Below are 72,089 nucleotides of genomic sequence, written 5' to 3' on the forward strand. Positions count from 1 at the left end.
CTCAAGACTGACTACTGCAAAGCCAGAAATCAGAACCACACCTCTGGGAACTTGCCCATCATGCCCATTTTAGGATGACTTTGACCAGGTGCTGGGCACTGTGCCTAGTACAGAGCCAACAGCTGTGCACAATGACCTGGATATCTGGGATGGTGAACTGCTGGCCCCACAGTGCAGCACCGGAGCCAGCAGCTGGTGCTGGATGAAGCCACCAAATTGACTCTGGTGTTGAAACAGGTCCCCAAGGTGGCTTTGCTGCAGGAGCAGCTGCAGCATATCCTGGGGCTATACTTTCAGGAGCTTTTTCAATGCCCCCTGGAGGACTGGTCCACCACAGAACCAGCAGAAGAAACTAAAGAGGCAGAAGTCGCCCCAGAGCAGGATAAGTTTCTGGTTCCATTTTTGTGTTTATTAATATAGCTATGAGAGGGATTTCTGATTAATGAACTAATGCAAAAGTTATTACAAGTCATCAGGATGCTGCGTTAGCATCAACATGGTTGGTGCCTTCCCACAGCTTCCAACGCAACTTGTTATGACTGCATGCAAATACTCAGCAATCCTTCAGTATCCCCCCATCCCTCCTACTATGTGGAATTCAAAATGGAGACTGGGAAGTGCAAACAGTGAAACAAGCCTCCTAATGTGAAGTTTTACTGGAAAAGCATACATATTTGCTAAGACGTGCCAGCCTGTTAAAAATAAGATCCTTATATTGTCTTCCCGCTTTGTACCAACCCAACATTGTAATGAGCCATCTGCAAACAGCGAACTGTGGGAGGCGTTGAAATGTAGTCCATTTACAACAGTAGTCCATTTCAGTTAAGCGTAGTCTGTGTGATCCATTTGTCTGAAGTACATCTGGGGGTTTGAATGCAGTCCAGAATTGTGCCAGAGGAGGCAGGGGGATGAACGGGGATGCTGGTGGGATTCTGTGTGTTTGCATGTAGTCATAACAGGTTGTATCGAAAGCCATGGGATGGCACCAACCGTGTGGATGCCAATGCAGATCCTGTTGATTGCCTAATGAATGTTGACCCAATCCCAGGTGCTGATAGTTACAAACTTTTCCCATAACAGGAACTTCAGATAGGTAAGTCACAGTTTGGGAAAGGACATATTTTTCAGGCCACAGGGGTAGCTGACCTGCCGACACCTCTCCTAGATGTACTGTTCACTCACCGTACATTTGATTACTTCAGTGTCACACACTGCCATCTTCCCACCAGCAGCTTGGAATAAAACCTCTTTTTTCCACTCTGGAAACACAAGAAATGTCATGCCCTCCAAAATGTGGAATGCCTGAAATGACAGAGTCTTATGTAGAAAGCCACAGCAACCACCTTCCCCCAAAGCCCAAACTGGTCTTCAATTTTTAGAAAAAAGTGGTTGTGATTTTTCACTTGCCATATTCTGTGCATGTAATTAACCTGTTCAATCACAGGTCCAAGGAGCTTCTTTGGTCTGAAGTGTCTCTAACAATATACTGAAGTACATTGCTATAAAGTAACATTTTATGTCCTTGAAATTCCAAAAGGAATTTTTCTCTGCTCATGTGGTGTGACATTTCAGCAATGAACACCTGTGCCTTCTCTACTTCCATGCCCATCTGCCTCGACAGCTCATCCACACTCCAATAGAAGCCTGGGTCACCATAGTGCTGCAGACCGGTCCAAGAGGAAGTGTGTCCATGATGAACTTATCGTTGACGTTCTGGTTAGGGCCAACAAGCAGGTCCAGTACCAAAGAGAGAGGGACTTGCAGCAATTGCAAAGGCAAGATGAGAGGCAAGTGGAAAGGCTCAGGCTGGCTGCACAGCTTGAGGACAAGACTTCAGTGTGGGAGCAGACACTAGCTTTGCAGTTCCTGGAAGAGGAATGGCGTCTGAGGGAGGAAGATAGCAGAAAGAACTCTTTGAGTGGCTGTTTTTGCTAATGGCTGCCAGCGTGTAGGCTCCTGATGAGTCCACCCCATGGTGTGAGTCCCCTGCTCAGTACAATGTGCTGCAGATCAGGAATAGTTTGGACAATTCCATGTCTGGGTGAGCCATGCAGTCGGGCCCTAACAATAGATGTACAGGCCAAATGTTCCCCATGCAGTCCCCCAAACTGAACCCCTCCCTGTGGATGCCTTCTCCCCACTGCCCAAGCACCCGGTGTGCAGGAAACATGTAAGGAACGGAGAAGAAAACAGGGACCAGGGGACTCGCCACAGTAAGGAGCTTTCTGTCTTGGAAATTGTTTCACTTTTTGCCCTTGTTCATGCACCTTGTCCCTGGTTTGGTTTTGCTGTTCCTGGTTTGGTGTGCTAATGGCAGCTGGCCCACCCGGCAATAGTTTAATACTGTGCTTTTCTAATAAATGTTCAAAAACAAAGATTTTTATTTGATAAAGAAATCATACTACCAGACTGCATCACATCATATAATGTGTATTTCAAATAATAAAAATAAACACATAAGGGACAACTGTGAAGTTGTATAGAAACACTATTTATTTCTTAGTACAGACATCTACATTCACAGTTCACCTCCCCCCACCCACAATTCTAGTTTCCTAAGTGGTCATCTCATTCATAAGGTACAATTCATGGGAATCAATCCTCCCCCCTCCCTTACCTAATGTACAGGAAGCATTGCACAAGCACATTCATAAAGCTACTGTTCTCCCTCTTCCATTGGCCCATGCAAATCCATGGTATGAGAGCACAGGGCATCCCTAATTTCTGTTGCCTGGGTGCATCCAGCTCCAGCTGCAGTAGCTGCACTTCCTGGCTGGGAGTACTGGCTCAGCAGGATGTGTTGGTGGGCTGCTCAAACTACCTGTGATGCACAGGAATGGACAATCAAGTTATCTCACAGTGCATTGTGACGGGGTGTACACCCGGAGTGAAGCCTGGAAGCTGTTGGAACCACTGTGCCCCCAAATCATTCAGCTGGGTTTGCCTCCCACATTGCTCTGCTGGTGACTCACAGCCAGCCCCTCCAGGCCCTGTTATCACCCAACATGACAGCAGGTGGCACCACACACCCAACTGAGTCACCTGAGTGCTTTACTTAAGCCACTCATGACTAACAATGGAGGCACTAGCCAATTTCACAGCTCCCCAGCTTTGCACCCCTACTGGAGTATAAGTCCAGAATTATACTGTCTTGCACTGCACAAGGATCTGTATGGTGCAAGCTCATTAATTAGTCCGTTCCCCCCCCCCCCCAATGTGTGGAAGATATGCACAAGCCTTTGTTAACAGAGCTAAGATTCCCTAACACTTCCCTCAAAAACACACTGGTTAAGATAAAACATAAAACAGGTTTATTAACTACAGAAAGATAGATTTTAAGTGATTATAAGTGATGACAAACAGATCAAAGCAAGTTACCTAGAAAATCAAACAAAATCCAATCTAAGATTTATACAAATTAGATAGGATTTGAATCTGCAGGATTACAGATTCTTGAGGCACAGGCTGCATCTGCTTTGCAGTCTGGGTTCCCTTCCCCTATTCAAAGTCCTTTTTCTTTCAGAGGTTCTTCCAGATGTTGAGTTGTGGAGAAATGAAGACAAGTGATGATGTCACTACCCATCTTTTATAGTTTCTTCCAGATTGCTGGAAAGTCTGTGTATGTGACGTGGGGGTCCACCCCCATTGGCAAAACATTCTCCATGGTCTCTGTGCTCCTTCCGAGGAGGCTTCCTTATACAGAGTTCCTGAGCTAGTGGATTCTTCCCTTGATGGGTGTTGATGACAGCAATTAACACTGTCTGGCTGCTCTATTGTTGTACCTGAAAGGCTGGTTTTGGGTGTTTCCAGTCACACATCACACTTTAGTAATTCACACATAGCAAGATTTCATAACTTCACATATGATGATAGCACATACAATCCACTGAGATATTAATGTTTAGCAGATCAAGACTTTTAGAATGATACCTCACAAGGCATACTTTGTACAAAATGTATCATAATTACATCACCATGGTAAATATATGGTGCTTTGGGGTGCAGAATGTCACATGCATCACACATAAAGGGCTAGAACGGCCACATTTCAGAAGGGCGCTAGGAAATCTGGGATATTGTTAGTTTGATTCAGGACTGTGTGCTGCAATACAGATGCTGGAGCCCCAGGTTGGGCCCCAGGTTTAAATATTCTCAGCCAGGGGTCAGTAATCAATGTAGATGCTCAAGACCTGGGTTCTCATACCCGAGGTTTGCTGACTCCAATTCCGCTAACCCTGGGCTTACGTTACAGTGTACACATGTTAAATGGCTAAGGGCCACTGGCATCCATACAGACAATGTGAAAGAAACTATGGATATTGCTAAATATAAAAAGAAGACAGTATCATCAGACTTTCTATAAAAGGCTGTGTGAGGAGGATCTTGGTCAAACTAAGGTCCTCTACTGTACTGAATAGTATTTTATATAGGATATGTGAGATCCTAAGACCAGAAAATGGGTGAAACAGCTGGTAGTCCCCAGCATTTTTGGCTGGCAGTGAAAGGTAGCTCATCAAGTTCCTTTAGCAGGCCTTACAGGGAGGGACAAGATATTGGCCAAAATTCTGCAAAGATTTTTCTGGATGAATATTTATTAAGAAGGAGCTGAATGGTGTTAATCCTGCCCAGAATGTCAGATAGTGGACCAGAAACAATAAAAAACAGACAGCTGATTTCAATTCTTATTGTAGGTACACAATTTGAAAGGATTGCAATGACTCCATTAGAACAGAGTTACCAAATGAATCAGGTTTGCTGTAGCTCTGTAACAATGAAGTGAGCTGTAGCTCACGAAAGCTTATGCTCAAATAAATTGGCTAGTCTCTAAGGTGCCACAAGTACTCCTTTTCTTTTTGCAAATGAATCAATACATTTTAATTATTTGTGACTGTATGACTCAATATCCAGAGGCAGTCCCTTTACAGTGCTACTGCCATGAGAATTGTAGAGGAAGTGATGATACTCTTTAGTAAGGTGGACATCCATAGAATGTTCCTGATGGATCAGGGAACTAATTTCCAAGCATCCCTTTTACTATCTCTTAGGCATTAAAGCCATCTGAACTAGCCCTTATCCAAATGATCCCTAATCCACTGGTGGATGGGCTAGTGGAAAGGATGAATCAATCCCTGAAATGAACATTAAAAATCTATGCACAGTCCGTACCCAGACAGTGGGACTTTATCTTTCATTTGCTTATTAAAAAGCCACACAGGCTTCAATGTAATTCTCTCCATTCGAGTTGTATGGCTGACAGCTTAGTGAGCCATAGACATGATCAAAGAAAGTTTGCAGGGATGAACTACTGACTTTTCCAATATTATTGATTACATTATAAACCTGAAGGACAACTTGCAGAGGTCTCCCACATAGCTAAGGAAAATCTAGAAGAGCAGGCACAAACAAGATGATATAATAAACTAGTTCAGGAATGGCAGCTTAGGGTGGGAAGTAAAGTTCTGTTATTGTTACCCACCACTACGAAAGATAAGCTGCTAGCTAAATGGCACGGTCTGTTTATAGTATCAAGACAGGTAGGAGTGACATATTGTGAAATCGAATTATCTGAAGAAAAGAGAAAAAACTTTCATATAAATATACTAAGACCCTGGATTGAAAGGAAAACAAGGAATTTAGCATTGACCATACCCCCAGAATTAGGTAATAATGTATCAGAGGAGGCATATACCAGAAAGTCATTTTCGTTGCCCTCCACTGGAGTCTCTCCAATCTGTCCACATCCCACTACAGAAGGGATGTGGACAAATTGGAGAGAATCCAGCGGAGGGCAATGAAAATGATTAGGGAGCTGGGGCACATGACTTACTGGGAGAGGCTGAGGGAATTGGGCTTATTAGTCTGCAGAAGAGAAGCGTGCAGGGGGGGAGGGGGATTTGATAGCAGCCTTCAACTACCTGAAGGGGGGTTTGTAATGATGCTGGTTCTGGCGGGATAAATTGGCAGGACAAATTCAGGATAAATTGCTTAAAGCAGGGTTGTTACAGCCCAAGGCTGGGGTTTCTATGCACACCAAGGCAAACCAAACCAGCCAGACAGAGAGGACTTTGGTTTTACCCCACTGGCTAACCACAAGTCACACAAGCAATTCCCTTAGACACTTCAGTTTCCCAGTATCCCCAGCAGTGCCACTTGTTATGGGGACAAATGGTTATGATAACCAGTACCCCAGTAAAAGAAAAAAGGTGTCTCGATCCCAAAGGACCAAGCCCCAGACCCAGATCAATATACAAATCCAATCTTACCCACAAATCACGCAGTCGCCAATCCTTTAGAATCTAAAATCTAAAGGTTTATTCATAAAAGGAAAACGATATAGATGAGAGCTAGAATTGGTTAAATGGAATCAATTACATACAGTAATGGCAAAGTTCTTGGTTCAGGCTTGCAGCAGTGATGGAATAAACTGCAGATTCAAATCAAGTCTCTGGAGAACATCCACAGCTGGGATGGGTCATTCAGTCCTTTGTTCAATGCTTCAGCATAGCAAAGTTCCTCCAGAGGTATGAAGCAGGATTGAAGTCAAGATGGAGGAGCTGCAGCAGCTTTTTATATTCTCTTGCCATGTGATCTTTCTTTCTTTGTTCCAGAGACAAGCTGTCCATCACATGGCATGGAAAAACCTCAGAGTTCTCTCCATAGGCAGGTCCCTTCATACCTTGCTGAGTTGCAAGGCGTGTCTGTCTTCTCTCAGTGGGTCAATTTTATAGCTGATGGTCCTTAAGGGGCCATCAAGCAGGCTAGGCAGAGCTGACACCAACTTGTCTGGGGTGTCACCCAGAAGCATAGCATAAGTTTGAAATACAGACAGTATATAGCCAATACTTATATCTTTAAATACAAAAATGATACATGCAAACAGATAGCATAATCATAACCAGCAAACCATAATCTTGTCTTAGACACCTTATTAGACCCCCTTTATACAAGATTTGGTGCCACTACAGGACCTTGGTTGCAACCATGTTCTATATGGTTCCAGTTCAAGTCAATAACGTGACAGGATTCCAAAGAGGATGGAGCTAGGCTGTTCTCAGTGGTGGCAGAACAAGAAGCATTGGTCTCAAGTTGCAGTGGGGGAGGTCTAGGTTGGATATTAGGAAACATTATTTCACTAGGAGGGTGCTGAAGCACTGGAATGGGAGGTGGTAGAATCTCCACCCTTAGAGGTTTTTAAGGTCAGGCTTGACAAAGGTCTGTCTGGGATGATTTAGTTGCTTTGAGGAGGGGGTTGGACTAGATGACCTCCTGAGGTCCCTTCCAACCCTGATATTCTATGGTTCTATGAAAGAAAGGTATATGAGTGCAGAAGATTATCCAAAGGGGCAGAAGAGTAACAGCTGAACAACATGTGGATTTGAGCCATCTATCAATAAGTTCTGGCATGTAAATGATAAAATACTATTCATTTGGATCTACCAGTACATCATTAACTAACCACCTTCCACTAACTGAGTTAAACACAATGAGGGATAAGAACGTGCATTACTAGATGGTATTTAGCCCTACAATTATATCAGTTTGAGATAAAACATAAAGTCTATGGAGAGATGCAAATAGAAACAGTAATTCCCCCTAAGAAGGGAGAGGTATGTGACAAAGTGGTCTGGCGCTTTACAGGGTGTATGCATTATTAGGGGAGGTTTCATTAGTCTATAAAACTCACATTGCATGTAGGATGGTTAAATTAGTGAATGTGATACAAATAGAGTACGAAAGATCACGTTGCCTTTTTTTTCTTTCTTCCCTTTGCTCGACTGCAACATTTTTCTGTTCAAATTCCTTTCTCACTTTCTTTTGGAAATCAAATGAGCACTAGGGAGTGATGACATGTGGGAATCAGTTGGGTTGCCTTAACAATTGGCCAGAAAAGACAGGGGCTAATTACACTGGTTTAATCCTGAATGATTAGGTGGGGCTTGCTGAGGAAAGCAGAGTCTGAGGCCTATCAGGATAAGAGAAGGGCCAGATAAAAACAGCTCTCCTGAGTCTGCATGGGGGCAATTCAAATGCTGGAAGTTGTTGGCCTCCAGAATCTGAATGCTGGATCAGTTAAGCTTCAGATTCAGGGGCTACATCTCAGAGGATGCAAACTGAAACATGTGGTCTTGGGAAACCTGAATTTTGACTTCGGGTTTTGTGTTTGGAATATTTTTCTGCATATTCTTTCCTAGCCCAGGGTAGGGCAAATAAGTGATAACAAATTTTCCCTCGGAGAAAGCACCTGTGACTTTTGTCGTATGAAAGCCAAACCCACCATCTGAGTTATAGAGTTTAGAACCAGAAGAAACCACCTGTTCATCTAGTCCAGGGGTTCCCAAACTTAGTTCGCGGCTTGTTCCAAGTAAGCCCCTGGCAGGCCGTAAGACGCTTTGTTTACCTGAGCGTCCACAGGTACAGCTGCTCGCAGCTCCCAGTGGCCATGGTTCACCATTCCCGGTCAATGGGAGCTGTGTGAAGCGGTGGCTTGGTTCGCGCCTTTTCCCGCAGCTCCCATTGGCCGGGAATGGCGAACCGCGGCCACTGGCAGATGCAAATGGTCGTACCTGTGGACACTCAGATAAACAAAGGGTCTCACGGTCCACCAGGGGCTTAGCCTGAACAAGCCACGAACCAAGTTTGGGAACCCCTGATCTAATCTGTCCTCCTGTATATCACAGGCTGCCAGCACCCACACACTAAACCCAACAACCAAAATGAGGCCAAAGTATTGCAGCCCAGTATAGAGGCATCCCTGTGACAAGACTAATCAAGTCACCTCACAAACTTCTTTCTGACAAGCTAAACCAGATGGATCTCTTTAAGTGTCTCATTATAAGGCATTTTCTCCAGCCCTCAAATCATTATAGTGGCTCTTCTCTGTACCCTCTCCAGTTTTTCAATGTCCTTTAAAATATGTGAACACAAGAACTGCCATATACAAAGGTAAAATCAATTCCCTACTCCTACTTACTACCCATTATTTACCACTCTGCCAATCATTGTGTCATCTCTAAATATTATCAGCAATGACTTATATAGCTACTTCCAGATCATTGCTGTTCAGCACAGTATGAGTGCAGAAGCCCACTACAAACACACCATTCAATCATGATTCCTCATTAACAGCCACTTTTGGAGATCATAATCCATTTAATGTGCTTTATTATTACAGTAACTCCTCACTTAAAGTCGTCCTGGTTAACATTGTTTCATTATTAGGTTGCTGATCTATTAAAGAACATATTCGTTTAAAGTCACACTCATTTAAGCTTGTTTGACTCACCCCACTCCACCCAGTGGGGAGCAGGGTCGGGGTGTGGGGGCTTGCCCCGTTCTGCCCATCTGGCATTCCAGCTGGGGAGTGGGCAAGCCGCCGACCCCACTCCCTGGCAGAAGTGTCAGACCCCACGCCAAGCCCCCGTGCCCCGACCCCACTACGCCCTGCCTCAACCAAGCTTCACAATCATCATTGATGAGTACAATATTAAATAGTTTGTTTAAAATTATTTAAAACTTATACTGTATATGTATATAATGTCTTTTGTCTGGCAAAAAAAATTTCCCTGGACCCTAACCATAGGATGACTATGAGCTGCCAATGTGATATGGCTGTGAAAAAAGCTAATGTCGTCTTGGGATGCATCAGGAGAGGTATTTCCAGTAGGGATAAGGAGGTTTTAGTACCGTTATATAAGGCACTGGTGAGACCTCACCTGGAATACTGTGTGCAGTTCTGGTCTCCCATGTTTAAGAAGGATGAATTCAAACTGGAACAGGTACAGAGAAGGGCTACTAGGATGATCCGAGGAATGGAAAACTTGTCTTATGAAAGGAGACTCAGGGAGCTTGGCTTGTTTAGCCTAACTAAAAGAAGGTTGAGGGGAGATATGATTGCTCTCTATAAATATATCAGAGGGATAAATACCAGAGAGGGAGAGGAATTATTTAAACTCAGTACCAATGTGGACACAAGAACAAATGGATATAAACTGGCCACTAGGAAATTTAGATTAGAAATTAGACGAAGGTTTCTAATCATCAGAGGAGTGAAGTTTTGGAATAGCCTTCCGAGGGAAGTAGTGGGGGCAAAAGATCTATCTTGCTTTAAGATTAAACTCGATAAGTTTATGGAGGAGATGGTATGATGGGATAACATGGTTTTGGTAATTAAATATTCATGGTAAATAGGCCCAATGGCCTGTGATGGGTTTTTAGATGGGGTAAGATCCAAGTTACCCGGGAAAGAATTTTCTGTAGTATCTGGCTGATGAATCTTGCCCATATGCTCAGGGTTTAGCTGATCGCCATATTTGGGGTCGGGAAGGAATTTTCCTCCAGGGCAGATTGGAAGGCCCTGGAGGTTTTTCGCCTTCCTCTGTAGCATGGGGCACGGGTCACTTGCTGGAGGATTCTCTGCTCCTTGAGGTCTTCAAACTACAATTTGAGGACTTCAATAGCACAGATATAGGTGTGAGGTCTTTTTTAGGAGTGGTGGGTGAAATTCTGTGGCCTGCATTGTGCAGGAGGTCAGACTAGATGATCATAATGGTCCCTTCTGACCTAAATATCTATGAATCTATGAATCTATGAATAACCCGCCCCCATTTACATGAATTCTTATGGGGAAATTGGATTCGCTTAACATTGTTTTGCTTAAAGTAGCATTTTTCAGGAACATAACAACAACTTTAAGCGAGGAGTTACTGTATTGTATAGTGCTTATTTTTAATCAGAATGATGTACAGTACTAAATCAAACACCTTACAAAAGTCTAAGTATCTTACATTTACAGTTACTTGTATCCACCTGTGACACTGAGTCCAAAAGCAGGCTACAGAACCCAAATTCAACCTTTAGAGACATATTAAAAAGTATGTAAATGGTAATTAGGGCCATTCCATATTAGATAAACTTGAGCTTTGAAATGTAGACTTGTATTGATAGAGAATTAGAAAATGTTTACCTGTATCTTGTTAGAGGTTAACAATGTAACCAAATGGTTCCTGTCTGTCACTATGTTCTGTTAATTCAGAGATCAAAAGGAAATGTTAACATTTAGATGAACCGTGAATGTAACAATATCATTGTCTTTATTTCTCTTTGAAGTTTGTAGTAAGCTACTGTCAAGGTTCCTTCCCCACTCTGAACTCTAGGGTACAGATGTGGGAACCTGCATGAAAACGTCCTAAGCTTACTTTTACCAGCTTAGGTTAAAACTTCCCCAAGGTACAAACTATTTTACCCTTTGCCCTTGGACTTCCACTGCCACCACCAAACTTTATCTGGGTTCCTGAGAAAACATAGTTTGGAAATGTCTTTCCCCCCAGAATCCTCCCAACCTTTGCACCCCACTTCCTGGGGAAGGTTTGGTAAAAATCCTCACCAATTTGCACAGGTGACCACAGACCCAAACCCTTGGATCTTAGAACAATGAAAAAACATTCAGTTTCCTTACAAGAAGACTTTTAATAGAAGTAAAAAAGAATCACCTCTGTAAAATCAGGTGGTAAATACCTTACAGGGTAATTAGATTCAAAACATAGAGAATCCCTCTAGGCAAAACCTTAAGTTACAAAAAAAGCACACAGACAGGAATATTCATTCTATTCAGCACAGCTATTTTCTCAGCCATTTAAAGAAATCATAATCTAACGCATCTCTAGCTAGATTACTTATTAAGTTCTAAGACTCCATTCCTGTTCTGTCCCTGGCAAAAGCATCACACAGACAGACACAGACCCTTTGTTTTTCTCCCTCCTCCCAGCTTTTGAAAGTATCTTGTCTCCTCATTGGTCATTTTGGTCAGGTGCCAGCGAGGTTACCTTTAGCTTCTTAACCCTTTACAGGTGAGAGGATTTTTCCTCTGGCCAGGAGGGATTTTAAAGGGGTTTACCCTTCCCTTTATATTTATGACAGCTACCTGTAACCGGGGGGAGATGGGCAGTTGCCTTATTCTAATTCATGCAGCTAATTACTGGTGGTGCTTAGGAAATAGAGGTCTTACTTCAAAGCCACGATGATTGCCTATTGTTCACCAGAGGACTGCATGCTGTTAAGAGGCTGCCAGAGAACTATAAAAAGAACTCCAGGGCCCTGATACTGTTATCTTAGATATCCTTAAGCTTCTTCAGGGGAAGTTTGAGTCACAAGACTGAGGTCTCCAGTCTTGGATCACCCTGATATTGGACCTTGGCCTATAACATATTAAACTAATTCTGACAGGTTTCAGAGTAGCAGCCGTGTTAGTCTGTATCCGCAAAAAGAAAAGGAGTACTTGTGGCACTTGTGTTTTCCACTGCATGCATCCGATGAAGTGAGCTGTAGCTCACGAAAGTTTATGCTCAATTAAATTTGTTAGTCTCTAAGGTGCCAGAAGTACTCCTTTTCTTTAAACTAATTCTGTTTCAACTAAACTAATTCATTTCAACTCTAAAGCTCACCATCTGTACTATGAAACTGACCTAAGAACTTTATTCATATCTGTATATATAATGATCTTTTAACCAATACTCTCTCTTTTTTTAAAAATAAATTTTAGTTTAGTTAATAAGAATTGGCTGTAAGCATGTATTTGGATAAGATCTGAAATATTCATTGACCTGGAGGGTAATGTGTCTGATTCGTTGGGATTGGTACAACTTTTTATATGATAAACAAGATTTTCAGTAATCCCCTCATCATATTTGACTTGGCTGTCTGGGTGGGAGCCCAAGTCTGGGTTGCTTTAAGCGAACAGTATTTATGGTTTCTGGGTAACCAGTAGGTATTGTAGAAGCTGTTTTGTTGCTGGCTTGGTGAATCTAATTATTAGAAATAACCACCAATTTTCGGAATTGTCTGTCCCATTCTTTGCAGTTTTCCCTGATTAAGCAATCTCACTGTGGCCCCCCTGGAATCCCAGTCGGGCAACCATTCTAGTAATCTCATCAGCGTTGAGGGAATTTCCCCAGTATTCCAAGATTTCTTAAAAATGAACATCAGCAGGCTAGAAATCTTCTCAGCCTGCTCTTGGGTGCAAGTTATCTGGCCCTGCTGATTTTAAAATGTTTATCCCCAGTAAATAGTTTAACATCCTCTTTAGTTACTAATGGACTAGAAGGTATTTCATCATCCTCATGTGATATGACTAAAATATCTTGCTTTTTTCAATATACAACAAAATTATTTATTGAACACTCCTGCCTTTTTTGTATCATTATTAACAATTTTACCATCTCCATATAGTGCCAATGAAATATTTTGAAACAGAGATTACAGAATATTTTAGAAAAAACATTGGGACTTGTTTGTGAAAGATTCACAAAGCATAAACCACTGCTATTTGCCAAATATTATATTTGTTGAATACTATTTGACCAGCTCCATTCATAATAATGATGGGGACGTGGCTCAGTGCTCTCTCTGGTAATTGTGTCCTGATTGTGTTTGAAGGTGGAGCTGCTGATCTCAGGCTGTTCAATGGAAGCAACCCATGTGTTGGGAGAGTGGAGATTGAACGTAATGGTCAGTGGATGAAGCTGTGTTTTACTGCTTCCCGTGCTGCAGAAATCTGCCAACATTTGAGATGTGGAGAGGCATTTGGTGTCCATAATGCTGCCCATTTTGGAGAAGATTCCAGACCATACTTGATGGTAGGAGATGTATGTTATCAATCAACAATCTGGGACTGCAGGCTGGAAAATCTGAATACAGAGTCAACATGCTCTCATCCTTTCTATACTGGAGTGACCTGCTTTGGTAAGAAATTACTCATCCTGCTACTTGGCATTAGAGAAAAGGGATTGTATCCAGAGCTTGTTTCATTCCTGCAAACTAATGTAGAAGTGGGTAAATATGATCAAATCCTGAAACTATGCTGGAGTAACCTGTGTAGGTAAGAAACCAGACATCCTGCCACTTGTATATTTCCAGCCCACAATAATTTCTTCCTGGAAATGACAGGTTTATTTGGATTCTGGAAAAAGGTGAGCCTAGGCACACCCAAAACTAAATGTTGGACCCCTTGCTTGAGGGGAGGGACCTCAAGGCCCAAAACACAACTGAGTATGTGGGATAACAAATGCAAAAACAAGAAGGGAGTATGGGTGCTGGAAGGTACAGGACTGACTGGAGCAGTAAGGGATTAAACTCCACCCCACCTACCTTGTGTCACCTAGAAAGACATTGGAAGATTTGCTCAAATATGTGTGTTCAACTTTGAATTCATGTGTATGAACTAATATGGCCAATAGTCTCCAGACAATCTATCCTGGGCCTTGGTGACCTTGCTGTGTAGAGTAGGAGAGGTAGTATATAGCTGCTGCAATTATACGTTCTATAGAAAAGCCTACACTAGGCTAGAATAGACAGATAGAGTTAGGTTGGGAGTCAAATTCACAAATTTACCTCAATTCTCTAATAACTAATAATTCTTTTACCTCCACAATGGATCACATACTCCACCCACCTCCCTGCTCCAGCTTCCTAACATCTTTTATTGGACCAACTTCTGTTGATGGAAGATACAAGCTTTTGTGCTTCACAGAGGTCTTCACCAGGTCTGGGGAAGGTCACCAGAGTGTCTGGTTAGATTTCTGAATATTCCTGAAGGTGGCGATGCTAAGGAGCTGAGATATGATTGAATCAATATGCAAATAATTCACCAACTTCATTTTTTAGTATTTGATCAGCTGTAGATAGTGCTTTGTTACTGTCCTGCAGATATTCCTCCATTATTCAGAAGGACTTAACTTCAACAGAATGCTCATGTAGCTGGTTGAAAGCACAGACAAGACCCGTGGCCCTGTGCTAGTTTTGTCATCATCATCTCCTCTTCCTCTTTGAAAATGTATTTCTTTCTTATCAGTAGTATTACCATAGTGCCTAGGAGCCCCAGTCAGGCACCAGGACCCTACCGTGCTTCATCTGTACCGAGACAGAAAAAGAGATGGTCCCTGCCTCAAAGAGCTTACAGTCAAAGGGTGTATCTACACTACAGGCACTACACCAGCACAGCTATGGCGCTGCAGGTGTGCTGTTGGAGCACCCCGGTGTAGATGCTTCCCACAGTGATGGAGACTTTTCCATCGATTTACTTAATCTAACTTTCATTCTTACATCAATTTAGCCACATCTACAACAGGGTTTAGGTTGGCATAGCTATGGTGAACAGGGGTGTGAATTTTTCACATCCTGAGAGATGTAGCTATATTGATCTAAATTTTAAGTGTAGACCAGGCCTAAGTAATTCTATCTTGGTGAATTCTCCTCCCTTGAGGTATCTTCAGTTCCAGTAGTCATAAAACTTTTGAATCTATTCCCTTATCTACTTCCTGTAAGAAACGAAAAAGGGTGTGGAACTGGGTAGAGCCCCTTCCCCCTTTCTCCCTTTCCCCTTCCCTGCTACTCTGTGCAAACTTGATTGGCTGTGTGCGGGGCGTGCCATTCTAAAAGAAGGACACAGAATTAACTATGAACCACTTGGGAGGGTTTGAGTCAATGGGGGGACAGGGAACAAGCTGTAACAATGCTGCCTCTGGAGGGACATAACTGAGAGTATCGATTCAGGACAAATTGCTTAGAGCAGGGCAAATACAGCCCAAGGCTGGGTTTCTTTTATTACTAAGGCACACCAAATCAGCCAAACAGCGAAGACTTTGGTCTCACCCCACTGGCTGACCTTAAGTTATAGAAGCTATTCCCTCAGACACTCCAGTTTCCCAGTATTACCACCAGTGCCACTTGTTATGCGGACAAATGGTTATGAAAACCAATACCCCAGTAAAAGAAAAAAGATTTTCTTAATCCCAAAGGACCAAGCCCCAGACCCTGGTCAATATACAAGTCAGATCTTACCCACAAATCATGCTGTTGCCAATCCTTTAGAATCTAAAATCTAAAGGTTTATTCATAAAAGAAATAAATATTAATAAGAGTTAATATTGGTTAAATGGAATCAACTACATACAGTAATGGCAAATTTCTTGGTTCAGGCTTGTAGCAGTGATGGAATAAACTGCAGTTTCAAGTCAAGTCTCTGGAGTACATCCACAGCTGGGATGGGCAGTACAAACCGCTCCCTGATTTACGCAAGACCCGACTTACGCAAATCCGCACTTACAGAAAAAGTTCCATAAACTAGAAATAGGAGGGGTTTTTTTTTTGCTTAATGATCAGGTATACGTTTCCGACTTACGCAAAATTTGAGTTACACAGAACAGAACGATTGTGTAAGTCGGGGAGCGTCTGTACTTTGTTCAGAGCTTCAGTTTGTTGCAAGGTTCCTCCAGAAGTAAGAAGCAGGATTGAAGACAAAATGGAGGGATTTCCAGGGCCTTTTATATTCTTTCTCTTGTGGGCGGAAACCCCTTTTTTCTCTTGTGCAAAATCACAGCAACAACATGGAGTTTGTAGCCACATGGGCAAGTCACATGTCCATGCATGACTCAGTTCTTTTACAGGGAGATCAGCCATTGCTCACATGCTACCTTGAACATCGCAGGAAGACTTTTCATGTGGATTGGAGTCTCCTGAGGTCCATTGTCACTTAAGTGTTTTTTGATTGGGCACTTAATCTGCAAATTCCTTTCTCAAGAAACTGACCAAATGTTTCACTAATGCTACACATTGAGATACAAGTACATAGCCAATATTCATAAACTTCGACTACAAAAATGATACACACATACAGATAGCATAATCATAACCAGCAAATCATAACCTTTTCATAGACACCTTACACAACAACCTTTGTACAATATTTGCTGCAAATCATAGAATCATAGAATATTAGGGTTGGAAGAGACCTCAGGAGGTCATCAAGTCCAATCCCCTGCTCAAAGCAGGACCGACACCAACTAAATCATCCCAGCCAAGGCTTTGTCAAGCTGGACCTTAAAAACCTCTGAGGATGGAGATTCCACCACCTCCCTAGGTAACCCATTCCAGTGCTTCACCACCCTCCTAGTGAAATGAGGTTTCCTAATATCCAACCTAGACCTCCTCCACTGCAACCATTGCTTCTTGTTCTGTCATCGGCCACCACTGAGAACAGCTGAGCTCCATCCTCTTTGGAACCCCCCTTCAGGTAGTTGAAGGCTGCTATCAAATCCCCTTCACTCTTCTCTTCTGCAGACAAAATAACCCCAGCTCCCTCAGCACTCTCCTCATAATTCATGTCCCCAAGCCCCCAAATCATTTTCGTTGCCCTCCGCTGCACTCATCATTTCGCTTAAAGTAGCATTTTTCAGGAACATAACTACCATGTTAAGCGAGGAGTTACCGTATTATATTTTTCAAATACTATTTGACTAGCTCCATTAGTAATAATAATGGGGATGTGGCTCAGTGCTCTCTCCAATAACTCTGTCCTGATTCTACTTGAAGGTGGAACTACTGATCTAAAGTTGGTCAACGGAAGCAACCCATGTGCTGGGAGAGCGATGATTAAGATTGGTGAACTGAGCGCCATTCTGTGTTCTACTGTCTCACCTATGAAACATGCTGCAGTAGCTTGCAAACACTTGGGATGTGGTTCTGCAGTTAGTGTCCATGGTGCTGCCGACTTTGGAGAAGATTCCACACCATACTTGGTAGTAGGAGATGTTTGTCATGGGAGTGAGTCAACAATCTGGGACTGCAGATTTTTAACACGGAATGTAAATTCAACATGCTCTCATCCTTTCCATGCTGGAGTGACCTGCTCAGGTAAGAAATCAGCCATCCTTCTACTTGCCATGTGAGAAAAGGGATTGAATCCAGAGTTTGTTCCATTCCCACAAACTAATGTAGAAGTGGGTAAATATGATCAAATCCTGAAATTATTACTCTCACATTATAGTGAGCAAATCCCTATGTAATTCCCAACCCAGATATCTTTAGAGTCTCCTTTATTAACCTCACTGCAGTTGTCTCAATACCACATTTTCCATTTTCCTTTCATGGGTTTCAAATTTATTTTGTATATCCAAACTAGGGAAAGTATTGGTATTTAATAAGCTATTCTATGTACATATTTAAACTGCGCCTATCGCCATGGCATTGGTGTGCCTACCTGGAAAGCCCATAAAATCCTGTTGAGTAATAATGTTTTCAAAGGAAATAGACCCATACTTTTCTCTATGCAGCCATTTGAGAGCTTAGAAAGTATCAGACAATAGGAACTTTTAGTGGCAGAGAGTAGCCAGATCCAATTACAGCATCATTTGGGGGGGAGGAATAGCTCAGTGGTTTGAGCATTGGCCTGCTAAACCCAAGGTTGTGAGTTCAGGCCTGCTAAACCCAAGGTTGTGAGTTCAGTCCTTGAGGGGGCCATTTAGGGATCTGGGGCAACTATGGGAGATTGGTCCTGCTTTGAGCAGGGGGTTGGACTAGATGACCTCCTGAGGTCCTTCCAACCCTGATATTCTATGATTCTATGATCATGCAAGGCATTTCCCATTAGAGTCTTGTCTAACCTCATGTCACACATCTAATGGTAGATCTGTTATCTCCCACAATGTTTATTCAACTGCATGATCACTCAGGCTTTTAGAAAATTATTCCCAACCACCAGAGTGAAATTCAGAGCCTGATTCTTCACTTTTGGGTATGTTGTGCATGAATATAAAATGCTACCAAACTGGAAATCACTCTGTCAGACTGGAGATGGACAGGAAGAGAGATACCCCTGGGTGTTTGCCCTTTACTTATATAGTTCAGTCCCCCTCATAAAATTCTGTCCAGCTGAGCAGAAGGAGACATGGAATCTAGTAAGGAAAGATGCTTCATGTTATTTCACCTGTATGTTCTGAAAAAAGAAAAGGAGTACTTGTGGCACCTTAGAGACTAACCAATTTATTTGAGCATGAGTGAGCTGTAGCTCACGAAAGCTCACGCTCAAATAAATTGGTTAGTCGCTAAGGTGCCACAAGTACTCCTTTTCTTTTTGCAAAGACAGACTAACACGGCTGTTACTCTGAAACCTGTATGTTCTGAGATGCAGATTTTCTTTGTCTCCTTTATTTTCTCCCCTGCTGTCTGAGGACTCTGTTTACAGACTATATGTAAACTGAGGTAACTGCACATCCCTTTGTTTAAGACCTACTTGACCAGTTCTGCCTAATCAGACCACAAGAATTTGAACATGTCCCTTTAACATCATACAGGGGAATTTCATAACTTCACACATAATGATGCTACACACATTTCCCCATGATATTATTGCCCAGTGAGTTATTAGTTTCCAAATGATACCTCAGAAGGCATATTTTATACAAAGATTATTACAATAGTGTGCAGGTTGTGATTACAGGGGTGCATTTGGCCACAGTTTCCTTGCCCCCCAGTCCACAGTGTGTCTGCATAGTCTCACTCCTTATAGCATTCTCTGATTTATGAGTATCTATCATAAAATGGAGTGATCAGAATTCACCAAATTCCTGTTGTGGTTGTGCAAGGGCTGAGTAAAATTGCATAATTGCATCTAGTATGGGAAGGGTCTCCTGTGCACATACACCTTGCACTAGACATAGACATATTGTGTTACCTAGGGAGGTGGTGGAATCTCCTTCCTCAGAAATTTTTAAGGTCAGGCTTGACAAAGCCCTGGCTGGGATGATTTAGTTGGGGATTGGTCCTGCTTTGAGCAGGGGGTTGGACTAGATGGCCTCCAGAGGTCCCTTCCAACCCTGATATTCTATGATATTCTTTGAGTACACAGTGTGACAGACAAAGGCATTGGCACCTGATGTACTAACACAGGTGCCCTCTCTCCTGGGGTATGGCCTTTTCTCTCCCTGGCACTTACTATTGTTATGCTTATAAGAAGCACACGAGATCTTTTTCAGGGGAAAAGGCAATATGCCACATTTATTGAAGATACAACAATTAGCATATGCATTCAATCACACGCACACACACTGTCCCGCCAGTCAATGTTATAGTTACCAGTCCAGAGTCCGGCGCAATCTAGTGGCCCGGTAGGTAGGAGCTCGGTTCTGTCAGTTGCGACACGATGCTCTGGGGAAGTCTTGGCAGGACAAATCCAAAGTTTCATGGCAAGGCACCCTGTTTATATAATGATTTTTCTCATTGGGACCAATGATTTTTGAATGATTATGCTCTAATCAATTGTTGTTTGATGAGTGCTTGTTTCTTTAATTTCTTTTTTTTTTTAATTATTTTATTATTTTGTCTTTTTATTAAGTTTTTTAGGGAGTTATTTCATGCTGGTTTTGATTACAGCTATTTTGTTCCCGCTGATAGGTGCTTGTTTTATTTTATTTTTTTATTTGCTTGTTCACAGGAGACAATCAAGTAAATAGAACAAACCCCAGCAAAGGAAGGACACATAAAAAATAACAGCATAGCAGTGGTGGTAACTTTACTGTGAACAGGAAACTAGGCTCAAGGGAAGGAAAAGGTTAAGGTTAACTAATCTATATATAATATAACGGTAACGTACCCATCTATACCATGCCAAGAGTCCTAAACCACTGTGATATTAGAGTTAACTCAACCATTCACCACCCCTACTCTACAGCTAATTTTCATGCAACAATTTAATTGGTTGTAATGAGTCAGTGATACAAGAGGGACAGCACAGATCATGGGGTCCTTGGCCCAAATGCCACTGTTCTTCAAAGTTTGATTTGCCACCCATACAACTCACCACAAACTCCCCAAGGCAACTGACACACCCAAACAAATCAACATAGCTTTCCCAGCACAACACAACCCACACACAAATCAACACAGAACACACAATAACATCAAACACACACAGCTCCTCACCTTAGCCCACACTCCTCATTCACCACCTGCACAAATCAGTACAAAACTCTCAGCACAACATACATACTCACCCACCCTCATTCATACTTACCATAAAACCAGTAACTTGAGTGGCAAAATTGCTGGTCATCTCTTGTAATAAGTAAGCCTATTCTCCAGAATTTAACACTCATAAATTCTTCCAAACCCCAGCTGTCTGCCTGGCACCTTACCAAGGCAGACAGTATGGCTGAGTTTGTGTATCCTGGTATAGTGTCTGCACCGCTGCAGCATTGGCCAGCTTACACAAAAGTCCCCTTAGTATTTCTCCATCCCCGAATGGGGCAGGATCATGTCCTGGATCCAACCAGGCTTGCTATTCCCTGGTCTGAAATCCTCCTAAGGTCTCAGTTGGCTATCGATAGCGAGTCCCAGATAGGATCTCTCTCTCCAAATGCTGGTGCTGCCTGGTCCATGCAGCTAGAGTCTAAGAGCATGAATCTCTGAGTGGTGCTGTCTCTCTTCCAGCTTCCAAACTAAAACTCACTGTGTAAAATCTATTACCTGCTATTACCAGCAGGAGAGTGAGTTTGTGTGTGTATGGGGGTGGGGGGGATGTGAGAAAACCTTGATCTATGCAGGAAATAGCCCGACTTGATTATGTAAAGAGTTGTCACTTTGGATGGGCTAGCACCAGCAGGAGAGTGAATTTGTGTGTGGGGGTGGAGGGTGAGAAAACCTGGATTTGTGCTGGAAATGGCCCAACCTGATGATCACTTTAGATAAGCTATTACCAGCAGGACAGTGGGGTGGGAGGAGGTATTGTTTCATGATTTCTGTGTGTATATAAAGTCTGCTGCAGTTTCCACGGTAAACATCTGATGAAGTGAGCTGTAGCTCACGAAAGCTCATGCTCAAATAAATTGGTTAGTCTCTAAGGTGCCACAAGTACTCCTTTTCTTTTTGCGAATACAGACTAACACGGCTGTTCCTCTGAAACCTGTGTAAAATCAGTCTGTCTTGTCGCTGAGAGCTGTGCAGCTCTGGCTTGTCATAGGCTCAGTGGACTGCTCATCTAGATCCCCCATGCAGAAGCCTCCCTGTTGCCCTTGGACAAGGTTTTTAGTTCCTTCTGTCCCCACCCCTAACTCCAAGCAGGCTGGAAATGGGGTCAGGAGGCTATAGTAGCCATTATAGCTGTAGTCCTTTAGGATAAGGCCCTCTAGAGGCTGAATCCTGAACTCCAAGGGCTGGCAACTGTAGGTTGGGGTTACACACAAATAAAAGCCTGCAGGACTCTGTGGAACACATGAGGAAAAATAAATAAAATCTAAGGAAGGAGGAGCTGCTAGTGGTGCAGCTAGGTGAGCAGGAGGCTGGCAGCTCAGTGCTCTCCTGGCCTGGCTGGACCCTTTGTACAGCTCATGCTCTAAAGCCAGACATGGGCAAAGGATGAGCTAGTGCGGATCCCAGAAAGGCAAACAGGTGAGATGGATGGAAGAGGGGATTCAGGCTCCAGCAGCTCTGGTAGGACAGGCTCGGATTCTAAAACACGACCTCTGCGCCTGCAAGAGCTGTAGGCGAGAGGTGGGACCAAAAATATCATTCTCTCCTCACAGCTGCAGTGGTACCAACTCTTGCCATTTTGTTTTGTGTCATACTTTCAAAAGGAAGTTTCTAGCCTTTGTGGGTGGGTTGAAAAGTTTGAACAAGTGACCCCTAAAGGCTCAGAAACCCGAAAGCAAAGCAGAAAACCCCCCTTGTTCTATTTCTAAAATCTCTGTGCCTTTCACTACATGTCCCTCTGCACACACTGTGGCCTCTGGGATCTCATCTACAAGGGCCCTGCCCTCTTCACATTTAGTCCCTCTTATAGCCCAAAGTTGCCCACTCTTGCAATTTTTTCCACAAGTGACACAACTGTGGCTGGTCTGGGGCCCAGTCCTACAATGAGGCAAGAAGCTCCATCCTGAGTCCTCTGATTGGCTGGCTGCCTTACTTGCCCGCCTCCTGGGGTAAAACAACCCAGTCATAACTGTTTCCGGCAGAGCTCTCTTCCTCCCCCTTTCCCTTCAGCAACCTGAAGCCATTTTCATTGGAGGGTGGGGGAGCAAAGAGCCATCAGCTCAGGGTGGCTCTTCCCCCCCGTTTCCCTCCCTTCCTGTGAGCAACAGGCTTCCCCTCTCCCCAGTGGTCGATTAATGATTTTGCCGCCCCTAGGCCCAGAAATAATTGCCGCCCCCAGAAATAATTGCCACCCCAGCTCGCCTCCGCTCCACCTCTGCCTCCTCCGCTAAGGGCACTGCCAGGTTCTGCTTCTCCCTGCTCCCTGCCAGTGCTTGTGCATGAAACAGGTTCGCGAAGGAGAGGAGGCGAGGCTGGGGTGGGGATTTGGGGAAGGGGACCAATAGGGGCAGGGAGGGGACGGGGAAGGGGTGGAGTTGGGGTGGGGCTGGGGGCAGAGGGTATAAACCGGCACTGGGGGAAGCAGCCTCTGGCTGCTATTATAAATTTGCCGCCCCTGCAAATTTGCCACCCTAGGCCTAGGCCTTCCCGGCCTAGGCGTTAATATGCCACTGCCCCTCCCGCAGCACTGGCTTGGGAGGGGGCGGAGCTCCCTGGAGGGGCAGAGTTGAGGCTGGGGGGCTGAACTGAGGGCTGGCACCTGGGAGGGAACAGAACTGATGGGTGGCTGGGTAGGGACAGACCTATTTGCTGGACAGGGGACAGGCAGATGTGGGGGTGAGAGCTCCTGTAGCCGGGGCCAAAATCATCTTACCCAGTACCGTGGGGAGAGTGGGCAACACTAATTATCTCACATGCCATGCTGTCTCCAGTAAATCTATTTAATTTGTATAAAACTTTCTTTGTATAAAACTAAACTTTCTGTACCTGTCTCTCTGTCCTTGGACCACGTACTCCCTGTAGCAGGAACCTTCCCTTCTAGAATGTCTGGAAAGCATCTAGCACACCGTACATGCTACCGTAACATAATAATAATAAATAATAATAATTAATAATAAGAATAAGTAATAATAAATAAATACATTTGCACCCTCAATTCGCACTTGGGGAGAGGAGTGTTCTTCTCTGACTCCTAAAATCATGCCTATTCTTGCAATTAAAGTTTGCCTCCCCGGATGTTAGGCTCAGACCCATTCATATTGCCAAATCCTGAGGTCCTTACACATTTTTTCTTCTCAGTCTTTACTCTGGCAAAATTTCTTTTGGTTTTAATACAAATTTGCCTTTGTTTTCAGTAAGGCACTGTACAAATGCAAAGTAAATAGTCAGTCTCTGCTTCACAGTCTGAATGGAAAAGACAGACAAAGACTACAGGAAAAAGCGGAGGTCCAGAAAGGTGAAATGACTAGTCTGAGGTCAGACAGCAGGTTAATGGCAGAGCTAACCTGGAGCATGGGGCCACAGGACAAGTGCAACCTCCCCCAGGGAATATCTCCAATGCAGAGTGCCCTTACATCAGGGGCAGAGCCAGCTGGTTACGCACTGCCACTGCCTCGGTATCAGTATTATTTAATCGCAGCAGCGGGAATAAGGCAGAACAAGTTTTTACACAACAAATATGCTTCTATCTTACCTAAAGCTTAGCATCTTCCTTAAAACTTAGGCAGGTCCAGCTGCTTAAAAGTTAAGACCCATCCTCCAGGGCTTGTCTCTGTATCAGTTTGCTCCCCTTGAGCAATAACTTGACCACTTCCTCTGCCTGCTCTTCAGGGACATTCTTTTTATCCATTTCAAAGCATTTTATTCCAGTTTCCCACCTGGATCTCCCCCGACTTCACTAGCCAAGCAGCTGATCGCAGCATGGACAGTGTTAAAATTTCAAAGGTATTGTCACCTGTATTTTCTTCTGAATATCAGTGAATGAGTTATCTAAAATATTGTCTTGTTTCTTGTGGAAACAAACCATCCAGGTCTGATTTAACCCTCAGGGAATGCATAGACTGCAAAAAAGTGTATTCTTAACGTGGGTTAGCTAACCCCCATTAGTTAACTCTAATTAAAATATCAGTGAAAACATGGCAACTTGCCTTTTAACTCAGGTTAGCAGCTCAAATTCAACCTCAGGCTGCCCTGGGCTTGATTTGAACTGCTAATCTCAGGCCAGGTCTACACTATGGGTATAACTACACTGCTCATAGGTGTGAAAAATCCACACCCCTGAGAGACCTAGTTATACCAACCTTAACTGTCCGTGTAGACAGTGCTATGTTGGTGGGAGAGCTTCTCCTGCTGATATAGCTACCAGCTCTTGTGGAGATGGCGTAACTAAGCTGACAGGAGAGCTCTCTCCCTTCGGCTTAGAGTGTCTTCATCAAAGCACTACAGCTGCACTGGTGCAGTTGCTGATGCAGCGTTTGTAGTATAGGCCTGCCCTGAGTTAAAAGCTGAACTGGTGTGTCCTCACTGCTATTTAACCCAAGTTAGCTAAACTGAATTAAGAACACACCTCTTCTTGGAGTACTTTTAGTAATCCTGTAGCAGACAACACAGCAAGAAAACAAGCAAAACTTCATAAAATAATACAGGCCTCTCTCACATCCTTCACAATTAGTTAAAAAACACTGACAGTAGTGTTCGTTTCTAAATAGTGACACAAAGGTCCATATTTCAAGAACAGATATTTAATTACAGGTACTGTATTTTTTAACGTACTCATAGGTATAATCCATGATTTCTAAACATTGTTATGAAAAAGTTTGAAAAACATGTCTATTTACTGAAAGGTGTAGTGGCGAGTATGGAGTGTAAGTGTAACATTCATTGATGGATTGTTTGACTCTCTAGGCTACTCACAGCCTCGGCTGGTGGGAGGAGATAATCCCTGCTCAGGACGTGTGGAAATAAGACATGGTGAAACATGGGCTACACTCTGTGATGCACACTTTGATCTCAAAGCTGCCAGTGTTATCTGTAATGAATTAGAGTGTGGAAGAGCTTTATCTATCCCGGGAGGAGCTCACTTTGGAGAAGGACAGGGGCTGATCTGGACTGAAGAGCTGCAGTGCGTGGGGAATGAGTCACACCTTGCATACTGTCCCAGGATATCACATGTGAATCAGACATGCTCACATGCAAATGATGCCAGCGCCATATGCTCAAGTAAGAATTCAGCATGATGTCTTTAAAATCCCAGTGTTGTGTATTCTAGATTAGGGTGCAGCAATAAAATAATCTCACTCTGTAGGGAGCTGGGATAAGAGGGTGCCATCAGCTTCCTGTAAAACCCTAACAATAAGAAAGGGATCAGTCACCCCTGACTTCCCGTACTTATCAATTTGATATGAAATTGCTCCAAGGCTCCCTCTCTAAACCCCTTCTCCCTTCTCCCCAGGGCACACAGCGTTCCAGCTGGTGAACGGCAGCACAGCGTGCTCAGGGAGGGTGGAGATCCAGGTTCTTGGTGCCTGGGGAACTGTCTGTGACTCACACTGGGATCTATCAGATGCCAACGTTCTCTGTCATCAGCTCGACTGTGGGTTCGCTGTATCAGCTCCAGGAGGAGGGTATTTTGGGAAAGGAACAGGCTTTGTCTGGAAAGACACATTTCATTGTAAAGGGACTGAACCCCATTTGGGCCATTGCCCTGTGACTGCCCTGGGGGCATCTCCGTGCCCGCATGACAATGATGCCAATGTAATTTGCTCAGGTAAGTGCAGCAGAAATGCTGGATTAATGACACCTGCCCCTCAGTGTCTGACACTGCCCTCCAGAGCACAGGGAGAGGAAGAATGATCTAGAATCAAGGATCATGAGGTAAAATAATAGTTACTACCTGGAGAAATCCTTGTACTCCACACTTCAGCAATGTTGCCTCCCAGACCATTTTATCATGGAAGATGCTAAGACTGAACAAGAAGAATAGGAGCATTTGACTCCAACAGAAAGGAGCTGCTAGGACAGAGCTAGAATTCATCAGACTGGTACCGAGAGTGCCCCTGGTGGCTGCCCCACTGTATTGCGTAAGATGATTTTGGCCCCGACTGCAGGAGCGCTCACCCCCACATCTGCCTGTCCCCTGCCCAGCAAATAGTTCTGTCCCTACCCAGGCATCCATCAGTTCTGTTCCCTCTGAGTTGCCACCCTTCAGTTCAGCCCCCCAGCCTCAACTCTGCTCTTCTTCATGATGCAGAGTGAATCATCTAGTCCAAGCCCCTGCTCAAAGCAGGACCAAAAGCAAGTAAATCATCCCAGCCAGGGCTTTGTCAAGCCGGGCCTTAAAAACCTCTAAGGATTGAGTTTCCACCACCTCCCTAGGTAACCAATTCCAATGCTTCACCACCCTCCTAGTGAAATAGTGTTTCCTAATATCCAACCTTGACCTCCCCCACTGCAACTTGAGACCATTGCTTCTTGTTCTGTCAAGAAACAAAGCAATGAAGCATTCAATGATTTTTAGACTGGTGAACCCTTTTGTACTTTAAGGTGCACCCTCAACTGGTTTACTTTTTAGACAGTGAAAATGGTCCTTTACCACAGATTTCAATGGGCAACATAGAGGCCAATACTAGGATAAGTTAGGAGGGTGGCCAAAATTATAAAAGAAACTCAGTCCCAACCATAAGTATGCAGTGACTGCCACCGTACCATATTTGGATCTATTAGTTAATTTCTTTGTGTTAAAATCAAGACAAACAAACAAAACAAACTATGTGGGACCACGTACTAGAGTTTCCCCATTGTAAACAGGGTTCTCTCTCTCTCTCTCTCTCTCTCTCTCTCTCTCTCTCTCTCTCTTTTCTGTTCTTTCTAGAGATTTTGGCACAAAGACTCACTGGTCACTGTTCTCCAGAGCACCTTGGATTGTTTCCTTAATACCACAAGCCATTAATGTCCCTTGGCCAAACTCCCTTAGATCAGTCACAAAACCCATTTGCCTACTCAGGTGCCATTCTCTGTCTTCAAGGTATTTAACTCTCATTGAGACCATAGACCTGATTCTCAGTCACTCCGTTTCTGCACTTGGTTGGCAGGGAAGGCAGCTTTAAGCCACATTTACGTTCTTTATTCTGGTGCCGTGTAGGGCCTTGCCCAGACCCTGGTGTAACTAAGAGCAGATTCAGGGTTGTTCTAAGTTGTACTTTTCTCCCCATAGTCTTCAGAAGAGAATAGCTGTAGTGTTGTGCACTGCGGGAACACTCTGATTAAACTGTGATTGTTCTTGAGGGACCCAGGGCACCTAGTGGTCTCTTGCCTCTGGTAAGAGGTAGCCTTGCCCATGGTGGGTGGGTGTTAGATCGTTAACATCATCAGCCTGTTAGTCACTCAAACACTCTCCTCTGGGCTATGTCAGCCATGTCTTTGCCTTGCAGGTTAACACAAGGTGCATCCTAGACTCCAAGTCCCTTTGAATCATTCCTCTGTGATATCCAGCCCCTGACACTGGCTACTCACAGAAGACACAGATTCTCCAAAAGTGCAGTGTGCCCTAGTTTACTAGTTTTAATGTAAACTCCTGTATAATACACAGCACTTGTAAGCTCTTATAATAAAACAGGAGAAAATTTATTTAAGAAAGAAAGTTCACTAGAAACAAGAGAGAGTGGTGAAAACAAACGGTTACAATATAAGACAAAACCATAAAACATGACCTAAGGCTTACACTTATCAACAGTTACCTTTCCTATCTAAAAAATAGGTTTCCCGGAAAAGTTAAGTCTGTTGCAGTGCTGTCTGGCTTCACAGGAATCAGGATCCAAACTTGCACAAATACACCCCTGCTCCAAAAAATGTCTCCTCAGTGACAGGATCCAGAATGCCTCTCCCACTCTGTGTTATACTGAACCAGTCTTTTGTCTAAATTCATAGGCAGGGTGATTCCCTGCTGTTGTATTGTTCCTTTTTTACCTCTGTTTTGGTTTTGATTGTTTGCAGTTGTCTCTGAGGGTTTCCATTGATAGTCTGGGAATGGAGCAATTGAGCCTCGAATTACCTCACTGGCTAACCAGGGAGGGGTGTCAGCTCCCTCCTGCTTGAATGGGCCATCACTGAGACCTGTTATCCCTGGTGACTAACTTTTACTGCAAGTCCGTAAAGTCTCCATTCAATATACTTCCATGATTACTTAAATGTTACCTGCACATACATCTCATAATGGTTCTGAGTCGTGATAAGTTATGAGCTTTCTGTAGACACCTACCTGTTACCCCTTATGGGTAAATTCCCTACAAGATGCGTGTTCGGTGTAGTGAGTTTGTCAGGTCTGAGGACAGAATTTCAAAGGACTGGGGAGCCTTTGCCAAGGGATCTCTGTGTCACACACACCACTGCCACACACGATCACTACCTCCTTGTGACACATGCAGATGCCTGTATCAATGCAATGACTTGAATATGGGTCATTTTATTCACTGAGCTACTATAGAGTTCGTATTGTTCCTAATGTGCACAGTCTATTTCCCATCTCTCCTGGGTCCAGGTCATTCGGAATCGCTCAGACTATTGAATGGAGAGAGCCGGTGCGATGGGAGAGTCGAGATTTCCCTCCATGGTGTGTGGGGCAGAGTGCTGGATGACCAGTGGGACATGAACGATGCCAGCGTGGTGTGCAGGGAGCTCCAGTGCGGAGTTACTGAGAAAGCTTTTAACCCCCCTAAGTCTGGGCGAGGAACAGGCCCTGTGGGGCTGAGAAGTGTCCACTGTGCAGGAAATGAGACTCGCCTGACTCTCTGCAACATCTCCGCATTTGAGACAGCCCAGGCAAGAATTACTGAGGATGCCGGTGTTGTTTGCTCAGGTGATTTACTGTAAACATTTTACAAACAGCCTGTCCTTGTCCAATAGGAACATGACCCACCCCAGGGCCTGCCTCCACCCACCTTGTGCTGAGATCTCAAACAGATATGGATTTGAGAGTCACATTATGGACCGTCTCCAGTAAAAGTATGTGTGTTATATGCAGAAACAACAGCATAACTACATTAGCGATTAAGCGCCAGCAGCAATTCAGCAATTCTGCACAATCCAGCCTGTGCACGGAGTGGGGCCTGTGAAAAAAATAGTCTGTGATCAAATACTCCCAAGTCGGTATCATAATGCACGCGCACAAAGAGCCCATGGTAAGGTTGCACTAGCAAATGTAAATCTATTTCCTAACTTTTGACAGCTTGAATCTGCAACCCAAATAACGTTCTTTTAATGTAGTTTTATGTGAAATTTCCTATAAAAAAGAGAGAGGTAAAACCAAATTCTATTATGTGCACCCCTACCACTCACCTCCCCCTGTGACTCCTCAGTGGGGTCTGACCCCTACTTCATACCTTTGGCACGAGAGCCCAGATTGCTGCTACTATTTAACCTGCAGAACTAACAATGTCAGCTAGCAGCAGGAGAAGGCTGTTATCCAAGAAGGGAATGGGTTGCTGGGTCTGCATGATGGTTGTGGGGAAATCCAGCCTGGTCTGGCTCTCTCTCCCTCACCTTCAAAATTGGGGGAACTCCCACTCCATGTATTATCCCAGATTGCGGAATTTTCTGTTGGACCATGTGCTGTGAGAGCAGGATGGTTGGTGGAAATCCACTCTGTGTCTCTTTTACTCCATGGCCAGGTTCTTGGGGTTCTAGCCCCATGTTCTGCCCCCAGAGTGTGGGGTATGGTGGTAAATGGGCCACTGAGGCCAAGTGCTGGGTTTTGGGATTTACAGAGGAGTGGGCAGGAACCCAGTCCTGCTCTCTTCCCCCTCTACAGCTGCTCTGGTAACTCCGAGCTGGTCACAGTACAGTGAATGCTCTGCTGTTGCTTTGATGATAGTGTTAGTGAAGGGTCAGTGATTTTGACGGGCTGCTAACATTTTCCTGAAGAACTCAAATGAGAGAAGGGAAATGGCAATTTTGAACACTGTAGATCTTAGCCAAATCTGAACAGAGTTTCATGGGACAAAGAAAAGGCAGTGCTGTAGCCACAGGAGATTCCCTCTGCTGAATAGCCAAGACCTGTTGCAAACAATAGAGATGTGAGAGCTCAAAGAAAGATCACTAAAGCCTGGACCTACAAAGGAAGTAGGCATTGCAAAACTTATCTTTTAAGAGCTTAGAAAATCACAGGAATGACGTGATCTACAACACCTGAGTTAGGCGCCCTATACAATGAGTGGGAAGAGATAGAAGCCTTAGAATGGGACTCACAAAAGCCAGCTCACTAGTCAGGAAGCCTTGTAAATTAGTCAATGGGAGATGCTAGTGAGAGGGGTGTGTCCTAAACTCTGCCCCTCTCATGGAGACAGGCACCTAAGTGTATGTCTACCCAGCAATTAAACACCTGCAACTGGCCCAGATCAGGTGCTGCGAGGATACCAGAGCCTGGGCCCCAAGCCAAGCCCAAAGGTCTACACAGGAATTTTTAGCCCTGCAGCCTGAGCTCCAGGTCAGCTGCAGCCATGTCACAAGTCTTTTATTCCAGTGTAAGTCTGAGCTGCAGGGAGGCACCAGTCTCAGAGCATGCTCCAGGAACTGGGGGAAGAGAGGCATTTCTGTGCCTAACTCGTGTGCAGAGTCCGATGTGGTAGACATGTCGGAGGACATCTAACTCCATGTAGAACAGCAAAAAGGAGTGGGGGAGGGGGAGGAAGGAAATAGAAAGAAGGAGTGCCGCTTTTATCCCAGTGGTTAACACACTCACCTAGGATGTGGAAAGTCCCCTCTTTCCCTGATAAGTAGGAGGGATTTGAACAGAGATCTCCTGCCTCTAGGATGAGCACTCTAGGCAATAGAATGATTCTTTCTCTGCCCAATTATATTTATTTAATTAAAGTGGAACAATGTCAATGGGAGAGAGACCCACATCAGGATGACTCATAGCCCAGTGATGAGAGCCCTGTCCTGAGTGGTAGTAGATCCCTGGAAATAGACAACCTTAACTCTGCCCTGTAATGACACCACACAATAACTTACATTTATGGTTAATGTAAATGGTATTTGCTCTCCCAAAATAGATTAAACAGATTTCTAAAGACACATTAGATTGTTTCATATTTTCCCCTCATGGTGTCAAGGGAGCAGGATCAGGTAGGGGTGCTCCTCAGAACTTGAGTGGGTCAGAAACCAGAATTCCCATTCCACAGGAAACTGGGAAAATTTTGATTTTCCCCTCCAAATTAAAATTAAAATTTGAAATTTCACACAAGCAAAAATTCCAAAATTTTGTTTCAGAAAAATTGAAACAACATTTTGTTTTGACCCCATTGCCTTGACTTTTATGTTTATTATAATTGTAATATGACATAATATAACATAAAAGTAGAAATGATAAAGCAGAAATTAAACATTTCAGCATTATTGAAACAATATGTTTTGATACTTTGATCTAAAACTTTGAAAAAATAAACACAATTGTTGCAATTTTGTCAAATCATCATTTTCAGATGGAAAATGTTTCTGTCTGACAAATTCAAATAGTTCTTCTGAGAACCATACTGGGAACCTCTCTCCTCTCCCAGCTCTCCAATATGATGCCTCTATGCATCCAGTCTAGAGTAGACAGCTTAGTTTCTTGTAGTTTTATCACATTGCACGAATGGGTGGCCAGTGACCCGGCCTTTGGGGGAGGCTAGCCCCCAGCCTCTCCCCTTGTGCCCAAGGCCCCGCCCCTCCCCTTGTGCCCCCCTTTCTCCCTCCCCTTGTGCCTAAGGCCTTGCCCCTACTCTTCTTCTTCCCCTCCCCCACCCCCGCAGGAGCCCAAAGCACCCCACCGTGGCCCCCAGCCCTAGCACAAGGGGCCGGGGGGCGAGGCCCCAGCCCCAGTGCTTCAGGCAGCTGGGCCACCTCCAGCCCCAGAGTGTCAGGCTGTGTGGCTGCAGCGCCCCCAGCCCCAGTGCGCTGGGTAGCACGGCCCCAGCCCCAGCCACTCGGAGTCTCTGCAGGAGGCAGGCCAGCCAGCCCCAGCCAGCCTGGGCCAGACAGGGCAGTGCACTGTGTACCACAGGAGAGGGCCTGGCCTGGGGGCAGATCGTGGGCTAGGCTGTTTGGGGAGGCACAGCTTCCCCCGTCTTTGATACTTGTTGCCCATGATTGCAGTCTCACATCTATTCTATTTACCTTTCTTGCCACTAGGTCTCTTTAACTTTTGCTCCTTCTCAGCTGATCCCAATGATTATATGTGTTTCATATTATTTTTTACCAGACATATTCACTTCCATTTTCCTGAACTGAATCTCATTTTGATTTCCTTACCCAAGGGCCACATTGCAGGGCTGGCCAAACTTACTGGCCCGCCGAGCCACATACAATGGTCTTCAGAAGTTCAAGAGCCGGAGCACACCTGCAGGAGCCAGGGCTCAGGGCTTCAGTCCCATTCCTGCTGAAGCCCCAAGCCTCGGCAGGTGCACCCCATAGGACTGAAGTCCTGAGACCCTCCTCCCTGCTGGACAGAAGCTCCTACCCCACCACCAGACTCCAAGGCAGAGGTCCCGAGCACCCCCCAGCCCCGCACCACCCCGGGTGTGGTAGGCAGAGAAGGGGGGATAGAGGGAGCTTGCGAGCCATAACTTAATGGTAAAAGAGCCACATGTGGCTTGTGAGCCACAGTTTGGCCACCCCTGCCATATAGTGTCATCAGGATGTAAGCACAATTCTCTTTTGACTTTAGTGTGGATTTATATTTAGAAGTTAATGGTATATAATGGGGCTTTATATTTTTGCTTATGATTTCACACTTTTCAGTGTTCATAGTCTCTCCCAGTTTTGTATAATCTGAGACTTTTGCTATATATAACATATTGCCATTTTATCATTATATTTTGTGTTCCTCCCTGTAGCTGATCACATCCTAGCCAAAATCATATCTAAGTCAGAATGCTGAATGCTGAAAGCTTGATTTTGTGAGAAACTTTATCAAATGCTTTACTAAAATGCAGAGTTATTACATCTATTGTATTTTTATCATCCATTTTATCATCCATTGATGTGATAGCTATTAAAAAGCAGTATAAGGTACTTAGCATGACCTGTTTGTAAATTTCAGCTGCTAATGGCTTATGGTTACATTGGATTCAGGATAGGAATATGAATTACAGGACAGTAGTAATCAGGATCACTTACATAATTGTTAAAATAAATTGGTGCCGTATTTGCTTTCCTCTAAGCTTCTAGTACCTCCCAATTCTTCAGCACTTACAAACATAATTATTAGTACTTAAGCAAACTTGTGAGCTAAATTATTATCCTTGAATGCCCTCTAAACTTATTTTCAAATACATGTTTGAAAAGATTTGAGTTTTGAAGGCACGACTGATTCTGCAAATCCACAAACTCTCAGCTAGTTCTTTCTCCTAGGTAAGTCAAGCATTCAGGATTAAGCCTTATTCCCTTATGCACTTTTAAGATCTCTTTACCATGCCTTAATCACTTTCTAACTCTGCAGACTTCTTCTCTTTATGTTTCATGTTAAAGACAGACTTTTAAAAGCATTTCAATATTTCAGCCATTGGAGCAGCATCATTGGTTTGCATAGAAGCTGTCCAGTTATCATTATATTACATATTACTCACTGGGATTCATCCTTGTAGGGAGCAGGCGGATCCGGCTGGTGAATGGGCCAGGTCGCTGTGCCGGGAGAGTGGAGATTTATTACAATGGTACTTGGGGAACAGTCTGTGATGATTCCTGGGACCTACCAGACTCCAATGTTGTTTGCAAACAACTGGGATGTGGACGCGCCATCAATGCAACTGTCTCTGCTCATTATGGGCAAGGATCCGGGCAGATCTGGCTGGACAATGTGAACTGCTCTGGGAACGAATCTGATCTCTGGGAGTGTCCTTCCCAGGGCTGGGGCCAGCACAACTGCAGACACAAAGAGGATGCAGGAGTTCTCTGCTCAGGTCTGTTCTGTGAATGATCTCATGAGTTTGGTTACTAGGGAATTTAATGAAGTATATGGGTGTTTGGGGAGAGAGATGAGAATAACAGAAAGTTTATCTCCCTTTCCATTTCTCTATCTGTCTTTCTTCCTGACCTATCCACCTGCAATGGTCACCATTAAAAAGTCTACATTGACAACAGTTAATATCAAGGGGTACTGGAAATATTGTATTATTACCTTAGCTTTAGAACATGTATTAAATTCTGAATCTTGGGTACCATTGTGTGTAACTATTGGTGAATGGTGTCTTTTAAATACCAATTCCATTGTTAATATGTCTGTCGCTGGTCTCCAGAAAAGTCTTTCTGATTTGAGAAATGAATCTTGCTTCTGTAGAAGAATGTGCAGGTTTGTTAGCGATCTCAGGGATTCAGCCTTCAAACCACAGTGTGTTTCAGAATCAGAAAATGTCACAGCCAACTTCTGCATTTCCTTCTAGGGCTCATGGATCTGAAACTGGTGAGCGGCAGTGCCTGTGCTGGGCGGCTGGAGGTTTTCTACAATGGGACATGGGGCAGTGTTTGCAACAGTCCCATGGATGCCGTCACCAGGGCACTTATATGCAAACATTTGAACTGCGGAGACAGTGGGATTCTTTTAAGAGACTTTACATATGGAATAGGCTCTGGCCCCACCTGGGTGGATGGCATTCGGTGCAATAAGCAGCACAGCTCCCTGTGGCAATGCCCGTCAGACCCATGGAATCAGCAGTCATGTAGTACCAGAGGACAAGAAACCCACATCTTTTGTGCAGGTAAATAGTAAACTATACTATATAAACTCTCAAACCACAAGTCTAACTCGCTGACAGGTTTTGATATAATTGTGGTATTTTTTATTTTCACTATATTTTATGAAATTCATAGTTATATTCTTTTAACATACTCAGCAATGGCACAAACTTATTTTCAGTTTCTGAAGTTATAGAGATAGGAATGTAGTCTGTTAATAACAAACATGGAAATCAATTATTAAAAAATACACATTATACAGCATGATCAGTTATGACCTAATCCAACACCCAGTAAAGTAATCAAATCGAAGTAATCAAATCATAGATTTTAAGGTCTGAAGAGCCTGTTAAAATAATCTAATATGGCAGGCCATAGAATATTAACCAGTAATTCCTGCATAGCCCAGTGGTTCCCAAACTTTAACAGCCCGCGAACCCCTTTCACTAAATTGTGAAATCTCGTGAACCCCCTCCTAAAAATGAATATTTCTAGGGATTTAAGTTGAAATTTCCTCCGCACTCTGCACTGCGTGGGGCTCCTGCTGCTGCACCCCCTTGACCACCCCAGTCAACTGAGCTCCACTGAGCTCGAGCTGCAGGTCCCGCTGACCGCCAGGTCTCAGGCTGCCAGCCCCAACTGCCCGGCCCTGCTCTCCCTGGGGCTCCAGCTGCCAGCCCCGCTCAGAGCACTGGGGTTCAGGGGGCTGGCTCTCCTGCTGATGGGGGCAGGGCTCAGGCTGCGAGCCCCAACTGCCCGGCCCCGCTCTCCCTGGGGCTCCGGCTGTCCCACCTGCTGCCTCCAATGCCCAGGGTCCTCTGGCCGCCATTAGTGAAATTTTTCTGGCAAAGCCCCTGTAATGTTCTGCAAACCCCCAGGGGTTCACGAACCCCACTGATCTAGCCTATACATTCTGGTTTAGCTACAGCATGTCTTTTAGAAAATCCTCCCATCTTGAATTAAATACTTCAAGTAATGGAGAAGCCACCTTGGTAAAATGTTTCAATGGTTAATTACGGTGACTGTTAAATAAACTGTTCTTTATTGCCAGTTTGAATTTATTTAGCTTCACCTTGCAGCCACTGGATCGTGTTAGGCTTTTGTGTACTAGATTAAAAAGCTTTCTGCTCTCAGAAATCTTCTCCTTATGTAGGTACATAAACACTATTAACAAATAAAGCCCTTCACTGCCATTGTTAGTAAGCAGTGTTTCATACTCCACTTCAGAGCTGCAAAAACTGGGATCAGAATCCTGCTGTCTACTGTGGCAAACTCAAGTGTCAGCCAAACAAGAACACTGCTTTCCAGAAAGCATTATTATCCCCATTTTATAGATAGAGAACAGATATAAAAACTGTCTCAAGGAGTCTGTAGTATAACCAGGAACTGGCTGCAAACCACTTGTGTTCTACGCCAATGCCTTAACCTCAAGACCACCTTTTTTACCTGTTGATTTCCATGGGTATTGGATCAGTCCCATAGTGAGACCCAGTAAGAGTTATCCACTAAATACTCCTGGGGAAATTCTGCACCACTGCGCAATGCAGAATTTTGCAGAAATTAATGTTATGTGTACAGAATTGCCTTTCCCCCCACAGAAATGGGCTGCAGTGCTGCTGGCCACCACTAGGGGCCGCTGGACCCAGCAGAGCCCAGCTCGCACATAGAAGACACTGCTGGGAGGAGGGGGAGGAAGGTAGAGAGTTCCCAACAGCTGCAGTTCCCAGCACACCCTGAGGGAAGGAGATGGTGGCATGCAGGAAACTCCACACAAGCTGGGGACCCAGCATGAGACTGTTTCTTCCTCTTGATCCCTGGGCTCTGAGGGGTAGGGGGCAGGTGTCTGGGCTGGGGGGGGGGCATGACTGAGCTCTGCGAGAGAGGGAGCAGGTATCTTGGCAAAGGGGGGGGCGCCGCGGCTGGGCTCTGGGGGCGGGAAGGTGTGGGAATCTGGGCCAGGGGGCCCCCGCATCTGGGCTCTGGGTTGGAGGGGGTTCGGGTCTCTGAGGGAGGCGAGGGGGCAGAGAAACAGGAACTGGGTTGTCATAGGGGTTTCTTTAACTCTCTACTCCTGGGGAATTTTTGTCTGTGTCTGTATTGTTACAGACATACTTGCTGACAGGTATTTTGAAATAAATTACCAAAATAATTGAAACTGGCATGATTATATAGTGTTATTTTGACAAAGAAAATTTGCAGAATTTTAAAATATTGTGCACAGAATTTTTAACATTTTGGTGCAGAATTCCCCCAGGAGTAGACTAAAGAACATCAATAGTGTGCCTTTATGGTTAAAAATCTTCCTGGGAATTACAATCTGAGGTCTGGGCTGTGAAGTCCATTGATAGATCCGTGTCTGAAGCATTATTTATATCACTGTAACACCTAAAGTCCCCAAGGCCTCAATGCACCAGGCACTGTAAAAACACCGACTGAGAGAGGCACTGCCATATGGAGTTTACAGCTGAGACAGACAAGGCAGGTGAGAGGAGATGCAGAGGGACATGGAGATGAATTAACTTGGCCAAGATCACACAACAGATTGAAGGCAGAGACAAAGATAAAACACAGGTCTTTTAAGTCCTATTCTAGTGCCATAACCAGTGTCAATATACTGCCTCTCAGTGTGGGAAGGTACAGACCTGCAACTCCTACATAGCTCGTTCTGAGTATTAATATTCCTCTTCTATTGGTTCCTGCAGTGATGAAGGTGCGTTTCAATTCATGTGTCTGTTTACATTCCAGTCACTGTGCAGGGGATTCAGGGATGTTGTCTGAGTGGGGAGATGGAGTAGATTCCAGGCTGGTCTACACTAGAAAATTAAGTCGACCCTGCTAATTTGCGCCAGGGGAAATCCATGCCCCTGAGCGATGTCATTAAACCAACCTAAATGCCATGTAAACAGCACTAGGTCAGGGATGCGTATTACCTACACTGAGAACCCCTCCCTCCGGCATAGGTCGTGTGTACTCTGAAGTGGTGCAGCTGTGCCATTGTAGCATTTCAAGTGTAGACAAACCCTTAGATATACTGTCCTGCCAGTTACATAAAGACACGTGCATTCCAGCTGGGAACTGATCAAAGATTTCAAAATCCAGAGAAACACCAGAAGAGCTAATTATCCCAATTACCAGATTTTAGCTTTTGGCCAGTTTATAAAGTGCTGGTATTGGGGTTTGAAATACCAGTAAACCCTACTGTATCCTGCAGCACACATGCTGCCCAGTCCAGTCACCTCAGTGTTTTATCTCCATAGGTGGGAAAGGGAAACCATCTCAGAATCCATTTGCTGAATGCCCGAACTCTACAGACTGCACAGGTATCTCTGCCTCTCTGTGTCTCCTCCTCAGTCCCTAAGGACATTCCCAGCTGTCCCAGTAACATGTGAGGTTTCTGTATTTCCAGACCGGGAGAAGTTACGTGTCGTGGGAGGAGAGGACAGATGCTCGGGGAGAGTGGAGGTTTGGTACCGTGGCTCCTGGGGAACAGTCTGTGATGACTCCTGGGACATGGCGGATGCTAACGTTGTGTGTAAACAACTGGGCTGTGGATCTGCTGTATCTGCTCCGGGCGAGGCTGCATTCGGTGAGGGGACTGGTCCCATCTGGGTGGAGACGTTGAACTGCAGAGGGACAGAGTCATCTCTCTGGGACTGTCCTGCCAAGCCCTGGGGTGAGAGTAACTGTGGTCATAAGGAAGATGCTGCAGTGAATTGCTCAGGTGAGTGACAGGAGATGTTTCTGCTTTATTATATAATTTTTAAGGGGGAGCAGGTGTCACAGCAGCTGGGTCCCCATTCCTGCCCACAGACCAGGCCTCCTTTTTCCTTAAAAGACAGGATGTGTTGGGACTTTTTTTTATTCTAAAGTGCTAGGGCATCAGACCACGTTGCTTCCTTTATCCGGCACAGGCTAAGCCGCTAAGCCTGTGCTGCTGTGAGGAATATATTATGGGTGAAATGTAGGTGATGTGCAGAGCACATGGGGACTCAGAGGAACAATCACGTAACAGCATGTCATCACCCCCTCACTCCACACTCCAACTCTCCTTCCTTTTCCCCTTGCAGGCGTGACAGAGACAACAGCTTCACCGGCTACAACAGGTAACACATTCTCTTCCAAGCAAGGGTTAAATTTACCTACTGCCAGGCTCGCAGGGGAATGAGCTGGAACCTCCACCCTAAGAAAATGAGCTTCTTTACACACAGTGTGAAATCTAAGGGTGAATGACACCCGGGTGGGAGCTGCAGGCTGTGCTGAGCAGGACAATTCCTGTCTATTGGTTCTAGCCCCCGGTGCAGGGCCCATGATTTAAACAGCAGCCTGTGAGCTGCCCCCATGGTGTACAGACTGGGTCCCAGGCCATTACCCTACTTCCTAGGTGGTTCAATAATACACTGATGAGCTCCCCTGGGCCCCCCTGACTCTCACAGAATAATCTCTCCCTGTTGTATGTTCATTTCCACCCAGCTCCCCCACGCCGTCCTCTGACCGACAGTGGGAGAGTCACGGTGCCTGTTGTCGTCTGCATTATCCTGGGGGTCCTTCTCTGCCTGCTGTTAATCATTCTGGGTGCACAGGTGCAAAGGGCCAGGGCACAGCACAGAGGTGGGTCCTGATTAGTGTCACTGTCTGAAATGCCTCTGCAATAGCGGGGGAGCTGCAGGTGTGGAGAGGGGCATTGGCAGAACTATGAGGGGACCTCAGGTCTATGCTAAGTCCTGTCTTATTTAATATTGTCATTGATGATCTGGCTGTAGAAATGACCAGGAGAGCAATAACTCTTTCAGATGACACTAAGCTGGGGGCATTTGAGAGCAGTGGTGACAGAGAAATAATAAATAGGGGATTAGAAAGACTGTAAATATTGACAAAAAATAGAGATCACATTTGGGAAAGTACAAGAAAGTGCATGTGAGGGAGGACAGTGAACAGAGAGATTCAGTAGGAGGGAAGGTTTGAGGAAGAAGAAATGCTGGAAAAGAGCTTGGGTGATAATGGCCAAAAAATCAAAGACAATTCCAATATTTGGCACTTTTCATTTTTTAAAAAGTGCAAAGACATTTGCTAGTTAATGCCCACACAGTCCCTAGGCAGCATGTGTAGAAGTACTAAGTATATATATGTAAGTGCTATTTTGCTCATAGCTGTAAACACCAGTTTGGGAGAGAAATTATTTCAGGTGATACCAGGGAGAATAACAAAGATTTAATGAGATTAATGTACAATGGGAAAATTTTAGGCTAAATATGAGGAGAGACTTGTGACAGTGAACTAGCCCGTGGGAACCATCTTCAAAGGATTGTTGTGGAAAGGAACATGGTCTCCGTCGCCTTTCAAATGTAGACTGGACAGAGCATTAGGAATGTGCTGTAGGGATCAGTCCTGGACTGGCCCCAGGGCACAGGACTGGATGATCTAATAGGGTTTCCTATCTATAGTTTCTATGACCCTATGTAAACACTGTCCTTTTTTTTCAGGTGCCACAAGACCCTCAGATCCCGTGTATGAGGAGATTGATTATAACCTGATGGGAGAGAAGCAGATATTGGGTCACTCAGGTGTGTGTCTCATTCCTACTGAACTTTCCATCTTGAGACCATGACCCACAGCTAGATATCCTCAGCCACCAGCTCTGTGAACCCTGGACTGCTGTGGGCGTTGGGCCTGTGAAGAGACCAGTTATTGAACTCATGTAGGTGCAGTGACAGATTAGAAACTGGGCCAACGGGGCCTGTGCCCAGGGTCCCCGGACAATTGCGGGGCTCTGGAAAAATCAGTTCCCCCCCCACCACGATCTGCTTTGCCTGCCTCTCCTGCCGGGGAACGGGATCAGGTACAGAGTTTGCCTCACTCCATATGCCTGCGTGGCACTCCTGCCAGGGAGGGGGGAAGCCCCCACAACCTGACCCCGCTTCTCGGCAGGAGCGCCAGGGGCAGAGGCAGCGGACTACTGATAGAAAGGGTGGGGAGGGGCTCCCACTTGCTCTGGCCCAGGGCCCCACAAAACAGTAATCTGCATCTGGTTAGGTGAGCCTCCTCCCCAGCAGACTCTGCTAGACCCCATTCTCAGGGCAGCCAGTCCCATCTGCCCATCCCGTAGCCTTGGAGTGTAACTAATTGTGGGTCAGGAAAGTGACTGTCTCTGGGGCCAGGCTACAGCATCATTTGAAAACTGCTAGAGCAATGTGGGGGTGTCAACAAGGGGGGGTGTCAGGGTCCCCCCTCTCCACTCTGCACTCTGGGGTAAAGATGTGGGGACCTGCAAGAAAGACCCCCTAAGATTATATTCTACCAGTTTAGGTTAAAACTTCTCCAAGGCACAAATTTCTTTCCTTGTCCTTAGACGGTATATTGCTGCCACCACCAAGTGATTTACACAAAAATTCAGGGAAGGGTCACTTGGAATCCCTATCCCCTCGCCATATATCCCCCAATCCCCTTCACTCCCTTTCCTGGGGAGGCTTGAGACTAAAATACCAACCAGTTGCCTTAGCAAAGTGAGCTCAACCAGACCCTTTGTCTTTAGGACCCTGAAATCAATCAGGTTCTTAAAAGAAGAACTTTTATTATAAAGAAAAAAGTAAAAGAATCACACCTGCAAAATCAGGATGGAAGGTAGCTTTATAGGGTAATAAAAAGATTGAAAACACAGAGGATTCCCTTCTGGGGTCAGCTTCACAGTTACAAAAACAGGAATGAAACTACCTATGTAGCATAGGGAAATTCACAAGCCAAAACAAGAAATAACCTAACGCATTTCCTTGCACTACTTACAGTTTCTGTGGTTTTAGATGGATTATTCCAGGTATATGTTTCAGAAGATATTGTACCTTCTTGGCTTCTCCCTCCATCTGGAGAAGGAACAACATACAGAACAACAAACAAATCCTTCCCCCTAGATTTGACAGGTTTCAGAGTAGCAGCCGTGATAGTCTGTATCCTCAAAAAGAAAAGGAGTACTTGTGGCACCTTAGAGACTAACAAATTTATTTGAGCATAAGCTTTCATGAGCTACAGCTCACTTCATCAGATTTGAAAGTATCTTCTTTTCTTATTGGTCCTTCTGGTCAGGTGCCAGCTAGGTTATTTGAACTGTTTAACCCTTTACAGGTAAGGCAATCCAGTACAGCTGCCAAGGAGAGATTTTATGATACTTCATAATAAAGATTGCTATCCTTCCCCCTATATTCAGGACAGGGAGAGGGAGTATTTTTCTTTAAGAAGTGGTGTTACCTGTACAATTTATGACTCCGCCCCTACCCTCCCTCGTGGGTACTCAGGGCATAATATAGGGCTCCCCCCATCCTCATGGGTACTCAGGGCATAAGGGACCCAACTTTATCCTTCCATGGGCTCAAGACTCTACCCCTCTGTTGGCTCAGGGCTAACACCCATTCCAGATGGATTCAGGACACAGTAAATATCCTTAAACATGTACAAGTATTTATTAACAATTAGCAACAAATCAACAAAATACACACACCAAGCATCTTATGCTCACCACTCCCAATAAAACAGATGGACGTCTCCTGATGGCCAGTCAGGGTCGTGTTGTTTGTGCTCTGGCTTCTGCACAGTCTTGTCCTGCAGGGTTAAAAAGTCCTAGCAGCTTTGGTCTTGAGCTGTATCCTAGAGTTCATAGAATCATAGAATCATAGAATCATAGAATATCAGGGTTGGAAGGGACCCCAGAAGGTCATCTAGTCCAACCCCCTGCTCAAAGCAGAACCAATTCCCAGTTAAATCATCCCAGCCAGGGCTTTGTCAAGCCTGACCTTAAAAACCTCTAAGGAAGGAGATTCTACCTCCTCCCTAGGTAACGCATTCCAGTGTTTCACCACCCTCTTAGTGAAAAAGTTTTTCCTAATATCCAATCTAAACCTCCCCCACTGCAACTTGAGACCATTACTCCTCGTTCTGTCATCTGCTACCATTGAGAACAGTCTAGAGCCATCCTCTTTGGAACCCCCTTTCAGGTAGTTGAAAGCAGCTATCAAATCCCCCCTCATTCTTCTCTTCTGCAGGCTAAACAATCCCAGCTCCCTCAGCCTCTCCTCATAACTCATGTGTTCCAGTCCCCTAATCATTTTTGTTGCCCTTCGCTGGACTCTCTCCAATTTATCCACATCCTTCTTGAAGTGTGGGGCCCAAAACTGGACACAGTACTCCAGATGAGGCCTCACCAATGTCGAATAGAGGGGAACGATCACGTCCCTCGATCTGCTCGCTATGCCCCTACTTATACATCCCAAAATGCCATTGGCCTTCTTGGCAACAAGGGCACACTGCTGACTCATATCCAGCTTCTCGTCCACTGTCACCCCTAGGTCCTTTTCCGCAGAACTGCTGCCTAGCCATTCGGTCCCTAGTCTGTAGCTGTGCATTGGGTTCTTCCGTCCTAAGTGCAGGACCCTGCACTTATCCTTATTGAACCTCATCAGATTTCTTTTGGCCCAATCCTCCAATTTGTCTAGGTCCTTCTGTATTCTATCCCTCCCCTCCAGCGTATCTACCACTCCTCCCAGTTTAGTATCATCCGCAAATTTGCTGAGAGTGCAATCCATACCATCCTCCAGATCATTTATGAAGATATTGAACAAAACTGGCCCCAGGACCGACCCTTGGGGTACTCCACTTGATACCGGCTGCCAACTAGATATGGAGCCATTGATCACTACCCGTTGAGCCCGACAATCTAGCCAGCTTTCTACCCACCTTGTAGTGCATTCATCCAGCCCATACTTCCTTAACTTGCTGACAAGAATACTGTGGGAGACCGTGTCAAAAGCTTTGCTAAAGTCAAGAAACAATACATCCACTGCTTTCCCTTCATCCACAGAACCAGTAATCTCATCATAAAAGGCAATTAGATTAGTCAGGCATGACCTTCCCTTGGTGAATCCATGCTGGCTGTTCCTGATCACTTTCCTCTCATGCAAGTGCTTCAGGATTGATTCTTTGAGTTAAGTTCCAACAAGCTTGTCTTTTGACCCTCATTATGTAATTAAAATAAGGATTTCTCTTATCTATACCTTAACCAATTATTTTACTTAAAACATAGCTATGTAAAAACACTAACCAATCATTTGCACTATATGGGGATTCACACAAGCGAGCATGTGCACTATTTCATGAAATAACAAAACTAGCTTTGGTCGTTGTGTCAGTTTCTTTACTGAAAGCTGAAAGTAGTGTCTGCTGACTATTTAGGTGTATTTTTAATGTGGCTAGCTTGTTTTTCCTTAATTCTGATTCAGAAAGGTATTTAGATGAAAATTTATTGTGATTCGTTTCATAATGACTTTTCAAGTTGCTTGCTTTGTAATGAGCGAGCGATGCATTGCGGATAAGGCCCAGGGGTTTGCCACCTTTAATAGTGAATCAAAATCTTCCTCCCAATCTGATTTAAAACTTTGGTTTTCTTCTTCATACTTGTGTTTCTTACAATCTGAAGATGTCATTGTTATCCACGAAATTAACATAGGGTTAAAACTTAAATCTAAAACTATTCAAATGTGACATATGAACAGTTAACACAGCCTGTATTCTGCAGAATGCAGGGAGATCACAAACACCCGAAGTCAACGCAGCACAACTTTTGAATACAGAATGATGCAATTTCCGGACATAATGCACATATGAGTGAGAGCTTCTCTTTCTGTGAATCTCACTCTCACACTATCGGGTTCACTCAGTAGGAGAGAAAACCAATTTTGAAATTCTTTCACTGATTTGTATAGCTTTTTTTAAAAACTGGTGTTAATATTAATTTTAACCACAACTTGTGTTAGACCGTAGTTTCTTCACGGGTTGCACTTCAACTGTAGAAGAGCCTTGGTCTGGGTATGCCTGGAATATACTGATGCTGTAAATCCTGCTCTAGGACCCGAGTGCATCAGCCAGCGGTCAGTTTAGCTGCTCTCACTTTGATAACATCTCATTTGTTGTCTCTCCAGTCTCCTATGCAGAGGATTCAGTGACGAAGCTGCAGTATTACACCGGGGACAGTAAGGGGGAAAACGATTCTGGATCAGAACAAGGTAATGGGGTAAGGTGGCATACAAAGACTCAAATCTGGGTGGAGAATTTAATTTCCACAGCATTTTCTGTAAAAGCTGTCATTTCCCCTCACTCGATTTCATGGCCCAGCACTGATTGTATCCCTTCTGATGGGATCAGATTTAACCAGACTTTCAAAGATTTCTGATGAACCCTGTAATGGAAATATGTGATCAAATCCTGGCTCTTCCTGTGTGCAGTTCATGGTACCCTCCCCCACAGGAGGAGCTGCAAGGAATGGGGCCCAGAAATATTTGCTTGCAATGGAAGAATCTGAATTTCACATCTGGCACCGAGCATTAAACAAAACGCTAATCTGTTCCCATGGTCTTACCCACCTGCTTCCATGGCATGAACACAAGCCCGAATCACAATCTAGCCCATATACTCTTAGAGATTTTACACCATGTTTATATAGTCCAGTTGGATTCACAAAGGTCAGTTCTAGTGCAGCAGCTACTGTCTTCCAGTCAGTGTGTCCAGTGTTAGCTTAGCACCAACACAGATCCAGATCCCATGGAAGGGCTTGACAACATTGCTATTGGATTCACTGGGGATGGGCCCCAAACTATTTATGAGAAAGTAAAGGTTGCTGTGACACTGCACCCCATATTCTTCATCGTGATATTATAATGTGATTATGGAATAATTATGAAACATTTTGTACAAGACAGGTCATGTAAGGTGTCATTGGAAAAGTTATGATTTGCTGAATATGATTATCCTATTTGTATGCATGTATCATTTTTGTATCTGAAGTTATAAATATTGACTATGGATCTGTATTGGGCTTACTCTGGAACACACCTACAGCCAGCCTTTCAGGTACTATAATGAAGAAGGCAGACAGTGCCAATGGCTCATCAACAAAGACAATGGGCTGTGGAATAGCTTAAACTTCCTGAGAACGCTCCAGACAGCCTGTAAGTAATGGCTGCTATGACTCAGCAAGGTATGCAAGGGCATGTGACCAAGCCACATGACTCTGAACTCCATTTTGGGATGTCTGTATTTTTCCACAAACTGGCCTGGGAACCAAGATTAAAACATATGGTCCTGCCATATGCTAAATCTATATAAGGCAAGAAGTGACATCATCCGTGGTTCTTCACTCCCGACACAAGAAGACTCCTAAAGGAACAAAAGACTGAACTGGGGGAAGTGCTGAACCCAGGCTAAAGGGATTTCTAGCCTGTGTATGAAAACCTTGGGATTCCTAGCTGTAAAGCAAATGCAGCTTTTACCTTGAGAATCTGCAAGCCTGCTTGTATTATTAGTCAGGATGAGAAATTAAGTCAAATCCTATCCTTCTAGTATGCATTTTTGTTTATTTGCTAGGTAATTTGATTTGATCTGTTTGTTATCATGTATAATCACTTAAAATCTATCTTTTGTAGTTAGTAAACTTGTTTTTTCTTTATCTAAATGAGTGAGTTGGAATGAAATGCTTGGAAATGTAAGCTCAAGGAGCAAAGGCTGTTGCATTTCCTGTGCACATTGAGGGGGAGGCAAACTGGATAATAAATTCATAGTGGCCGGGGTTTGAACCAGGGCAGGGTGGTACAGCTCTGGGGTCCTGGACTGGGAAGCTGGGAGTTGTTTTGGCTGTAGCCTCTCTATTGTTGGTTCATACAGTGGCTGGTCAGAGAGCCTGCATGTAACTGCAGCTGGGTGTGATGCTGGTCAAAGTGTAGGTCTGGGAGTGGGTCTGCAGCTTGTCACAGCAACACAGTGTGAGAGGCAGGTGAGTCAGAGGGCTCAGTGGTACCCCAGTTCCAGGTGGCACTCCAGGGGGAACCTGTCACAGTGACACCACTCCTAGTTCACAGAATGTCCATGACTTTCCCTTTTCTCCTTGATCACCCTGTGACTTCTCCTACAAACACCATAATAAACAGCCTGGACTCCAATGCAACAGGCACTTAATGGGGAACTAGAAACCTGCTCAGGAACTGGGTGTGTTCAGAGGGAGCTGAGTGTTGTGTTTGCTTTTCCAGAAGGCGCTTCCCCTGGGGGGTCTCAGTTGGATTACGATAACGTGGAGGAGCCTGCATTGAATGATGACCCCCAGACTCCAGACGACCAAGGTGAGGAGTGAATCTGCCTTCTGGGAGCAGCATTATCCCAGGAAAAAGTTAATAATATTGTCTTTGTAGACACAAAAATTGTGCTTTATGGGTTTGCTCTTGTAAGGTGCTGAGCATCTTCAGTCCTGCTGCGATCAGTGGGAGCTCAGAGTGCTCAGCACTTCACAGGATCAAGCCTTCTGCAAGCAGCTGTTTGACAAACTCTTCTCCCATAAAGCATGGCTGTGTGCAACGGTTTAGTCCAGAGATGCACTGAGAGGACCAAGAAGTAGCAAAGCATGTGGTGCCACAGGTCAGAATAGAGGCACATTAGCCAACCAGTGTGACTCTAGAAGAAGGTTGTTCTCCCCCTGCCCACACTGCCCGATCCCAGTCACTGATCCCTGGCCCTCACTTTCACGTGCACTAACATTACTCACAATATTAGGGGACAATCTCTCTGGGCACAGCCCTCTGCTCTGCAGTAACGGTCCCTCTCCACCATTCCTGCCTTTGCTGGGTCCACTGATCTAGATGTGAGTTTCACATGCACTGTGATATGTGAAGGGATGTACAGATTTCACACACAGACCCATATCTTGTCCTGAACTGGTGGCACAGCTTCCAGAGGCTGCAGATCGAAGGGTGGTTTATGGGCCAGACTAGTTCAGGGAAATGGAACAAAACAAGATTTTAATCATAATTGAAAATTTAGGAAGTGGGTGATAAACAGATCAAATTAAAGTGTCATTTATCTGTTACTAATTACTAATTGATATATAATTAGTATAATAACAAATTACAGTGCAGAAATCTTCCTCTGACATAGACCCTACCCCCACCCACCTCTTTCCAGATCTCCCACATCCCCACCTGGGTTTCTGCTTTAGGTTCCATCCAGCAATTTACAGACACATCAAGTCCTTAAAATGTGTCAGATAAATGTGACCTGTATAAAATTCCTCTGACACTGAGGTTGCGAGGGGAGAAGGGTACTTATGATCTCTTATCATTGTGGGAGTGTCAGTACCTCGGGGCTCTTCCTACCTCGTGTATAATTTATTTCTCTATTCAGTGGAAGGTCTCTTCTCATTACCATTAATTCTCTGTTTCAGAGGGCCCTGCCTTGCCTGGAGATGTCCCAGGGGATAGTTATGATGATATCAGAGAAGTTTCTGACCCTGAAGATGATTCTGGTTCAGGGCAGTGTGCCCCAGAAGTTACTTGGGCCCCTGGAGAGAGTGACAGGAACAGGGATTCATGGAGGGGTGAGTGGGGGAAAAGCCCTGTTGCAATTCTTGCAGTTTGATTGCTAGTCTCATTATGGCTTGGTATACACTACAGAGTTAGGTCAATGTAAGGCAGCTTACGTCGACCTAATTATGACACTACACACTACAGCCTTGCTCCTGCTGATGTAAGTGCTCTACTACACCAACATAATAACTCCACCTCCATGAGAGGCATGGGGCTTATGTAAGTGCAGTTAGAGTGATGCAATGTCTGTGTAGACACTGCCTCAAGTACATCAGCTGATGGCTGTCATTCCTGTCAATTTCATGGCTCCATGCTAGACAAAATTGACAAAAAAAAACTGGGTTGGGAGCTCCCTGCTCCCAGCCAGGCTACACTCGCCCTGTTCCCTACTCCGAGCTGGGTGGTGCCTGACAAGCTCCCCCGCTCCCTTCTCCCAGCCGCACTGCACCTGCCTGGCTCCCCACTCCCAGCTGGGCTGCTGCCTGGGCTCCCAGGAGCCACCTGGACAACAGGCACAGAGCTCCCTGCCAGGAGCCCAGGGGGCCAGCCACACTTCTGGAAGCAGGGAGTGGGGATCTGGCTCCCAACAGAGGGAAGCCAAGAGATATGGGGCAACCAGGCTCCTCAGCCCCCCACACTGCCCGTCTTAAGTTTGTGGAAGAGCTCCTGGTGAGGACCCACACGATGGGCAGAAGGAGGACAGCGTATACATAAACCATCGCAGTAATTACTGCGGTGGCGTAAGTGACCTAAGATAGGCCAGCTTAAATTTCTAGTGTAGACTTGCCCGATATTTGGTAAAAGATGCAGCTCCTAGACTTAGATGGTTACATGATAATCTCAGCTTTCAGTTTAGAAAAGGAAGTTTTCTAGCCCTCATGGTTGCAGAAAGAAGCCTCAAATTGTTAGGGGGTTTATTCCTTCACCCGCTTCCTTCCCTGGTCCTTCTCGCATGACAGAGAGCAACAATACCTGAAGTCCAAAGGTGCAAACAATTCGATGTTTATTGGGGTGAACTTCCAGCAAGCATGATTCCAGTTTCCTTCCTTAGTGTCCTCCTTCCCAGCTCTGACACCACAGAGCCTTACACCTGTGTCCTTGTTCCCATTTCTGCCCTTAGCCAAACATGATTCCAATTTCCTTACCCCCATTCCCTGTTCCCATCTCCCCCTTTAGCAAAACATGATTCCAATTTCCTTACCCACATTCCCTGTTCCCATCTCCCCCTTTAGCAAAACATGATTCCAATTTCCTTACCCACATTCCCTGTTCCCATCACCCCCTTTAGCAAAACATGATTCCAATTTCCTTACCCACATTCCCTGTTCCCATCTCCCCCTTTAGCAAAACATGACTCCAATTTCCTTACCCACATTCCCTGTTCCCATTTCCCCCTTCAGCAAAACATGACTCAAATTTCCTTACCCACATTCCCTGTTCCCATTTTCCCCACACACCCACCCACTCACTTCCTGATAGACTGCAGTAAAACTTATAGTAAAACTTGAGTTCTGCTTTGCTATACCTTAACCAATCATTTTCCTGAAATTTAACTAACCAATCCTAACATATTGTAACATGATTATGTAACCAATTATATCCCACCACCTTAATTAGTTTACACCCAGCAAAATTAATTATACAGCAGACAGGAACAATCACAGAACCAGACAGAGATTATACAGACAAACAATAGCAAAGTGGGAACTATAATGACAAGACAATACAGAAGTGAGGATTTCACATCCTAGCTATTGATAAGTGAGTTCTTGCCAGACAGGATGCTATCAAACTAAGTTTCCTTTTACATTTTCTAGGCACTTCCCTTTTTCTGGAGGTGATAGGCACTATCAGGACAGGATTGTATTCCTAACAGCCCCATAGCACCTTATTTCAATGTGACTAGTTTGGAATGTGAGGATGTGACTGTTCGCTTCCTAGCTTATGGCTGCCTCTGCTGCTTAGCCAAAGGCCTTAGCCTAAGCACAGGGCCTCAGACTGTCACAGTAAGAGAAGGACCTTACACCGGCAGACAGTGATTTTGATTCTTTCTTTTATACCTCTAGAACTAGCCAAGTGATAAGACTACACCTAAATTCTTAAAGTACAGGCCTTTGCAGACAGGCCTGAATATCTATATCCTAACACAAATCATGAACCAAGTTTAACCTAAAGGCTTAGGAACCAGAAGACAAACAGAAACCAAAAGGAAACCAAAATGTTTTTTTAATCTCAAGATTTTTAAGCCAATCTCATGATATGTGAGGTCTTACTCCTGATTTCCAAACACTTGGAGATGGCAGTGCTGGAAATGTCCATGTTTCCCCGTGACCCACAGGAACAATCTCCAGGTGGGAATGTGGGTTATACAGCAAGGAAGTGACGCTGGCCAAAACGATGGCTGTGAGGAATCTTCTCTCCTTGTCTCTGTGCGTGGACACATTTGAGATAAAAATTGCAGAAAACGTTGCTGGGCCTATGTATTGGGAGCAAATAACCTGGGACAGCCTCTATTGACCACTAGAGGTCACTGTCACTTCACTAAAATACAGCTATTGTTAAACTAATCTTCTCAGCTGTATCCGACTCTGACTTCTGCTAAACACTTTTAAATGGACTGAAATACATAATGATTCCTAGATAAGGCCCTAATCCTGCAAACACTGGAGCCCACTTGTCACTCTCATCATATGAATATTCTCACTGACTCAAGGGTGGCACCAGCCTCTTCCTGGTGAGGGGACTGAGGTGGGCCAGACAGAAAACGCTGCGCGCGGGGGGGTGGATGGGGTCTGTGCTCCTCCTCACCATGGGGTCCCACCCCTCTCTGTTGCCCTGCCCCCGGGCCAGGTTGCAGGCTGGAAGCCAGAGCCAGCCAGTGCCAGGCACTGGCTGATTGCAGCCGTTAAAAGCTGTCCAGGCAGGGAGACCTGGCTCCCGGCTAACAGAGCCCTTGGGAGGCGGGGCCCAGGAGCCTGGGCCAGAGCAGGTCAGTCTAGGCCACTGTGGGGAGCTCCAGACTGTCCACCTGCCCTGGATGGCTCATCTCGGCAGGCAGGGACATGGGCTGGGGGCTGCTGTTGGGCACCCCGGCAGCCCACCTGGGCTTACTTCTCTGCTGCTGCTGGAGCTGGGCACCCAGCCAGAAGCTGCCACTCTCTCCACTCTGCCTTCAGAGATAGTTGACTGGAGAGTGGCAGCTGCTACTGGGTGGCTATGGGGATGCTAAGATAAATTTTGGGGTGGATATAGCCTCTGCAAGCCCCATCCTAGTGCCAACTTCAGTGGGACTGTCCAGATCAGCAAAGTTACATGAGTCTATTTGCAGGATCAGGACCTGAGTGTCTTTTCTCCAAACAAGGTGGCAGTGCCCTGGATGGTAACGGGAAGAGGAGGGCCCTGAGATGGGGTTAGTTAGTGGCCTGGCTTCAGGTTTGAAACCATGCTCTTCAATATGCAAATGGCTCCATTAGCATTGTACCAGAGCACCTCACAGTCTGAGGCTGGGGGCTGAGCTTCCACTTTGTACCTCAGAGGAAAGTGTGTTGGGATGAAATGTGCATTTCATTGTACTTGATGGGAATAACATGTAAACATGTATTGTGTGGGCAGGATGAACTCTATGACTTCCTCCCCTTTTGTGTTACTTGCCTTTGCATGTCCCCTGGGGTAGGGACCCTGCCCTGCTCCTCCCCCCACCCAGGTCTCACCTGGCACATGTCCCCTTAGGGACTATGCCAGCTATCAGGAGTTAGAGCAGTCCCTACTGAATCATCAGGAAGGTGTCATCAAGTCACTGACATCCCCACACTTCTGCACCCGGCAGATCTCAGCATGGAGAGAATCTACTCCCAGATGTTTTCTTTGTGGAACAGAATGACATAATGAATTAAACCTGTCAGGATCCCAATCAGAGGAACAGAGGGGATAATTCACAGCCCATACTATAGGCTGCTCACCCATGTTAGGTGAGTGCCCATGGGTGTAGAATAGATATATTGGCTGTAATGTGCATCCTTTGATATTTTCAGATTGGAATCTGCACTCCCTAAGAAGTGAAGGGGCCTCGGGGACTGAGAGAGATGGCCCATTCCCGCCTCCTGGAGACCCGGGTTATGATGATGTTGAAGCTGTCGTCCCTAAGACATCAACATAAGAATGATTGAGTTCCAATCAAATATCCTGTGAGGATGTAAATGCTGTATGATTAGACTCTTTCTCTTCTAAATGCTAACTGGGCATGGGGGCATCAGAGATAGTCCCTGCCACGGATCTAGTTCAGTCACCTTTTATATTGGGGTTTTATGTAGTTGCAAGAAATATAAGTGTGACTGAGACGGGGTCTGTGATTTTTCCCTGTAATTTCTCATTGATCAGATTGCCTGGATCTTGTCCTGCTTTTTTATTCCTAATATTTCTTCATTGTGAATTTCTGCTTTTTCATATTGAATCCTTTTAAAAAGTTGATTCCAGGAATGATGCTTCTCTCCCAAGGTGCACAAGGGATCATAAGGGAGTGAGATGGAGTCTGAACCACCAAAAAATAATAATTGCAAAATGTCACCTCTCGGTATTGCAGGTTGTTCAATAGGGTGTTGGATGGAGAATGAACGTTCCGTCAGTCGTGTGGTAATGATTAAAAACCCAGGAACAGAATAATCCTAACTCCAGAGATGGCCCCTAACCGCCATCCAAACTCCAGACTTTCCTTTAAAATCCAGGAGGATAAATGGACATTATTTATAGGAACCTTAATGCACACACACAATTAGATAGCAGTTAAAAAGATACCCCCTTCCCATCCTCTTCTCTTCTCCTCTATACAAATTCATATACCATGCCTATTACTCTAGCACTGGAGAATCTTTCAGTGGTGCATTAAGTGTAAGGACCTTCATCTTTGGTTTATACTGATTTTTAATGAACATTTGCTGAGTTTTACAAAAATCATTATTCCGTTTTTAATAATTTTTACCCAACTTTTAGATGTGCTGGAACTCCATCTCGCTGCTCCAGGAGAAATGGCAGCTTGGTAACCTGGGTGACCCAGGTTACCAAGCCACCATCTCTCCTTCCAGAGTGGGAAGCCAGGTCAAAAGCACTGGAACAACTTGAGTGTTGTGTATGTACTGGTGTCAATCCCACACCCACCACATACATATTACCAGCTGTACAGATAGTGCAGATAGTCATCAGCAGTCAAAGCAAAATAAAGGTAGTGAACTACTTTTTATGATAAAATGGGTTAAAAACAAAAAACTGTAACTGTTTACATTTCAGAACATATTGGGGGGTCAGGGGGGCTTGAAAGTTTAAAAAACAAATGCACAAAAAAAATCTTAGGAGAAGAGAGTCATATTTCCCTGATATTTCCCCAGCTAACTGTCAAGTTAATTTTTTGTACTGATTTTCCACCATTTTTTAATTTTTGAAATAAACACTGAGACATTCCTTGGAAATTTCAAACAAAATAAAAATCTAAAAAGAAGGCCCTTAATTAAGTGACATTATTGTCTTTCATCATGTGTGTTCATTCTGCCTCCCTCCTGTGACCCAGGGAGCCAATGGGCAGAGGGCACACTATACCAGAACTCTTATCGGGCCTGACACTCTCATTGCTCCAATTCACTCATAATCTGTATCTAAAAGGTGTTGTGTAAGATGTTCTATGCAAACTGCTAACATGCTGCTCATTAATATAATGGCATGATGTATATACGGGTGTGAAGAAATAAAGATGTGTGCTGGAGATATATTTCTAAAATGTATTTGGCAGACCATGCCTAAGCGCTGCCTTTCTCAAAGAAAGGAATGTGTTTTTGCAGCTTGACTGAGTCTCCAGTGTAAATTAAGCAAGGTGTGACCTAAGACAATGAAAAGGACATTTATAAGCAAGGTAAACAAAGCCATCATGGGGGGAATTGACCAATTAACCACCTTGATGCGGGATGGAGGCTACACTCCCAGAAAGCCTCCCTACCTCTTGAAACAGGGTCAGTGGACTTTGAGAAGATATAAACAGAGGCAAAAAGTTGTTTTGTCATCCATCCCAGACAACAGGTCACAGCACCTTCAAGCCTATGACAGTTGAGTCCTGTGGTGTGGGGGACCAGGGATGCTGATGATTCGATGTGACTTAGGAAACTGATCAGGCAACGATTGTAACTTGCTAGAATTAAATGTCACTTGAAAGTATGTTTTGTTTGTTTTATTTGTAAACTTTCCTATCTGTTACTTGTAATCACTCCAGCCTATGCCCTCATTAATAAACATTTTTTTTTGTTTGATTACAGTAACATCTCAGAGTTATGCATTAAGCTGAAGTGTGGGTTTTCAGCCAAACTATCGGGCTGCTGTGTGTACTCTGTCTCTCTGGAGGCAGGGAATGCAATAACTTATGTGAGGGTACAGTGAGAGGGACTGGGCACTGCAGGGGAGATGATTTTCAGGAGTCTGTGGACTGAAAGGGTGAGGTTGGTGTCACCCTTCAAGGAGTAAACAGGGTGGTGGAAGCCAGGGTGTGATCAGGCTGCTTATGTCAGGGCCCTGAGCCAAAGCTGCACAGGACAGAGACACCCAGGGTTACAGGACAGGCGGTGACGCAACCCCTTACTGGTCTGGGTGAAACCCCAAAATGTCAGAAAAGGGCCTTAGTAAAGTGACATTATTTTCTGTTATCATGTGTGGTTCATTCTCCCTCCTCCCCTAAGAGAAAAAGCACATACAGATTTTTATGGAGGGTTACAGGCAGTTATTGGTGGTTTTGTTTTATGATGTGCTACAAGCTTCTGTTAGTGAAGGCAGATTGAAGTAGCCCCCTGGCAAGTGGAACAGAAAGAGGTTCAGGTGATTTTTGTAGATCCTGTGGGAGTTTGTTCTAAAGTCTTTGATCAGCCCGCCGATGCACCCCACCTACAAAAACTGTCTGTTGCACATATGAGCTTTCCCCTGGCCTGAGACAGCTCCATTGTGCCTGAGGGACAAAGGTGATGAATGCAGTCATGGAATATGAGGGAATCCCTGAGGTGTCCCAGGCCCAAATCATTAAAGCCCAGATTTTCAGATGTATTTAGGCTCCTAACTTTCATTGATTTCAACGGGGCCTAAAAACCTCTGAAGCTCTTGGTTAAATATATGAACTGAGACCTTGAATTAGAGATGATATTCTAGGGGAATATCTAAGAGAAGGTTAAAATGCCTCTGTATGTGTGATATGGTTGTGTTGTATGTGTAATAGCCTTGGGGTTTAGAGAGCGTGGTCCCTTTAAAACCTTGTGTGTGGCCCTATTAAAACCAGGATGGGTGTGTCCGTAGCTCAAGACAAGAGGGCTACAGTGAGCAGGCCATCACATAGTGAAGCAGCCGAGAACCTGCCTGCAGCCTGGGAGGGACAGAGTGACTGACTGGGGAAACCCCAGAACAGGAGCCAGGAGGAGCATCCTGCCAGGGAGCAATCACCTGAGAAGGACAAACCAGAGCTGGACCCACTATCACTGTTGCCCAGAGCGATACGGGGCTGTGAGTACTGAGGCTTGTGACCTTGCATTGGGAATAAGGAGAGAGACTGTATTTAGCTAAGTGGAGAAGTTATCGCTCTGTGTGGCATTGCAGAGAGCGGCAGAAGGGGGCACCAGAGGGCTTTGTTGGGGAAAGTTCACTGGCACCAAAGATGACCAGGAGCACCCAAGACTCACTGCCAGACTGGAACTCTGTCCAGTACTCCTGAACTTTGAGTGTAGATGCAGTGCTAGGTGTCTGTCCTGTCATGTTGTGGTACCGCTGGGCCTGTGGAGCCTTGCGTTGGATGTAGGGTGACCAGGTGTCCAGTTTTCGACCAGAACACTCGGTCAAAAAGGGACCCTGGTAGCTCTGGTCAGCACCACCAACCGGGCAGTTAAAAGTCTGGTCGCCAGTGCTGCAGAGCAAAGGCAGGCTAGTCTCTACCTATCCTGGCTCTGCGCTGTACCTCGGAAGCGGCCATCAGCAGGTTTGGCTCCTAGGTGGGGGGCCACGGGGCTCTGAGCGCTGCTCCTGCCCCGAGCACCAGCACCGCACTCCAATTGGCCGGGAACCGCGGCCAATGGTAGCTGGGGCGGGGGTGGTACCTGTGGGAGACAGCGGCACGCAGAGCCACCTGCGTACCTCCGCCTAGGTGCCACACCTGCTGGCCACTTCCAGCCTGGGTGCAGCACGGTGCCAGGACAGGCAGGCAGCCTGCCTTAGCCCCCTCCGCTGCACCACTGACCGTGAGCCACTGGAGGTAAGCCCATGGCCCAACTCCCTTCCCCAACCTCCTGCCCCAGCCCTGAGCCCCCCCAAACCTGGAGCCCCCTCCTGCATCCCAAACCTGTCATCAACTGCCACACCCAAGAGCCTGCACCCCCAGCTGGACCCCTCACCCCCTTCCCCAGCCCAGAGCCCCCTCCCACACCCTGAACCCCTCTGCCCCACCCCCATCCTGGAACCTCCTCCTGAACCCCAAACCCCTCATTTCTGGCCCCACCCCTGAGCCCATATGTCCAGTTAAAGCCCTCACCCCCTACCGCACCCCAACCCCCTGCCTCAGCCCAGTGAAAGTGAGTGAGGGTGATGGAGGGTGAGCCACCAAGGGAGGGGGAATGTAGTGAGTGGAGGGCAGGGCCTCGGCAAAGGGGTGTGGCAGGGGCGTGTCCTCGAGGAAGGGCCAGGGCTAGGGCGTTTGGTTTTGTACAATTAGAAAGTTGGCAACCCTAGCTGAATGTAACCCTGTCTTACTACTCCCCCTATTTTCTCCACTGTTGTTTTTCTCCATTCATCCCTCTGTGAATAAATATTTCCCTTTCCTATATTCACTGTATTATTCCAGTGTGTCTGTGTGTTCACTCCAGGGTGTGTGGAACAGATGCCCCTGGGATGGAAGGCAATTTCCCTGTTGTGTTCCTGCACATGCTTTTTCTTGGCCAGAGCTGCCTGCACAGCAAACTCCATCTTGGTCAGGAGGGTGCTAAAGTAACATGTGTGTGTGATGGTGTGTATGTGTTGTGTGTGTGTGTGTCTGACAGTGGGTGTGTGGGTGCTAGATGAGTGTTGGGTGTGGGGTGTTTGATGAAGTGTGTGATGGTGGTGTAGTGTATGTTGTCTATGTGTTGTGTGTGGCTTGGGTGATGTGTGAGGGGTGTGAATTGAGTGTGATATGTGTGGAGGGTGTTGAGCACATGTTGGTTTTGTGTGTGATAGGGTGGGGCGTTGCTGGAATGTGTATATGTTGGGTGTTGTCGTGGGAGTGTGTGTGTGGGGATATTGTGTGGTGTTATAATACAATATATAAGTTGAAATAATACATTTAAGTAATTTCCTGTCCAAAATTTTGCTGAAATTGATACTTCCTGTGAAATACACACAGACATACACACACACAGCCTAAGATATTCAGACAATTGTCCTAGTATCACTAATGAAAGTGAAAACAAGCAGCAGAACTTCTGAGGAGATTAACATAGCCCTACTGAGCTTTTCAAAAATATGGTCATGTCCATTCTGAGTGTAACAGAAAGAGGCTGTACTGGAAGCAGAAACATACTGAGACAAATAAGCATCCTGGCTGAGTTTTACAATATCTGTCAACTGAATGGTCTGTCTCTCTAGGTACTCTTATGGTCCCCCTCATTGTAGTATCTGAGCATCATTCATCAATTTATCCTCACATCATCTCTGTGAGTCAGGTGTCATTATCCCCGGTGCACAGGGAGAGCTAAGGCACAGAACGGTTAGTACCTTAGCCATATAACTAGAAGCACGTTCCCACAGGAACATCTGGAGCACTGGCACAGAACCTGCTGGGAGTTGAGAGGGCAGAAAGAGAAAACATGACTGAGGTTTTTTTGTGGACAAACTCCTCCTAATCTCTTCATAGGTTGACAGAGCCAGGGGCTGGGATGAGCAGTGGTTGTGCGATCCCATGATTCCCCTACAGAACAGTGAGGACACCAAGAACTAATTGATACAACACATTCATTGCACCCACACTGGACTTTGGTCTGCAGAAGCCCAGCACAGGTGACGGGGGCCTCCATCTTGCCTAGGATGTAACTAGCATTCATCACACACCTTACTGTACCGCCCCACTAAGGCCCACGTCATTGCTGAGGCATTTCAAAAAGGCAGCTATGGGGGTCATGTGCTGCAGGAGAATGGCTGACATGACTCTTACTGACCAGCTTTTACTTTGATCCTGTAGTGTCACAAAAAATCCAGCCGGTCCTTCAGCATATACCCTGGAACAGCTCACTTGCTATGGTGTATTACTTGCATTTAGCACAGTGTTACCCAGGGCTTTTAGAACCCCAAACAGTGCTAACTTAACTGTTTTATTTTAGGTTTCAGAGTAACAGCCGTGTTAGTCTGTATTCGCAAAAAGAAAAGGAGTACTTGTGGCACCTTAGAGACTAACCATAAAGTCTGCTGCAGTTTCCACGGTATGCATCCGATGAAGTGAGCTGTAGCTCATGAAAGCTCATGCTCAAATAAATTGGTTAGTCTCTAAGGTGCCACAAGTACTCCTTTTCTTTTTGTTTTATTTTAGGTGGTGCTAGGAATAAATTAATGGGAACACAGCAGTTTCTGTTTGATAAATGACTGATATAAGCAAGCATGCTTTTATTTAAAACTATTAGATTTAAGCACACAGACATAAGCAATAGGTTTACAATATTTTAGATATAGTTACAGTTTGAGATGTTTTTGAGTAATTATTAGCTGGACTTTTAGGGGCTTTTTTCAGCTGATAGGGAGTTTAGAAAACTTTTTCTTTTTTTAGAAAAGTGGTTTGGGACTGCTTTGAGGTTTTTACTGAATTTTTATAAAGCTAATTTTAATAAAACATATAACCTATAGTGATTTTAAGTGAGTCAGAATAATAACCTTTACTGGGTTACCAGTTCCTTTAATTTCAATAAACTACTTATTATTAGTATTTCTAGCCATAACAACAATATGTCAGGGGCACCTAAAACTAAGTTCGCTATTCACTCATTCTTTTTTTATAACGTTTTATTCATTTTTTCATTCTGATTAACAAACTGCAAATATGCAGCTATCTTACATTGTCTCACAAAGGCCTAAGATTTTTCCAAGCTATGTGATGTTTGGTTTTCAGCTATCAGTGGCTGAACACACAAAATGGCTGACTGTAGTACTGTCAAGTTCTAGGGAGCTCTAGCCTGTAACTTCCATGTTACACCAATGCCTTTCATGCAATGGAGGGGACACTGTGTTCACTGCTGACTGAAACTATTAATGCCTTCCAATGGAAGAGCAAAAAACCATCCTGTTTCAAAAGAGCCATTGGTAGGGCCATACTCAAGAACCCATGTCTTCAGTCTGTCATACTTGCAAACTCTGGCCCTGCTTTTACTTTCCATGTTCTAGGAAACTTTACTGAAACGGTTGTGGGGAAGAATTTGGGGAGATCTCTGAGGTCTCCTGAGGTTGTCTCAGTGAAGTTAAATACTGTGCATAGCATGGAAACTGCTCTGATTTCATTTCCTGATATTCTCCTAGCTGTGCTGAATCTCTGAGATTTGCCATCAGCCTTTGAGACCCTTGATGCTAAGGTTTTGTGGCCCTGTTGCCATGATGGGGTGGAGGGAACTTCCTTGAATGGCTTCATTCTTTCCTTCCAGAGGGATCCCAGAGAGTTATGGTAGGTAGGGTGAGGGGAATTTTTTTAATGTTTGCAATTTCATTGACATTTTCTGGCAAAAATTTGAATGTAAACAAAAGAAAAAGGGTTTTTTTCATAAGAAACCCCTCCCTCCCAGGTTTTCTCCCAGCTCTGGTATTGGCTAACTGCTCATCTTCCCTGCAAGAACTCTTGTGTGCCCTTCTGCAAGACTCTGTTGTGTAACTTCTTCTGTCCAGAGTCTATGTTAGGCTGGTGTGGGAGAGAGTCAGAACATAAGAATGGCCCTACTGGGTCAGACCAAAGGTCCATCTAGTCCAGTATCCTGTCTTCCGACAGTGGCCAGTGCCGGGTGCTCCAGAGGGAATGAACAGAACAGGTAATCATCAAGTGATCCATCCCTTGTTGCTCATTCCCAGCTTCTGGCAAACAGTGGCTAGGGACACCATTCCTGCCCATCCTGCCTAATAGCCATTGATGGACCTATGCCTAATAGCCATTGATGGACCTATGCTCCATGAATTTATCTAGTTCTTTTTTATATCCTGTTATGGTCTTGGCCTTCACAACATCCTCTGGCAAGGAGTCCCACAGGTTCATTGTGTGAAGAAATACTTCCTTTTATTTGTTTTAAACCTGCTGCCTATTAATTTCATTTGGTGACCCCTCATCCTTGTGTTATGAGAAGTAGTAAACAACACTTCCTTATTTACTTTCTCTACACCAGTCATGATTTTATAGACCTCAATCATATCTCCCCTTAGTCGTCTCTTTTCCAAGCTGAAAAGTCATAGTCTTATTAATCTCTCCTCATACGGAAGCCATTCCATACCCGTAATAATTTTTGTTGCCCTTTTCTGAACCTTTTCCAATTCCAATATATCTTTTTTGAGATGCGGTGACCACATCTGCATACCATATTCAAGATGTGGGCGTACTATGGATTCATATAGAAGCAACATGATATTTTCTGTCCTATTATCTATCCCTTTCTTAATTATTCCCAGAATTCCATTGGCTTTTTTGACTGCCGCTGCACATTGAGTGGGTGTTTCCAGAGAACTATCCTCAATGGCTCCAAAATCTTACTTGAGTGGTAACACCTAATTTAGACCCCATCATTTTTTATATATAATTGGGATTATGCTTTCCAATGTGCATTACTTTGCATTTATCAACATTAAATTTTTGTTGTCCAGTCACCCAGTTTTGAGAGATCCTTTTGTAGCTCTATGCAGTCTGTCTGGGTCTTAACTATCTTTAATAATTTTGTATCATCTGCAAATTTTGCCACCTCACTGTTTACCCCTTTTTCCAGATCATTTATGAATAGGACTGGTCCCAGAACAGAACAGGCCCTGGGGGACACCACTATTTACCTCTCTCCATTCTGAAAACTGACCATTTATACCTACCCTTTGTTTCCTATCTTTTAACCAATTAACAATCCATGACAGCACCTTCCCTCTTATCCCACGGCAGCTTACTTTGCGTAAGAGCCTTTGGTGAGGGACCTTGTCAAAAGCTTTCTGAAAATCTAAGTACACTACATCCACTGAATCCCCTTGGTCCACATGCTTGTTGACCCCCTCAAAGAATTCTAGTAGATTGGTGAGGCATGATTTCCCTTTACTAAAATCATGTTGACTCTTCCTCAACAAATTATGTTCATCTATATGTCTGACAATATTGTTCAATATTATAGTTTCAACCAGTTTGCCAGGTACTGAAGTCAGGCTTACAGGCCTGTAATTGCTGGGATCACCTCTGGAGCCCTTTTAAAAAATTGGCTTCACATTAGTTATCCTCCAGTCATCTGGTACAGAAACTGATTTAAATGATAGGTTACAGACTACAGTTAGTAGTTCTGCAATTTCACATTTGAGTTCCTTCAGAACTCTTGGGTGAATACCATCTGGTCCTGGTGATTTATTGCTGTTTAATTTATGAATTTGTTCCAAAACCTCCTGTAATGATAAATCAATCTGGGACACTTCCTCAGATCTGTCACCTAAAAAGAATGGCTCAGGTTTGGGAGTCTCCCTCACATCCTCAGCCAGGAAGACCGATGCAAAGAATTCATTTAGTGTCTCCGCAATGGCCTTATCGTCCTTGAGTGTTCCTTTAGCACCTCAATCGTCCAGTGGCCCCACTGGATGTTTAGCAGGCTTTCTGCTTCTGATGTACTTAAAAAAAATTGCTATTACTTTTTGAGTCTTTGGCTAACTGTTCTTCAAATTCTTTTTTGGCCTTCTTAATTGTATTTTTACACTTCATTTGCCAGTGTTTATGCTCCTTTCTAATTTCCTCACTAGGATTTAACTTCCACTTTTTAAAGGATGCCTTTTTGCCTCTCACTGCTTCTTTTACTTTGTTGTTTAGTCACGGTGGTTCTTTTTTGGTTCCCTTACTATGTTTTTTAATTTGGGGTATACATTTAAGTTGAGCCTCTATTATGGTGTCTTTAAAAAATTTCCATGCAGCTTGCAGAGATTTCACTTTTGGCGCTGTGCCTTTTAATTTCTGTTTAACTAACCTCCTCATTTTTCTGTAGTTCATCTTTCTGAAATTAAATGCTACAGTGTTGGGCCGCTGTGGTGTTTTTCCTGCCACAGGGATATTACATTTAATTCTATTATGGTCACTATTACAAAGCGGTCCAGCTATATTTAACTCTTGGACCAGATCCTGTGCTGCACTTAGGACTAGATCAAGAATTGCCTCTCCTCTGGTGGGTTCTAGGACCAGCTGCTCCAAGAAGCAGTCATTTAAGGTGTCAAGAAACTTTATCTCTGCATCCCATCCTGAGGTGACATGTACCCAGTCAATATGGGATAATTGAAATCCCACATTATTATTATTGAGTTTTTTATTTTAATAGCCTCTCTAATCTCCCTGAGCATTTCACAGTAACTATCACCATCCTGGTCAGGTGGTTGGTAATATATCCTTACCGCTATATTCTTATTATTAGAGCATGGGATTTCTATCCATAGAGATTCTATGGTACACTTTGATTCATTTATGATTGTTACTTCATTTGATTCTACGCTTTCTTTCACCTATAATGCCACTCCCCCACCAGCACCACCTGTTCTGTCCTTCCGATATATTTCGTACCCTGGTATTACTGTATCCCATTGATTATCCTCATTCCACCAAGTTTCTGTGATGCCTATTATATCAATATCCTCATTTAATATGAGGGACTCTAGTTCAACCATTTTATTATTTAGACTTCTAGCATTGGTATATAAGCACTTTAAAAACTTATCTCCTTTTAGCTGTCTGCCATTACATGATGTGATTGAATGGGACTCTTTTTTATTTGATTGTTTCTGATCAGACCCTGCCTGTATTTTATCATTTTCCATCCTCTCATCCTCACTTGGACATAGAGAGTTTCTATTAATAGATCCTCCCCAAGGGATGGCCAAACCATGTGCTCCTCCGTACCCCAGCCCTTAATTTAAAAACTGCTTTACGACCTTTTTAATGTTAAGTGCCAACAATCTGGTTCCATTTTAGTTTAGGTGGAGCCCATCCTTCCTGTATAGGCTCCCCCTTTCCCAAAAGTTTCCCTAGTTCCTAATGAATCTAAACCCCTCCTCCCTGCACCATCATCTCATCCATGCATTGAGAGTCTGCAGTTCTGCCTGTCTAACTGGCCCTGTGTGTGGAACTGGGAGCATCTCAGAAAATGCTACCATGGAGGTCCTGGACTTCAATCTCTTACCTAGCAGCCTAAATTTGGCCTCCAGGACCTCTCGCCTATCCTTCCCTATGTCATTGGTATTACATGTACCACGACCGCCGACTCCTCCCCAGCACTACACATCTAGATTCCTTGAGAGATCCGCAACCTTTGTACCATAGATTCATAGATACTAAGGTCAGAAGGGACCATTATGATCATCTAGTCTGACCTCCTGCACAACGCAGGCCACAGAATCTCACCCACCCACTTTGCAATAAACCTCACCTATGTCTGAGCTATTGAAGTCCTCAAATCGTGGTTTAAAGACTTCAAGGAGCAGAGAATCCTCCAGCAAGTGACCTGTGCCCCATGCTACAGAGGAAGGCAAAAAACCTCCAGGGCCTCTTCCAATCTGCCCTGGAGGAAAATTCCTTCCCGACCCCAAATATGGCGACCAGCTAAACCGTGAGCATGTGGGCAAGATTCACCAGGCAGACAAGTCACCATGCAGTTCTCCTGGTCATTGCAAACCCAACTGTGATAGTGCACCCCCTAAGGTGTTATGGAAATATGCTTATGAATGTATATATGACATAACTGAAATATGTTTTATGCTACATATGCCATATAACATATCTCTATAAAGGTTATGATCTACTGAATCTATTCATCCTATTTGTATGCATGTATCATTTTTGTACTTGAAGTATTGACTGTTGGCTGTGTACTTGCTTGACTTTTAAGTAGCCTTAGTAAAGCATTTGGTCAGCTTCTTGAGAAAGGAATGTGCAAATTAAGTGCCCAATCAAGAAACAATTAATGAACAATGGATCTTGGAATGCTCCAATCCACATAAGAAGTCTTCCTGGAGACATTCAAGATAGCATGTGGGCAGTGGCTGCTGCCTGTAAAAACTGAGTCATGCATGGACATGTGACTGGCCCATATGACTCCAAAACTCCATCATGGAGCTGGACTTTGCATAGGAGAGAGGAGGGGGTCTCCACCCACAAGAGAAAGTCTATTTAAGCCCGTGGGAGACCCCTCCATTTTGTCCTCAGCTGGCTCAAGAGATAGCCTCTCCACCCCCAAGGTTACCTGAGAGAAACTGGAACAAAGGACAGTAACTACAGGGGGTGTGAGTGATTGCTGGACTAGGAGACTAGTCTGTAAAAGGAAGCTTACTGAAACACCTCTGAAGGTGCAGTTTTATCTGTATTCAGTTTTCTTACTATGTTAGGCATAGGCTTGCATGTTTTATTTTATTTTGCTTGGCAATTCACTTTGTTCTGTCTGTTACTACTTATAACCACTTAAATTCTACTTTCTGTATTTAATAAAATCACTTTTTACTTATTAATTAACCTAGAGTATGTATTAATACCTGGGGAGGGGCACTGTGCATATCTCTCTATCACTGTTATAGAGGGTGAACAATTTATGAGTTTACCCTGTATAAGCTTTATACAGAGTAAAACAGATTTATTTGGAGTTTGGACCCCATTGGGAGTTCAGCATCTGAGTGCTAAAGACAGGAACACTTCTTAAGCTGCTTTCAATTAAGCCTACAGCTGTTAGGGGACATGGTTCAGACCTGGGTCTGGGTTTGCAGCAGGCTAGTGGGTCTGGCTCAAACCAGGCAGGGCACTGAAGTCCCAAGCTGCCATGGCAAGAAAGCAGGGGCAGAAGTAGTCTTGGCACATCAGTTGGCAGCTTCAAGGGGGTTTCTGTGATCCAACCCATCACACCAGCTATCTATGTTTCTAATGATCGAATCATCCATTACTAATACCTGTCTCTTTCTAATAGCTGGAGTTCCCTCCCCCGGAGAGGTATCCTCAGTGTGAGAGGATACCACAACATCATCTGGAAGGAGGGTCTCAACTATGAGATTGTTTCCCTCTGCTCCAGTTAGATGCTCTCCTTCCCTGGGACTTTCATCCTCCTCAACAGCACAGAGGCTGTCAGACTGGGGGTGGGACAGTTCTACTGTGTCCCGGAAAGTCTCATCGATATACCTCTCTGTCTCCCTCAGCTCCTCCAGTTCCGCCACTCTGGTCTCTAAAGCCCGTACATGGTCTCTGAGGGCCAGGAACTCCTTGCACCGAATGCACACATACACCACCTGAGCCATAGGGTAGATACATGCTGCATTAGGTAAAATCAACTGAGTAGCCCCCACTCTGTTGCTGGACTTCTGCCTGCATTCTCTTGAGATGCAAGAGTTGTTTTGGGCAGTGGCACTATCAGGATGTGTCTTTTCCATCTCACATGAATGGTGCAGTCACCCTGCTCTAGCCGTTAGGTGGCCATAGTGAGAACAAGCTGGCTGAAGATACTGGTAGATGAGGGAAGTATTTGAAGGAAGGGGGTGGTGCTGTTATCTCCCTTATTGAAGGAGTTCTCCCCAATCTGCCAGTGAGGTTTGCAACATGTGTGACTACTACATCCCTGTGATGTGGGGTGTACCCCACACTGGTAATGAAAGAACTAACTGAAGCCAGAGAGAAATTAGTGCCTGATTGCACCTGTGGGGTGGGTGAGGCCCAATTAAGGATGAGTCCCAGCTGGGGAGGAGCTGGGTGGTTAATATAAAGAAAGGGCTTCAGGGCTGTAGGAAAGCAGGAAGCATACCAGACCAGACCATGGGATCCTCTTCTGAGATGGGAACCCTGGTAAAAGGCCAGGAGAGACATTGGGAGACCACAAGGAAGGCACCCTGGGAGGCATTGTTGCTATAGAGATGGAAAGAAGACTGCTGCAGAGTCCAGACAGGGCCCCTGTCACAGAAGCTGTAGAAAAGGTCTGAGAGACAGGCCAAGGTCAGAAGCAGTCCAGGGAGGCAGCAAGGAGTCTGAGGAAACAGACCTCTGCTGTTTGCTACAGAGTCCCTTGACTGGAACCAAGAGTAGAGGAAGGGCCAGGGATCCCTAGTGGCCACCAAGTAAGGTGGCATAAAACCCCTAATACAAAGGGTAATTACTAGTGAAAGCCTGGAGACAAGGGGTGTAAGGAACCCTGGGCCCAGAGTCAGGGGCCAAAGACCTGGCATGAAATCAATGGACCATTTTTGTGGGACTCGCTGCTACCCCGGAAGGGGTGGGACTGAAAGTGACTTGGTCAGAGTCATGAGAAAAAGCAGGCCACGAGCCAGGAGAAGGGGAAGCCAGACAAGAAGAGCCTGCTACCTCATGCTCAGCCATGTGGGGGCACACCAGCCAGTGAGACACTCTTCTACAGTCCCCAAGTCTACTCCTAAATCCCCAGGTAGCATCTGTGACAAGAAGTGCCTTTATCCATTTGAGTTTAGCTACATCACTGGAATGATTAGTCTGTGAAGTGGACCCAGCACAGTTCTCCATGGCTCTGTAATCTTCTCACTGCATTACCTTCTTGTGCTGTGCATGGGCACACTGCAGAACCACGTTTATCTTCTCTTTCACTAGAGCTGTAGGTCATGGGACCATAGCACACAAGTTCTCTGATATCTGAATTGGCTTCTCATTCATTGCATGGTGCAATTCAAGGTGTTGCTCTATAATCCCCCCTGTAGTTTGGACCCACCTCTCTCCCTTTATGACATCTGAGATCCTTCCACTCACTTTTCCTGGATTTGGATGTCTGGGGGCAGGGTGCGCCCAGGGAACAGACCAAGGCTCCAGTGCTCATTCCTCACACTGGTGGGATTAAATCCTGATTTGCTGACCCACAGGACAGAATTAGGCCCCCTGTTTACTCACCCGTTTACCTGAGATGCTGCTAGTGGTGACTGTGAAGGTCTGTCTGCTGCGACAAGAGTCTCAGTGCATTATTATTTGTTAATAAACAATTTCTATTTTCCTAATTCCTGTGTGTGCCCCCAAGACCAGGCAACTGGTGCATTTTAGGAACCTTAAACAAAGTAAATAAATGCAAAGTTAGTCCCTGCCCCTGGCAATCAGTGGGGACATTTGTGCAGTGACCTTGATTTATGCACAGATGGGAAGCTATGAAACAATGCAGGTGGAATCAAACATGCAGATCCAGAGATAATGCTTGAGGCATTTAAAAATATAGTCCCAGGTATACCCCTCAGGTTGTGATCTGGAGATTAAGCCCCTGAACAAGTATACTGCCCCAAGTACTCCCTGCCATTAATTTGGAGAGCCTTAACATGCTCCATATCTGGTTCTGCAGAGGCTAACCTCACAGAACCAATATGATAGGTTTCAATTGCTTGGGGGGTTTCTGTGTTGAGGACAGCAGAACTAACATGAGCTATTGGTTACCTGCTTCCTCCTAGCACAGGGCATTTATTCCTCAGGTGAACAGTGGAATTTACACTGATAGCACCTTTTGGGCTCTTCTGCTTTTACAGGAGATTGGGGATGAGGGTTAGAGGAATGTTTTTTGTGTAAGAGGATATTTAGGCTCCCAACCCCCTTCTCCCTTCCCAGGGGCAAAATGGGATCCTCCCTTCCCACCAGTTTTAAACCCCTCTTCTGTGGCCTGCCCTCAATAGATGCTAGAGTCTGTTTGAAGGCATCAGCTAATAGAACCATCTCATCCACAGACTTTACATTTGTGTCCCATAGACACTGCTTTACATCAGCCTTACATATGATCTAGAAATGCTCTTGAGCAACAAGATCAAGCATTCCTTCAAAACTTGCCACCTCTTTACCCTTCACCCATTTTCCCAACAAATCTTTCATCTTTCAAGCGCTGTAGTCTCTGCTCCATTTATCCTCACTGTCCTGGTGTAATTATGCGGGGCTAATGCGACCCCTGCAAGGTGGATAAGGGAGCATGGGAACTCCCAATCCCCCAAGTTACATTGGATAGGCTCCTCGGTGCTGGGACACTGTGCTGCTATGTGTCCCCACTCCCCACATGCACAACATCTATAATTGCTTTTAATCACTCCCCTATCCTGGGGGTTAGGGGGTTTAGTTCCGGGGTTCCCCCCACTCAGGCAAATCCCTTCCTTCTGGGGTCCCCGCTGGTTTTCGCCCCCCCCCCCTTCTTCCACCTAGGACTCCCTGGGGGGTTGGCTGACCAACCTTCCAGGGTTGGGGTAAAGTGTTTGCTTCAAAAGGGGCCTTCCTTGGGTAGTCGGGTCAGTTCCCTGGCTGTCATCCATCTTTCTACCAGCGTGATCATCTCGTCATACGTGGATGGATCGTTCTGGCCTACCCATTTGCGGAGATCTGGCGGCAGTCCCCACATGTAATGGTCTATGACCAGGGTCTCCAAAATCTCCTCCGGCCTGCACGCCTCGGGCTGTAACCACTTCCACATGAGGTGTATGAGGTCGAATAGCTGGGACCTCGGGGGTTTGTTCTCCTGGTATTTCCACTCATGGAACCTCTGGGCCCTTACCGCTACTGTTACCCCGATCGTGCTAGGATCTCTGCCTTCAGACGGGTATAGTCAGTGGCATCTGTGGCAGGCAAGTCAGAGTAGGCCTTCTGGGCCTCTCCACACAAGAAAGGGGCGAGAATGATGGCCCACTGCTCCTGGGGCCATGCCTCAAGCTGAGCAGTCCTTTCGAATGAGAGGAGATATGCCTCTACGTCATCTCCTGATGTCATCTTTGGCAGATAATCAGTGGCCCTAAGGGTTGGCGTCCCGTCGGACCCCCGGGCCTGGGTGGTGAGGATCTTCAGCTGGTCCACCACCTCTCTCAAGAGGGCACAATCTTGGGTCGCCTGGCTCATCAATAATTGATTGGTTTCCTGCTGTAGACAAAAAAAGAGAGCAGGGCCGCGAAGGCCTTGGGAACCCGGATCCTGACCCAGGGCCAGAAGACCTCCCTAGTAGGCATATGGACACAAGCGGCCAACAGAGAAACTTCCACCACAGAAGGTGAGCCAGAGGCTGCCCCCAGCCATGATGGCGGCGAGCTGTTGGAAGAAGCAGAAGCCGGCCCCTGGGAGCTTGGGCAGGTTAGTCCTGGAAGAGAGACTTTTGGGCTGGATCAGGCGGAGGACCCCAGATATGATAACGCCAGGAAAGAGGTGGCCGAGATCGATGGGATATCCGTGGATGGGAAGGTCCAGGGTCCCGGACCTTACTTTATAGTGAAGAAAGATCTCCTGTACCACGCGGTACAAGTGCAGGAGCAAGAGATACAACAACTTCTGGTGCCACGAAAACATCAAAAAGCCATATTGAGTCTCGCCCACAGTCACCTGTTTGGAGGACACCTAGGGACAGAGAAAACCCAGGCATGGATCCTGCAGAGGTTCTTCTGGCCAGGAGTACATGAAGATGTCTGGCGATACTGCACCTCTTGTCCGGAGTATCAGTTACATAACCCTCGCCCACACTTGCGGGCTCCTTTGATACCTCTTTCAATAATAGAGGTTCCTTTCGAACGGATAGCCATGGATCTGGTACGGCCCCTAAAGAAGACAGCTTGGGGCCACCAACATGTGCTTGTTGTACTGGACTATGCAACCCAGTACCCGGAAGCTGTTCCCCTCCGCAACATAGCTTCCAAGACAATAGCTAAGGAACTAGTACAAATCTTTGCCCGGGTTGGGCTACCCAAGGAGATATTGACTGATCAAGGGACACCTTTCGTGACCAAGTTGATGAAAGATCTCTGTTCATTGCTCCATGTACAAGCCCTACGGACCTTTGTATACCACCCGCAGACATATGGCCTTGTGGGAAGGTTCAATAGGACCCTCAAGGCCATGATCAGGAAAGTGATGAGCCGGGATGGGAAAGATTGGGATACCCTATTGCCTTACCTCATGTTCGCCATCCTGGAGGTTCCGCAAGCCTCCACGAGTTCCTCTCCATTCGAACTACTATATGGGCGCCACCCTCGGGGCATATTGGATATAGCCAGAGAAGCCTGGGAAGAGGAGCCAAATCCCAGAAGGAACATAGTTGAGCATGTACTGCAGATGAGAGATCAGATAGCCCGAGTTATGCCCATTGTACGGGAACACTTGGAGAGAGCACAGGAGACCCAACAAACCCATTATAACCACCAAGTGAAGCTTTGACGGTTCCAACCAGGGGATCGGGTGATGGTACTGGTGCCCACAGCAGAAAGTAAACTGTTGGCCCAGTGGCAGGGATCCTACAAAGTAATCGAAGCCGTGGGAGAGGTGAACTATAAGGTGCGGCAGCCATGCCACTGGAAATCGGAGCAAATTTACTACATCAATCTTCTAAAACCTTGGTATGATCGAGAGGCATGCTTAGTCATGCAGGAGACCCTTCCCCAGGAGGATAACTTACACGAGCAAGTGAGGATATCATCTGACTTGACGCCGATCCAAAAGATCGAGGCAGCCGGCATGATTAATCACAACCGAGATGTGTTCTCTACAAAACCAGGGCGGATGACTGAGACCTATCACCATATCCACACGATCCCTGGAGCCAAGGTAACATTGAGACCCTACCAAATCCCAGAAGCCAAAAGAGAAGAAATCAAGGCCGAAGTAAAGAAAATGTTAGAATTAGGGGTTATTGAAGAATCCTACAGTCAGTGGTCCAGTCCCATTGTTCTAGTGCCTAAACCTGACGGTAGCATGAGATTCTGTAATGACTTTCGCCGACTGAATGAAATATCCCAGTTTGATGCATACCCCATACCAGGCATCGACGAACTGGTTGACCGACTGGGTAGTGCCTGATTCTTGACTACACTGGATCTGACAAAAGGGTACTGGCAGATTCCTCTGACCAAAGAAGCTAAAGAAAAGACAGCGTTCTCCACCCCAGATGGGCTATTCCAGTACACCGTCCTCCCTTTTGGGTTACATGGGCCCTGGCCACATTCCAGCGCCTCACGGATAAGCTGCTGCGCCCCCATACTAGTTATGCAGCTGCATACCTAGATTATGTCATCATCCATACGCCAGACTGGGGAACCCACCTGGAGAAAGTTGAGGCAGTACTGCCCACCTTAAGGCGGGCTGGCCTCACTGCTAATCCCGCTAAATGCACCTTAGGGCTAGCAGAGGCTAGGTACCTGGGATATATTGTGGGAAGGGGCATAGTG

At 45.2% G+C, this 72,089-nt stretch overlaps 1 protein-coding gene across 1 annotated transcript; it reads left to right on the plus strand.

Moving 5' to 3' along the window:
- The first annotated feature begins 13,376 nt into the window (after positions 1-13,376).
- On the plus strand, positions 13,377-53,680 carry LOC140906703 (scavenger receptor cysteine-rich domain-containing protein SCART1-like). The gene is made up of 16 exons (XM_073331191.1): positions 13,377-13,737; positions 17,365-17,685; positions 25,540-25,854; positions 26,087-26,401; positions 29,171-29,488; positions 34,254-34,568; positions 35,049-35,363; positions 38,598-38,660; positions 38,747-39,061; positions 39,408-39,443; positions 39,811-39,948; positions 40,821-40,901; positions 45,300-45,383; positions 47,400-47,489; positions 48,584-48,736; positions 52,757-53,680. Exons 1-16 carry the CDS (start codon positions 13,377-13,379, stop codon positions 52,879-52,881), a joined length of 3,345 nt encoding a protein of 1,114 aa, XP_073187292.1. The 3' UTR covers positions 52,882-53,680.
- Positions 53,681-72,089: the final 18,409 nt, after the last annotated feature.

This window comes from Lepidochelys kempii, chromosome 1, assembly GCF_965140265.1.
Source record: "Lepidochelys kempii isolate rLepKem1 chromosome 1, rLepKem1.hap2, whole genome shotgun sequence".
Taxonomy (NCBI): domain Eukaryota; kingdom Metazoa; phylum Chordata; order Testudines; family Cheloniidae; genus Lepidochelys; species Lepidochelys kempii.

Coding starts and splice junctions, on each gene's coding strand:
- LOC140906703 (XM_073331191.1), top strand. CDS start 13,377: ATGGGGACGTGGCTCAGTGCTCTCTCTGGTAATTGTGTCCTGATTGTG. Junction 26,402..29,170: donor TGCCAATGTAATTTGCTCAG/GTAAGTGCAGCA, acceptor TCCTGGGTCCAG/GTCATTCGGAATCGCTCAGA. Junction 35,364..38,597: donor AACCCACATCTTTTGTGCAG/GTAAATAGTAAA, acceptor TTATCTCCATAG/GTGGGAAAGGGAAACCATCT.